Consider the following 72,089-nt stretch of genomic DNA (forward strand, 5'->3'; position numbering starts at 1 on the left):
TTGGGGGAAAAGCCCCAAATTTTTGAAATAATTGGGTTGAAAACCCTAATTTTTTCGATCAAAAATCAAGCAAAAACAAATATTAAAGCAGGAATGAGACACATACCTCGATTCATGATTAATGAAAAGATTTGATCAAATTTTGACGGATTTTGGTTGGAATTTGAAATAGTTTTAATAAGATTTGTGTTTTGTTGATTATGAATGAAACAAGACTTCTGTCGAGTTTTTACTCAGACAGGGACGAACTCAGGAAAGGATGCAGCATCTACTGCGCCTCTTCCAAGAGTCGCAGCATCTGCTGCGCCTCTTCCAAGAGTCGCAGCTCTTGCTGCGCCTCTTCCCCAGCTTCCCTCCAGCTCAATTTTCAAAAGTTCGTTATAAGTTCGTTATTTGTGGGCCCATCTTTGGTGCGCCTCTTCCCCAACACCATATACCATTTATTTGGTCTATTGGGCATTTATTTTTATCCGGACCAGTATTTTATCTTCGAGCAGACTGCGAGCTGTCACAATATTTTATCTTCAAGTAGACTGTGAGCCGTCAGAGTATCTTATCTCCTAGCAAGTATCTTTCATTAGGACTTCGCTTGCAGCAACGAGCAGATTTCCGGTGGTGTTTCGACACACGCTTATCTATACGTTTTATCCACCAAGAGTCCATGAGAGCCGATTGCACTTCTCGAGAGACGGAGCAGATACAAGAAGATTTCCCAAAAATGATTTAATCCAGACAGAGTCATTCCCTAGCAAGAGTTCGCTTGAGACCGACGCAAGCAGATTCCCCAGCAGTTTCTACCGACATCCTGCTACCCTCAACATTTTTGTTTCCTCACGGAGTTTGGCAAAGGTGTCGTTCTCCAGAAGTTCCCAAACCAACGCCTCCTTCCTTCGGTTCGTAAACCCAAAGTTAAGATTCTTACCCCTAGATTCTAAGTTCCCATACCAGCCGTCCTTTTAGGTTCATATACCCAGGTTCATACACCTAGCTCTTTAGGTTTCCAAACTCCCTAGAGTTCATACGTTTCTACCTTTAGGATCATAATCCTTTAGGATCACACTACCTTAGAGTTCCTACACCCAAACCTTGGTTACCCCTTAGGTTGAACTTATATTTGACCTCCTCCTCGTCGATGTTTTCCTTTAGGGCCCCACACCCTAGCACAATCCTTACATATCTTTTTAGGTCTTACTCTTACCTCCTACGCAACTCCGGAAATATCTCGGGAAAGAAGTCCCAGGTATGATTTCTTCTTATGGCTGGCGAGCTTCCTTACGTAGTCTAATGGACTTTAAACGACCCTCCCCGATAGTCGACAGACTCTAAAATGTTCCCGACGACAGGTCCTTGGTTCAGACACCTTGAGCCGCCTCGCGTCGCCATAGTCGCCAGGTTGTAATCTTTGATTAACCTGATGGCTATACTTTGACTTTCTCCTTGTCCAAGCCTCAGTCAAAGTGGGGGCTCTGTAGATACCTCATTTCTGCACCTCCCTCAAAACACCCGGTGATGATTGGGCCGCATGTTTGGTACGCGGAACGATTTATGACAGTTCGTAAGTTTATCGTCAAGTGATAGCTCAAATACTTGTGTCTACCCCTTGGCTATCATCTACGGGCCGATACGGTCGTTTTGATAGTAATTAGAGTTCATTTAGAGTCCGGGTCAAAAAACCGCTTCATTTTCTAATAAAACGTTTTAAAATGCCGAGTCGGAATTCTCTAGAATATTCCATATATTTATTCCATAAAATCAATTTTATGCTTTTGGTAAAATAGATCCCGAAAATATTATTTTAAAGAATAAGGAAGTCGAGATCTACCGCAATTCTATAAAATAAACGCGGAAATCTTTCTTCCGTAGGAGGAAACCTTTGGGGAAAGGACGCAGCAGCAGCGGCGCCTCTTCGAAGGATCGCAGCAGCTGCTGCGCCTCTTCCCCAGCTCTTTTCTGCGTATTTTCAGATCTATTTTTAGATTTGTTTCCAAAGTTTTAGTCATTCCATAATTCCTCCGTGTGTTTAGTATAAATATGGACCTCCGTCCCACATATTTTTCACGAGAGTGTCCGCCCTTCTGTTCTCCCATTGCATTCTAAGACCGTGCTCTAAGCTTATTGACGACTACGTGCTTGATCAATAGACCACGTAAACTCGGATACTTCTGAGTACCAGTCACGGTGCATGACCGACCAATTTGACCAAGTACACCTCAATTAATCAATCAATTTAATCTAAATCCTCTTACGAGGGCCCTTTCTTCATACATTCGAGTCGAGCAATCACTAAACGTTAACTTAGTTAATCTCGTTTCGTAAAACATGTAAGTCTGAGGGTGTAAATCTCATCTTTTATTATTGTATTTTATTTTTGTACTAATTAATGTAAGATTTACGTCAAAAGTATACTTAAAACCGATTTCTAAAACCCCCTTTTGTTAAACATTTTTTACGAATTAGCAGTAGGCAGACGTCGAGAAGAAACGCAGCAACTGTTGTGCCTCTTCGAAGCGCCGCAGCATCTGCTGCGCCTCTTTAGAGGCTGCCGCAGTTCCACCTTTTCTTCTTCTTCCTCGCCTCTCTGTTAATCCGTCCTTTGTTCTTTTTTTTTGTTTTCCTTTATTTCATTCGTATATAATAACTTTGATACATGCTCATAATAAATATCACGCTTTAATCCCGACCTAAATCCCTTATAATCAATATTTGCGGGTTTTCGTCATCAAATCAAACCCGAGTTTTGGAGATTTGATTTGTTCATATCAAGTCTCTAGAATTCGACTTTTGTATATGCTTCCAATCAGTTTATCATGTTTGTCTAGTTTGTTTCCGTCTCCACGAGTTTAACCCCTAATTAACTTGTAATTAATTTATAGTTAGTTTTAATCCGTTTATTCGTTTTTATCACTTTCCTGACGAAATCATATGTAAATAATACGTTAAATCACTTGAGTCAAATATCCATAATCAACCATTAAAATTACCAACGAACATTAACAATTCGCAGTTCCGGCTTCACAGCCACAACTCATCTTAGGAACAGACGCAGTGACCACTGCGCCTCTTCCAAGAGACGCAGCATTGCTGCGCCTGTTCCGGGTTGAGTTCTGTCTCTGGACTCCCGTTCTTGCTTTGACCTAATTCGTTAGTTTACGTATTAATCGACTATTAATCGTAATATCACTATTAATCTGTCCGTGTTTTCTAGTCTTTTTTATTTTCTCCTATTTTTTCTCAAATTATCCGTCTTAAATATATTTTTGACGTAAATCAATTAATCCGTTGTAATTATTGTAATTTTAATTATTCCACTTATTTATTTATTGTATTGGATGATTATTTACTTGTTTTCGCATGTGATTATCCTAAACCCTACTTCGAAATAATTGAATGCTAAATACATTTTCACCGACATAGTCTAATTCACATGCTAGGATTAATCTGTGGATGTTGCATTGCATGCATATAATCGACAACATATTGAGTACAAACGATTTCCCTAATCATTAGTAGAGGCCGCTATCGAGGCGGGCGGGATTAGGTGTCCAGTAAAAGGACCTCCTAATACGTACCCTCACCCCTTACTCCAGATCTCTGTGAACATCCGTGTTCATTGGTATCCACGAGAGTCATTCTAGACATAGAATGCTAAGGGTAACGAGTTCTTAGTGTTCATGTCACTACTTTGTGTCTTGACATGACGCGAGGTATTCGAACGGTTCCAATTTCCCATAAAAATTGGTGGCGACTCCACAAATTCAAACGCTTGACCCAAGCGCCCCCGTGGCCCGTGTCCACACTATAATCCATACTCAATATTGAATACAACTATACATCTCAACTCAGTTGAAATGGCATGACTTATTATGCTTAGCCTATGAAAAGGCCTTTGTTAGCAAGTTTTAGCAACACTTTGCACTTTCCCTAACCTTATACCATTTCCCTTTGTATAATCTTTATTATAACAACCTTTTGAGTACATGTTCAGATCCAATCTAGAGATAGATTCCTTAGTCTTGGAATCACTCCCACTGTCCTCACAGTGTGTAGGGATAGGACCATCGGTTGTTGGAACAAACTATCATGGTTCCTCCAATTCATAAAACCGATTCTTAATAACATCCCTTCCTACTTGCATTTTTTATTATTGCAAGTGTACTTAATTTTCTTTGTAAATCTCTCATTGTTCTACTGCCTATAGCGTATCTAACAGATATCCTCCTTAAATAATATAGCCAAGATGGTTCTTTAACCATCCTAGTGTGTTTAGAATATGGTTATCGTGTAACTCCTTGCACATAAATCCATATCAATTCTAATCACTTAGCTTCATTTCTTTAGTGCTCCAAGAGAATTAACCAATGAACTATATGGCTATATAGAGACTTCTCTCAAAAATTTGATTTGTAACATCTCGTCATACTCCAAGTATACGAGGTATAAGAATGGTGATACATCTAAGCCTAATGAATTAATCCCGCAGCGGAAGCAAGTGGATTCAATTTCTACATGTCCAATACCTTTGAACATGACAAGACTCTTATCAATATAAGAATATTCATTTAACACTAATATCCTCTTAGAACTATCTTTATAGGTCTGGATACCTTAGAGATGTATTATCCTCTCCTAAGTCTTTCATTATTCACAATGATTAATATGGCCCTTACATATAAGACTAATAACACCACATTACTCCCACTAAACTCTATGTATAAATAAAACTACTCGACAATTCGAGAAATGTTTATCACATGATCAAAACATACAATTCAACTCTATAACTGATGCGACCATAATTGGCGCATATTTAGCCCCCGAATTACCATTGTTTCTATGCTTTTTAGTGCCTATTTGGGTCATTTCTTATCTTTAGATCTTTGTTTTGCATATTCTTTGAGATTTTGATCCCTTGGTAGGAAAGGAGTAAGAATCTTGCATTTTCATGGCAAAACAAGGCTAAATGGATCGTATTCAATGACCAAGCATCAAGGAGAGACAAGACTAGAAGGCCTTTGTACATAGCTAAGTAGAAGATCAATGTTGAGAAAGGATCCTTGAGTCCCCAAGGAAATCCCCAAGGATTCTATGAAGAAAAGGAAAGAAAAGAAGAAGGAATGACGCTGTAGAAGAATCCGAACGGATCATCCATGATCCGTCCGTCCGCCCAGCTCAATCCGAGCGTCCTTACCCAGGATCCGCTCGGATCCCCCAGGCCCAATCCGAGCGTCTTCTGCCTTGATCCGCTCGGATCGTCCATGCCCCATCCGTCCGTCTCGACCTCCATCCGCTCGGATCACAAAGACAACATGGTTTCGTCCTTCAAGTTACAAAATGGAGACGCCCTTCTCTCATTGAATACCGGAGTCTCCTTGCTCAACTTAAAAAGTGTAATTACTAGTTTAACCCTTAGTTAACCCTAATGCATCCTCCCTAATTTTCACTATAAATACCCCATTAGTCTAATTAGAGGAGCATGTTCTTCTAATCAATAATTAGGGTAGTTAATATCAATCAAATCTCTCTTCAATATTGTAATCAAATATTAATCAAGTTTTAATCCAAGTTTTAGTTCCTTAATCTCTCTCTTGTTCTTACTTTATTTTGGGTAATTGAAGATCATTTGGGTTATTATTGGGAGATTGACAACCTCTCAATCTAGGATTCAAGTACTTCTATTATTCTTGCTTTATTATTGGAATCATTAGTAGGTATAATCTCTTAATCCCTTTTTAATTATTGCTAATTACTTTCATTTATTCATCATGTTTCATTATGTTAGTATGATTGACAACCTTTCTAGCATGATCAATATGATAATGAGTGAGTAGTCTCTTAGCTAGGGTTTAATGGGTGATTAGGGAAAACCAACATGGGGATGATTCATGCTTAAATCAATATGCTTTCATATCTTATTTGCTTGCTTGTTTTGATCTTAATACATGCACATGTTATGTTTGATGAAATGCTAAGCCTATGAATCCTTGCATTTATTATCATCTACTATCTCTTCAACTTGACTTGTAAGACATAACCCAACTCGAGTCTTGTTAGATCATGCATGTGTTAAGTAGGAAAGATTAAGTCGACTTGTAGGTGTTGTACAATCTATGTGATTCGCCCAGGGACCCAAACTTTCCTAGGATTGTAAGATATAACCCAACTCAATCCATCACAACAATAATTGCTTGCTTATAAATTGAGAACATGTTTGTATGATCATATCCCATGAATCCCCTATGAACCCATGACACCCTAGTGCTTTTAATCAATTGTTTACACCCTTATTCCATTTACCTTGTTAGTTTATTTTCATTGCTATTTTAGTTTAGTAACCTTCTACATCAACCCAACTTGTGACACCCCTAGACACCACTAGTAGCAATAGAAATCTTCGTTTTCAATACCCGTCCCTTGGGATCCGACCTTTACTTGCCTCTTTACTAATTTGTAGAGTTGTTTGTGAAGTATAAATTGTGTTTTGTATCGACCATTGACCAACGACCACAATTACTTAATTTGTGAACTAAATGGCTCCGATCAAAAATGGCGCCGCTGCCGGGGACGGTGTTTAATTGATTTTAGATTTCTTTTATTGTTTTTAGTTGTGTCTTTTTTTCACCTTGGGGAAGTAAAACTCCTCAAGGTTTGTTCTAATTGTTTTCTAGTTGTTTGATATTTTGCATGTCTAGAAGGTTACAAAGAGATTTGTTACCTTTTGACCGTGAAATCGAAAGAACCTTGACGAATAATAGGAGACTTGTTAGGAGGAATTTGGGAGTCTTTGGTGAAGTTGTTCAACCCACTAGTGAGTTTGTCAATCCTTTCGCAATAGAAGGAGAAGAGAACCCATTAAACAATACCACACAAAATCCACCTACAATGCCTAAATTTTCGTCCCACTCTACACCCACCGAGGAGAATTTACCAAACGGTACTCCTACCCCACAACATCTTACCGGAAATTTTATTGCCAAGTCCGCCTTCATCCAACTAGTTGAGAGGAGCCAATTCGGGGGCATGCCAAGTGAGGACCCTCATTCTCATATGGAAACCTTTTGCGATTATTGTGATGCTATCTCTCAAACGGGCGTGACTCAAGACCAAATTAGATGGGTCTTATTTCCTTTTTCGTTAATCGGAACCGCAAAGCAATGGTTGAAGGGCCTTGATAAGGCCACCCTTGGAATAGATTCTTGGAAGAAGTTAGCTCTCGCTTTCTACAAAAAATTCTACCCACCGGAAAAGACCAATATGCTAAGAGCTCAAATCACGAGTTTTAAACAAAGGGATGAAGAATCTTTGTATGAAGCTTGGGAGCGGTTCAAAGGTGTTTGTCGCTCATGTCCTCACCATGGACTTAGCGAATGGTTTTTAGTGCAACAATTTTGGAATGGTTTATATGAAGATTCAAGGAACATTCTCAATATGGGATCAAATGGAATGTTCACCGAAGTTGATGACAATCAAACATGGAACAAGATTGAGGAAATGGCGGTCCATAATTCGCAATATAGTAGGCCTCGCAAGGCTACTAGAGGAAAGTATGAAGTGGACACCGTTACTCAATTGGGTACTCAACTTAGTGCTCACATTGACACTATCAACTTGAAGTTTGAACAAGCTATGGCTAGACTTGAGGAAAACTCAAAATCAAAACATCATGTCAATGCCATGACGGCATCCTCATCAATCCCAAGTGGGATATGTGAGAATTGTGGAACTTTGGGTCATGATCAAAGTGAATGTAGGGGAACAACCGAGCAAGTCAATGCTTTCCAAGCTTACAAAAGCGGTACCCCTTATTCAAATTTTTACAATGAAAATACCAAGTTCCACCCAAATCTCTCATACAAAAGCCAAAATGTTCAAAACCCTCAAACAACATACACTCCACCACCCATGAGAAATCAAAACCAAAGACCCTTTTTCAATCAAAACCAAGGTTACCAAAATCAAAATCCATACAATCACCACAATGACCAAAGTTTTGATGTCCAAAAAGCGGTCCTTCAAATGCAAAAGAATCAACAAGAATTCTTCACCCAAATGCAAAAGGATAGCCAAGCGAAGGATACCACCATCAACAACATTCTAGCTCACACCAAGATGTTGGAAACACAATTGACCCAACTAGCATCTTCAAGCTCACAAAGACAAAGGGGGCAATTACCACCTCAAAGTAATCCCCTAGACATGAAACGGTTAGTGCCATTCACTTGAGAAGTGGTACAAGGTATGAAGCACCGAAGGAGCAAGTTGAGGATGAAGTTGTGAGAGCTAGTGAGAATGAAGTTGTGGTGCAAGGTCCCAAAGAAGGGGAATCATCAAAAGAAGAAAGTTCAAAGAAAAATGAAGATAAAGCCAAAGAAAAGGAGCCCATTGTGATTAGACTTCCTTTTCCAAGTCGTCAAGTCAAGCCCAAATTTGATGATCAACTTGGAAAGTTCATGGAAATTGTGAAGAACTTAGAAGTCTCAATTCCTTTCACGGAATTAATCAATCACGTTCCGGCCTATGCAAAGTACATGAAGGATATTCTCACAAAGAAGAAGTCGATCCGGAAACTTGAGACTATCGCCTTCACTAAGGTGAGTAGTGCCATACTTCAAGGGAGTTCACCTCCAAAGTTAAAGGATCCGGGAAGCTTCTCAATACCGTGTACCATTGGCGACACAACGATCAACAAAGCCTTATGTGATCTAGGGGCTAGTGTGAGTGTCATGCCGTACTCGGTGAGTAAAAGGTTGGGAATGGGAGAGCTTAAATGTACCAATATCACTCTTCAAATGGCCGATAGATCGACGAAGACACCGCTAGGGATATGGGAAGATGTCCCCGTGCGAATTGGGAAGTTTTTCATCCCGGTGGACTTTGTCATTGTTGATATGGAGGAAGATTCCAACATTCCAATCATCTTAGGAAGACCTTTCCTACACACCGCGGGTGCGGTGATTGATGTGAAGCATGGAGAGCTCACTCTAGAAGTGGGAGATGAAAGCATAACTTTTAATCTTGACAAGACCATGAGAGCTCCTCGTTTGCATGAGCCATGTTTCATGATTGATCATTATAGCCGGAAAGATGAGAAGAAGAGATCGGAACTCCAATGGAGGAAGAAAGTTGAAGATGCTCCATTCAAAGAACAAGTGAATTGTGACAAGGAGAGCTTGCATAGCTCATCAAAATCAACCAAGGAAGAAGAAGATGGCCTCATTAGCCAAAAGAAGAATTTGGGAGAGTTGTCTCCATCCAAGCAAGAGATTTTCAATGATCAACTCAATGAAGTTTGTGGTCTTTGGGACGACGAATTTAAAGGGATCTTTAATCCCTACATTGGGCATGCCATCGATCATGATCAACAACAAGAACCACGGTCTATTGAGAACCTCTACCATAACAACGAACAAGCTTTTAATTACTTCTTCGAGGTGTTGAGCAACATCAACAACACCTTGAACATGCCTCCTTGACATCTCATCAAGAATGAGAGTTTGGTGGAGTCCTCCCTAAACCACCACTTGTAAATATTTCTAACTCCCTAACTTACATTTAATTTTTGCATTGCATTTTTGTCATTTTTGGATTTTATTTACCTTGATCAAAATAATTGTCATGAAAAGAGAGAAGTGAGGGAGGGACTAATGATTTTAATTGATGTGTAGTGATTTACCTTAGTGTGGGGATGGCAATTGCCTAGGCTATTCACGCCTTAGTAGTGCCCCCACAATGAAGAACACAAGAAAAGAAAGAAAGAAAGAAAGAATGTTAAGGAATGGGTTTGCGCAAGGATCCGTGTAATCAAGGAAGAATCCGAGCGGATTTTGGAGAATCCGCCCGTCTCGAGAGGATCCGAGCGTCCGGTGAGAAGACGCCCGTCTTGGGCTGTGCAAAAATTGAAGAATTCTGTCGTTAAGGAATCCGAGCGGATTTACGGAAAGACGCCCGTCTCCCAGGATCCGTCCGTCTCTCGGTAAAATTCGCCCGTCTTGAAGTCAAGAAAAACAAGAAAAATCTCGGATGAGAATCCGTCCGGATTTCCCAAGAGACGCGCCGTCCCTCAATAAAAATCCGTCCGGATTTCCCAGAGACGCCCGTCTTTAGGCGGGATTTTTAAAATTTGAAGCTTGAAAATCCGAGCGGATTGCGCCTAATCCGCACGGATCGTGTACTCGCATCTTCGAGATTTTCGTTTCTTTAAATACCCCCACCTTCATTCATTCATTCATTCATTCATAAACACTACCCATAACACCAAAACCCTCATCCTCTCCATCTCAAACACAAAAACCCTCAACAAAATCACCAAAACAAAATCAAACCACCCTTCAAACATCAAATTAATCACTCCATCTTCAAGAAAAATCAAAACCAAGCACAAAATCTTCACCCTTTGAGTCGATTTTTGCTCTCATAAAGGCAAAGCCTTTCACTTTCAAAATCGATTTGGGCATTCTACAAATTGAAGATTTTTGATTCTCTACTTGGTTTGTTCATCAAATGGCAAGAACAAAGGGAGCAACAAAGGCAACAAAGGCACCAAAAGCAAAGGCTCTCTCTCAAAGGCAAAAAGCTCTACAAACAAAGAAAGCTTTGGCAATGGTGGTGTCAACACCAAGCTTGGTAGTAGAACAACCTCAAAGAAATTTCTATGGAAGCATCACCTTCTACTCCGGTAATTAATCAACTCTTGCATTATCCGGAGGTAACTTTCATTTCCGATGACCATAGAAATTCATTTGTCAAGTTTGCTATGAAACAAATTCAATCCACCAAGTTCATATGTGAAAAAAACCTTAGAGAAGCTAGGTGTCCTTGAACAAACAAGAGTCTTTTTCAATGCCATGGGTTTGAAGAAATTGTTTGAAATGAAAGAAGTAACATACCCCTCCCTTGTCTTGGAATTCTTAAGTTCCTTGAAAGTGACAAAGGTTGAGAATAGAGAAAATATTGAGTTTCGTCTAGCTAACACTAGTAGACGCATTTCCTTTCCGGAATTGGGTGCAATTTTGGGTCTTAGCGATGAACATAAATTCTATAAGCAATATGGTAAGTACGATCCCGCGCCTCTTTGGGAGGCAATTTCCGGGAAGAAATATGAAGATTTTCATGCTTGTCGTGCTCTCTTGGTCCATCATCCGGGCATAAGAGTTTGGCACAAAGTTGTGGGAAATACCATAATTGCTAGAAGAGACACCAATCATTTCACGGGGCTCGATTTTATTCTCCTTGAATCAACCTTGAATATTGGAAGAAGTTACACCAAGCCTTACAATTGTTTGAGGCTATTGGTTGATAGATGGCTTCATGTAGATAGTGGGAAGAAGGGTACGACCGTTATTGTTAATGGCGGCCTTGTCACGGTCCTAGCCAAGCACTTTGATCCTAATTTCAATAAGGATAGCAAGTACAAGGCTAAGGATGGTGGCCATCTCATTGATATGTCCACCTTGATTAACAAGTTTAAGTGGGTTGTTCACAATTCCCTTGATACCAAGTATGGGTGGCTTACTAGTGAAGCTCGTTCATTCACTTTACCCGCAAAGATTTGCCGTCTTAGTGTCCACCGGACCAACTATTTACTTCCCCTAACCAAAGAAGCCGAGTACATCATTCAACAACAAAAGGGTGACCATGAGGCCCCCTCCTCTTCCATTATCATACCACCTTACCCCTATGACTATGAAGAGTTTACGCTTAGGAAGGAATTGAAATTGGGAAAGACTATGTAACTCTTCTTATGAGAGCCATGCACAAGCAAGCTTATGAAGACCGGAAGAATGCTTATCTAGCTCAATATCCTCCCCTCCTACATTTAGCTAGGCAAGGACTCCTTGATCCATCTTGTCCTTTGCCTAGTTGGGCGGATAGAGAAGCTTTGTTCCCGGGTGCATCAAGGGATGTGGTGGAAGATAATGAGGTTGTTGGAAATGATGAGGAGATTGATGATAATATTGAGGAAGAAGCAAGTGGAGATGAAGAAAGGGATGGTGAAGATGGTGAAGATGATGATGAGGAAAGCAATGAAGAAAGTGCCAAGGAAAGTGGCAATGAGACCACTTCTCATGAGGGAAGTGGTGATAATGATAGTATGATGGAAGACTAGCCTTGGAGATTCCTACTCTCCCACGGTTTGTCTATATCTCTTTGTACTTTACTTCATTTTGATCATTGGTTAGTTGAGTCCTAGCAACATCAAAGGACTCACACCTCGGTTCCTTTGAGGTGCTCTTTATTGTTCCCACTTTTGTAAAATCCAAAATGACAATCTAGTCTCATGCATAGCATAGCATGTGCATGAACTCCCCCATGTCTCGACATTAGCAATAGTGTCTTACTTGGTTTGGGGAAGTTGATGCATACGCAACGGGAGGTAATCTAAATTATCCTCTCCGTCATAACAAAACAACATGCATCATGTAGAATAGCTTAGTGTAGAATTGCATTTAGCATAGAAATCATGCATCACTCTTGCATAATTTCCATCATTTTGGCCATTGAGGACAATGCCCATATTAGTGTGGGGATGGGAATTCTAACACTTAACTTCTATTCAAAAACCCATAAAAATTGAAAAATTTCAAAAATCATAAAAATTTGAAAATTGAAAAATCCAAAAACAAGTTCATTCTCCTTTGTATATATTGTCTTGTATATATTATGTTTGTTTCATCCTTGTTCACTTTGATTGACTACGCCACATCCGAGACATGAGGATATTGAAGACCGCATGGTATGATCTTTCCAATCTCCTTTTTCCTCTTTATGTTAATGACTATGTGGCTTTATTTTGATTGATGCGGTAAAACAATGTGAACTTAGGACTTGCATTTAGTTTATATGTCATATTAGTTGGTAGAATCATTTGCATTAGGATGTTTATATGTTAGTTGCATCATGGCATGTAGTTTGCATGTTAGAAAAAATTTTTTGCGAAACCGTCTACTTCGGAAGCTTGACAAGTGTATATAGGCCCTAGTAGATGCTTTTTATTCTTAAGACTTTGCTTGTTAGAATGCTTGTAAAACACCCTAGGATGTGTCATGCTAGTATCCTTTGACCCATGGTTTAAGGCCGAGTCAAGAGTACCTTGTGGTGTGATAACTCCTTGGCTACCGTTTATTCCAAGGTGACCCTTGAAACCATGCATACTTCTATCCATCATCCATGTTCTACCACATTTTTGTCATCAAAGGGAATGGGCACAAAAAGAAATTGATTTGAGTTCAAAGAAATGAAAAGTGAAAGAAAGTTTGCAAAAATGCATCAAATGAAAAGAGGAGCAAAAATAGAACTCCTAAAGCTTCAAATACAAGGCACCCTCGTTACTAATTGGGGTGACTTTGGAAATGTTCAAAAATGCAAAAAGTTGTCAAGTATTGAAATGTCAAAAATCAAAAAGAAATGGCAAAGAAAGTGTTCTCAAATGTCAAATGCCAAAGAAATTTGGGGGGAAAACAAAAACAAAAGCAAACTCCCAAAGTGAAACTCAAATACTATCGATCCCTTTATCCATCATATCCATTTTTGTGCATGGTAGAGAGGGGACGACCCTTCTTCTTGTCTAGGCAAGAGGGGGAATTCCGCGATCCTCCAGTGTTTCTAACACCATAGGGAGTCTACTCTTGACAAAAGCATTTAACGATTGAGGACAAAGGTACCCTAGCTTGACACCTTTTGGAGGTGATTTATTGGTATCCTTCTAGGCTTAGTAGTTTGAACAAATTGCATCTATGAAGGATTGTGTGCCCTTGAATTGCTTCCCTTGTAGATAATTTCCGCCACTTAGATGAGGAAAGTGGCTATTCTTTTGTAGATGCATCCATTACTTGATTTTGTGTGCTTAATGTTTGGATGTGTCGCCATTTTGGCAAGACCCACCTTGCCTTGCAAGAAGGCATCCTACCTCATGGTTGTCTTGTTGTGAGTTGAAGGGGCGGAGTGAGACCCGCTAATTGTCTCATATCGGCTATTATTATTAGGTTAGGTTAGTTTTGGTCCTAGTCTTTGTCACCTCTTTACTCGGGACGAGCAAAGGTTCGGTTTGGGGATATTTGATGCGACCATAATTGGCGCATATTTAGCCCCGAATTACCATTGTTTCCATGCTTTTTAGTGCCTATTTGGGTCATTTCTTATCTTTAGATCTTTGTTTTGCATATTCTTTGAGATTTTGATCCCTTGGTAGGAAAGGAGTAAGAATCTTGCATTTTCATGGCAAAACAAGGCTAAATGGATCGTATTCAATGACCAAGCATCAAGGAGAGACAAGACTAGAAGGCCTTTGTACATAGCTAAGTAGAAGATCAATGTTGAGAAAGGATCCTTGAGTCCCCAAGGAAATCCCCAAGGATTCTATGAAGAAAAGGAAAGAAAAGAAGAAGGAATGACGTAGAGAAGAATCCGAACGGATCATCCATGATCCGTCCGTCCGCCCAGCTCAATCCGAGCGTCCTTACCCAGGATCCGCTCGGATCCCCCAGGCCCAATCCGAGCGTCTTCTGCCTTGATCCGCTCGGATCGTCCATGCCCCATCCGTCCGTCTCGACCTCCATCCGCTCGGATCACAAGACAAAGCATGGTTTCGTCCTTCAAGTTACAAAATGGAGACGCCCTTCTCTCATTGAATACCGGAGTCTCCTTGCTCAACTTAAAAAGTGTAATTACTAGTGTAACCCTTAGTTAACCCTAATGCATCCTCCCTAATTTTCACTATAAATACCCCATTAGTCTAATTAGAGGAGCATGTTCTTCTAATCAATAATTAGGGTAGTTAATATCAATCAAATCTCTCTTCAATATTGTAATCAAATATTAATCAAGTTTTAATCCAAGTTTTAGTTCCTTAATCTCTCTCTTGTTCTTACTTTATTTTGGGTAATTGAAGATCATTTGGGTTATTATTGGGAGATTGACAACCTCTCAATCTAGGATTCAAGTACTTCTATTATTCTTGCTTTATTATTGGAATCATTAGTAGGTATAATCTCTTAATCCCTTTTTAATTATTGCTAATTACTTTCATTTATTCATCATGTTTCATTATGTTAGTATGATTGACAACCTTTCTAGCATGATCAATATGATAATGAGTGAGTAGTCTCTTAGCTAGGGTTTAATGGGTGATTAGGGAAACCAACATGGGGAATGATTCATGCTTAAATCAATATGCTTTCATATCTTATTTGCTTGCTTGTTTTGATCTTAATACATGCACATGTTATGTTTGATGAAATGCTAAGCCTATGAATCCTTGCATTTATTATCATCTACTATCTCTTCAACTTGACTTGTAAGACATAACCCAACTCGAGTCTTGTTAGATCATGCATGTGTTAAGTAGGAAAGATTAAGTCGACTTGTAGGTGTTGTACAATCTATGTGATTCGGCTCCGGGACCCAAACTTTCCTAGGATTGTAAGATATAACCCAACTCAATCCATCACAACAATAATTGCTTGCTTATAAATTGAGAACATGTTTGTATGATCATATCCCATGAATCCCCTATGAACCCATGACACCCTAGTGCTTTTAATCAATTGTTTACACCCTTATTCCATTTACCTTGTTAGTTTATTTTCATTGCTATTTTAGTTTAGTAACCTTCTACATCAACCCAACTTGTGACACCCCTAGACACCACTAGTAGCAATAGAAATCTTCGTTTTCAATACCCGTCCCTTGGGATCCGACCTTTACTTGCCTCTTTACTAATTTGTAGAGTTGTTTGTGAAGTATAAATTGTGTTTTGTATCGACCATTGACCAACGACCACAATTACTTAATTTGTGAACTAAATGGCTCCGATCAATAACATCTACTTAAGACTTCCTCTTAAGTTCGCATCCTACTTTAGGATAGTTGCGATTTTACAAAACTCATGCAAGATGATTTTAAAATCCAACTATATCAAATCATATCTGAATACAATGAAGCATTGTTGTTGCGTGCAAAACCCTTCCTACCAACCAACCAAGCTAAATAACCATTTTCAAGTTTATGCTCATTTCGGACTTTTGCGGAGTTGAAACTAGATAAAGCATCTTAATAAGTTACGGGTTTGTTACTTTTAAAAAAATAACATGACTCCTGTCTAATTAGATTTCCAAGAAATAATCACTGATTTTGACCAAGAAGGAACATCTTCCTACGTCTTATTCTCAGTTTGTGGCTCTTGAACATTTTCTCCCACTCTGTCTATAAGAAATAATACTCTTTTCTCTAATAGACAGCATCACGATCCATAAACCCTTTGTTCCCGTGATCACGTAGGAAGAGAGACCACACGTTCATTATCGAAACAAGCTACAATTTATAGGTACCATGCCTAACCATATCACATATGAAATGTAGATGATTGCTTTAATCATGTTTAGTTTTAGTGGATTAAGTAAATACTAGACAAATTGTGATAGAAACTACTTCTAACTTTATAGTAAAGATTCAATCATATCATAATGAAAGTGAACTTGTGATACCATATCACACTTCTTTTGGTGCACATAAATGTCTTCACTTTATTGTTCCCTATTTCAACAAAGCTAAGTTCGTTGGTAAAAGAGATTGTATTCAACCACACACATCAAAGTGTAAATAGGGCGAATATCTTGCTATATTCACAATTCTTTTCTAGAAAGAAGTCATGAATTAATCTTGCTTTGAATACAAGATTCACACATACCAAGAGATTCTCAATCAAATGGTTTGGGACACTAGTCAAAACTAGTCTCTATGGGCAATTTCAATCGAGAATTGAGAAATAATGGGGTTCACCAATTTGAGTTTTATACAATATATATGACATTTATTTTAGTTTGAATATAATTACCTAGATATGTATGGTTTCACCAAAACCTTAATCGTGACATGTAAGGGCATAACACTTGTTTTAATTGCACAATAGTGAAACCCTTTGCGTTTTTCTACAAAAACTTGAATTATATTCTTATTTAGACTTAGTGTACATCATAACAATTATTGAAGTACAATTCTAAATACAAAACAAAAATGAATACACTATAACACTTATATGTCCATTGATGAAATGGCAACTACCCTAGTTCCATTCATGTAAATTACTGAATTTATTCTTGCTAGTCGTCGTACGATAATTCAATGTTAGGATTCTAAGGATTTAAAACCCTCGGATTGTGTTATGAACACATCCTCCTCTAAATACCCATTTAGAAAGGTGGTTTTTGACATCCTTTTGCCATATTTCATAATCATGAAATGTGGTATTTTCTAACATTGTTCACAAATTTGTATCAAATACTCATGACGTGATAATTTGCAAGAAGGATTTGTCAATGTCATACATATTCAAGAAGGAATATGTTGGTGTCACACGACGAACTTCCTTGATCTTTACTTATTAGGGATTTGTCTCTATTTTAGTGTCTAACACCTTCTCTTTCGAGCCTAGTTCTATCCTTAACAATTAAGACAGATACTTTACTTCTTATTGCTCCCTCTTTCTTCAAGAATTTCTACTTGATAAAGACTTATCTTCACATATAAATTCCTAGTTAATTCTTCACAAGAATTACTTTTAAAGTGGTATTTGGTTAATCAAATCAATTTTATATTGTCATGTGCTTAACAACTTAACTGTTTGATGACAAGTGATTGGTTTGAGCAATAAGACTTTTGAACCATGGATGCATAGAAGATATTATCAAAACATATTTTGATCAAGTACAACTACTATTCATATTCTTCCGAAGAGAATATAGGTATGTAAGGAATTTTAAGATGTTAATCTTATAGTTGCATAGGACGATTCCTATCAAGTTCTATGGAATAGAACGATTCCTATGGATCTAGTCCACAACCTAAGATACGGTTCATTTTAGAAAGAGATTCTATTTGTCGTAAGTAATAGTGGTTTAGCGGAGACTCGTGTTACAATCGAATTGATATCATATATGTGTAGGAGCGATAATAAAGAACAACATAAAACAACGAAATAGTGGGAAAATAAAACATTCATCGTTATATAAAAACATTTAAGAATGTTTTAGCATTTATATAGTGACCTCTACCCAACTATTATAAATGATACCGAGATCCAAATTCATATCAATTTGGGCACGGTAAGCCGATTCATCTATAATCAATATAACTCGGTGGATTAACTCTTTAATCGATTCTACTTCTAGAACTCTCAGTCGATAAAACTACTTTAATATTTATCTTTAGCCTGGAACACATGCGACTACGGTCATGAATACTTCCGTTGAGCTCAATCCAAATTTCGATGTAGTAACAATTTACCACCCACTTACCCAACGTAACAAGTTTAGCACCCCGGTGAGTCGAGCCTACTTCCTTGTGAAATTGGGATTCGTGTTTCTACTATTTGGTAAGGCTAATTCTCAATTATTATTTAGTGAGAGGTCTTGTCAATTTATTATCTATCTCGTTTCAAGTGAAATAAAGCGGTGAACTACAATAATTATAATTGACACGGTCGATGACTCGATTAAAATAATATGCATGTGTAGTTATGGCGATTTGGCTATGCATGCAAACATATAAAACAAATGCAAAGCAAAGCAATAAAATCCTAATATGGCCTTCCTAAAATAGTAAATCTAATAAACTATTTACAAACTCGGAAACCAACTCCACTGGTTCCTTGAACTTCATTTGGCACGCACTCCAAGGCAACTTCTTTGTCGGAACGCCTTCTAGAATGGCAACGTCTTCAAGGAACTCCGGGATAAATAAATTACAAAGCTTTTCTATTATAAATTCTAAAAAGAAAAAATAAAAATAAAAAATAAAAGTGATACGAGATCACATTAAAGTACAACCGAATCGGTAATCCCTTACATTACGGGTAATATCGATTAAAACTAAGGTCATACTAAGTACAAATACATAATTCAAAATTATATAAAATTAAAATATGACATTCATAAAAATGCATCATTAATATATGTATAAAACATGCCATGTGATGTGTCCAATCGCCCTATTTAAGCTAATATCATATATTCGGTCCGGTTTTATGGATAATTGTGACTATTAATTTATTAAAATCACACAATATTACATAAATCAAATCTATTTCCAATTTAATTACCCCAACATTCTTAGAACTCAAAAATTTAGTCTTCACTAAATATTTGACAATAATTCAACTTGATATTTTATTATTGCTCTTTAAACACTATTATTCATAATAATAAGGAAATAATTCCCAAAAAGTCATAAAAATTCGAAAATTTCAAAATCATAATTTCGTATATTCTGGAAAATTCCCAACATTCCAAAATTTTAATAAAAAATTACCCATAGAATATTTTAATTTATTTCACAAATAAATCGCATAATACACAACTTTACCCTTTTAATTCCAAATTAAACATAAAATTATGTAAAAATCATAATTTAAAATTTTGAATATTCTATATAAATTTCCAGAACTTGGAAATGACAAATTTTTAAGTCCAAAAAACTAATTTTATATTAATGACTATTAAAGTTGTTATTTATCGATTTTTATCACATGAAAATTAATAACCACTTAAATCAAAAGAAATTTGACATGTAACTTAAGATCTGATGTTTATATCATATATATAACTTTGGAAAAAGATTTCATGCCATAAAATTTATTTTAGCTATATTTGCCAAAATAGTCACTATTTATGTGATTTTTACATCTAAAAATCATAAATCATGTAAAATAAAACCATTTTACTTCAAAATTTACGTACAGAGTGTAAATATTACATGTGACAACATACTAAAATTTCATGGGCAGAAACGAAGTTTAACTATATTTGACAAAAATACCTCTATTTAATCAATTTTTATCATGTAAAAATCATAAATCATGCAATATAAAACACTTTTATACGAAATTTTACATACAATAAGTAAAATATGCATGTGAGTTCGTATAAAAATTTTAAGGTCAGAATCATAGTCAAACTAATTTTAGTATTTTAAGTGTCATTTTATTCAATAAAATGTAATAAAAATACTAAAAATCATATTAAAGAGCAATAAGATACCATAAATCATCAAAATGACCTAAAATCAATTTAGGACGGAATGTTTAACATGCAAAAATTTTGTGGTCTTTATCATCATAAATCACAAAATACAAGTTTTATATGTTAACATTTTAACTCGGAAAAAACAAAAACCGATTATGCATGCAACAACCTTTGCTCTGATACCAATTGTAAGATTCATTAATCTCTTATTAGACATTTCTAATAACTTAATAAATTCTAGTTTAGTCATAAACTAATAAGATCTTATGCATGCATAACAATATAATGCAAAGTAAGAAGAAAACCGATCTACTTACAATAAGGGCCGAAATGGATATACTAATTGAACTCCTTCCAAATTAGTCTTCTTTAATAAAATCCAAATGCTCCAAGAAAACCCTTAGATCCAATGGTAGGATCTACTCCTCAAGGATTTGTACCAAGATAATCACTCTTAATACATATACAAATTTAGATACTAGAAATTAGTATATATGCCCTTAAAAATAATACTCCCTCATATTCTAAATAACTCTCCCCCTTTCCTTATTCATCTATTCACAATACTCTCCCCCTTTCCATATTTAGTAAAGTTTTATACTTATTTTAATCACCTCACCACACAACAATACCCCCACAATATCATACTTTATCTTATTTTAATCACCTTCCTCCACAACAATACTTATTTTAATCACCTCACACCACAATAATACCCCATAATACCTTTCCTCTCGCCAATTACCTCACCCTACCACAATAATTTAGCTTATTTAATTCAAACACCCTTAATTTCCGTATCACATTCCAATGAGGAGAGTTATTCAGAATAGGAGGGAGTAACTAATATTATTGCTTACTACCTCTATTAATGGTGGAATAATATTAGAGATTTTGAACAAATTATTCATAAAACCATTTTTATGTGAGAGAGGATGATAGAATATAAGAGAGATAAGCATAAGTTTTTCTACCCAAGATAAATGAGAACCAATGTTCTCATATAGAGAAGAGGGAGCCGGTTTTGGCTCTTGTTGGGAGCCAAAATTGTTCTTCTCAATTTGCTTGTTGTCTTCACAAGAAAGGCTAGGTGTAGGTCTAGTTTAGGGTAGTCATGATGGTGTTTCTCAATTAAAAAACAATAAACCATAAAACCATAAACAACCTACTTAAAACCGGCATTCATATGTCAAATGGACTCCATTTTATCTTTTGTAATTTGTCATTTGTAATTTGTGTGACATATGACAAGTAATATGTCATTAGGCATAATAATGCATATTTAACAAATTAAATATCATTATATATTTAAATAAATTACATTTAACAAATTAACAAGTAATTCACAATTATATATAAATAAAATGGGTCACATTAAGTCTACATAATATAATCTACAACATCTTGTAATTATAATTAACTAATTACTCTCATCTCAAATGTTTCACAAACATTAATTAATTTTAGTAATATAACAAAATTAATTACTAAATTGAATCTTATTTAATCAAATTACAATAAGATATAAAACTCTCTCTTATAAATAAAATTTGTTCAATTTAAGGAATTAATTCACTTGTATCAACATACAATTAATTAATTAAACAATTAAGTGTGTTACCCTAGAGGTATGACCTTAAGGGATCAACTGATCACCACCGTCATACGACAGTAATGTCAAACTCTAGTGAGCCAATCATTACCGATTAATGTGGATCAGTTGACAATAAAATATTACTTTCCCTCATGCATTCTTATTATGAGATTTAAACATGTGATCGCATTATTGTCGAGGACACTTACTCCAACAATTAAGGCCCCAACCGGTAATCCACACCGCCAATGGGGGGGCACAGCCTTTCCCTCCTAAGTCCCGCTCATCAATACCGAGCGCAAACTCATGTTCCTTAATGTGCACATCCCCTTTTGTGGCGGGTTCCTCAAAGGGCGAATCAAGGGCGTGAAGTCACTCTCGCAAGTGACTCCACTCAGCCAATGGTGCACCTCACGAACCAGAGACAAACATAAAACAACCAACTACAACTAATCCACACTACCAACCACAATACCAATCCAATCAGGCACTACAATCAACATACTAAACAACCAACAGTACTGAGTAGGAAAACCTACCTTTAGCAATCCGCAGCAATACCGCATACTACCATAAGATGACAAGCAACCACCATAACCACCTATTACAAACAGTATGATAACTCTATTACTACTACCACAACCATAACCAAAACTAGGGAAGACGATGATGATGATGATGACATACCTATATATAGCGTTCCGGCGACAAGACCGCTACCTGACTCATGCTTCCCATCCTCATGGTGTCTCAACTCACAAAGGGCTCCAAAAGGACGAATATGGGTGAAGAAGAGAGATGTGACGGTAGTTAAGTTTAGGAGAAATGAAATGAAATGATTTCGGTTTCACGATTCCTCGATTTATATTTTACCGCTGAACTCCAGTCACTCGATCGAGTATGGGACTTACTCGATCGAGAGGCCTCTACTCGATCGAGTCACTGAGCTACTCGATTGAGTAGCCCCCGCTAGATCGAGCTTCCTAAACTCCAAGGGTTACTATGTCACAAGGTTGAACTCGTAAGGCTTCCAAAGGTCTAGATATATGTCTAAGGTCAATCAACGGTTCCCTAACAGGGCGGGTATTACATGCGTATCGTACCCAATTAAACTTGTTCTCGGACGAAATAAAAAACAGGGGCAAGGTGCTTCATCCTTGAGTGAAATATGGGATTGGTAGATTAATTTGTTGCTCCAAGATTATCAGAAAAAAAAATGACTGGTGAGATGGATAACGAGAGATTAAGCTCGGAAAAGAAAGACTTTAGCCATAGGACTTCAGAGGTAGTGTCGGCTATGGCTCTGAATTCACCTTCAGTGGAGGAACGAGAGAGCACGTTGCTTCTTAGACGACTATGAAATCGGATTTTGTCCAAGAAATACAACATAACCAGTGGTGGAAATATAATCATCGTGATTGCCACCCAAATCCGCATCGCAAAAGCCATGAAGATTGAATAGAGAATTTCGTTTTAGATGAATGCCATGATGAATTGTTCCCTTTAAAAAACGTAACAGCCTCTTTAGAGTAGTCCAGTGAGCGGAGGTCGGATGCTTAAGAAATTGATCAAGCTTATTAACCGGGTAAGCAATATAAGGCCTCGTGAGCGAAAGATACTATAAACTACCAACAATAGCACGATAGTTGGTCTCATCCATAATAAGTTGATTGTCTGTCGTGTCAGAGGCGGATATGAGAGCATAGGCGTTGCGGATGGGTTACAATCCAGCATATTGTGACGAGTAAGAACATCGGAAATATACTTGGACTGATTAACTTGTACGCCTGACGCTGTTGGATTAGCTTCAATACCTAAGAAATAAGAGAGAAGACCAAGGTTTTTAAGGGCAAAACGATTAGAGATAGCAAGGATAAAATTGTTAAATTCAATCGTCGATGGGCCTATAACAACAATATCGTCAACATAAACAAGAGCATATAGACGGATGTTAGCACGGTCATAAATAAATAATGATGGGTCGGAAATAGAATTTCTAAAACCATAAGAAACAAAATAGTTTTTAAGATCGGTATACCAAGCACAGGGGGCTTGTTTTAAACCATAAATCGCTTTGCTAGGCTTTCAAATATGATTTGGAAACTCGGGATTGGCAAAGCCAGGTGGTTGAATCATGTAAACATTCTCGTTTAATATATCTTGGAGGAAGGCATTATTTATATCAATCTGACGAAGCGACCAACCATGAGTGATGGTAAGGGAGAGGATAAGGCGAATGGTAGTAGGCTTAATGACAGGACTAAAGGTGTCGGAATAATCAAGGTCAGGTCGTTGGTGAAAGCCTTTAGCAACAAAGCAGGCTTTATGTTGCTTGAGACTTCCGTCGGGATTATATTTGATACGAAAAACCCACTTGCAACCAATGATATTAGGGGCAGAATCAGGGGAGACAACTGTCCATGTATTATTGCGAGAAAGGGCATCTAATTTGGCTTGCATCGCAGTGCGCCACAACGGGTCAATAAGTGTTTGCTTAATAGTGAAGGGAACAAAGGTGGATTTTAGGGTAGAGATACTGGAGGTAGATTTGGCATATCGCGGGTTTGGTTTAGGGATATTGTGAGAAAGACGGGTGGCTGGTCAAGGAGGAGGGGAGGTAGGGGAGGCGGTGAGGGAGAGGCAGAGGGAGTGATAGGGTTTCGGGTTGAGCAGAGGCAGAGGCAGAAACAGAGGTGTCGGGTTGCACTGTAGTGTTGGTAGAGGTGTCAGGTGAGGAAGCGTGAGGGAGGGAATTGTTGTGTGTGGACTGAGGAGAGGTAATGGGCAGATGAACAGGTGGGGTGGGAAATAGGAGATGAAGCATGAGAGGGCACCAATCCCAGGAGGTTAATGAGGCAGAAGGAGTGGATGATTTCATAAGAGAAGTATACGGGAATTCGTCGTCAATAAACCTTACATGACGGGAAACATAGACACGAGACGTAAGTGAATCAATGCAAAGATACGCACCTTGAGTTGAAGAATATCCAACAAAGATGCATTGGACAAAGCGGGGTTGTAATTTATGAGTGGTATACGAACGGAGCCAAGCAAAACATAGACAATCGAAATTATGAAGTTTGGAAATATTTGGGTCACGCTGAAATTTAGTGTATGGAGAATTATTTAAGAGAGACGGAGTTGGGAGGTGGTTTATAAGATAAGTAGCTGTAGCGAAGGCGTAAGGCCAGAGGGAGGTCGGGAGTTGGGCATGGGTAATTAATGAGAGACCAGTTTCAACGATATGCCGATGATGACGCCCAGCAAAACCGTTATGCTCGGATGTATGTGGTGGAGACGTTAAATGGGTAATGCCATTAAAATTGAGATGGACTGTAAATTTTGTGAATTCGCAATTGTTGTCGGAATAGAATTGTTTAATTGGTTTATTAAAGAATTTTTCAACAATGGCTCGGAATTTGAGGAACATAGCTTCAGTGTCGGATTTTCGTTTTAAAGGATAAAACCAAATAAAATGTGTGAAATGGTCGACAAAAATAACATAATATTTAAAGGAATCGTTAGACACGGCATGAGAGGTCCATAAGTCGGAAAATATGAGACCAAGAGGAGCAGTAGAACAAAGTGTAGACTGACTGAATGGAAGTTTGTGGCTCTTATTCAAATGGCAAGCAATACATTGATCGGAAAGGGAAATACGTAAATTAAATTTGGAATTAAAAATTTGCAAGACTTTGTTGGAAGGATGGCCAAGTCGATGGTGCCACAACGCTTGACATGGAGCTATGGCTAGATGGAATTTAGGCGGATTGGGAGACCATATATATAGACCCGTCAATAAGTGGACCTTGAAGAAGCATCGTTCCCGTCGGGATTGCCTTAACACAAAAATAAGTAGGTGAGAAAATTGCATAGGCATTATTGTCGGAGCAAAATTGAGAAACGAATGATAATTTTTGAGAAATTGAAGGAACAACAAGAACCTTATTGAATTGAAGAGATAAATAATTAGAGGAGAAGGAGAAAGAACCAGAATGTGTTATGGCAAGAGCAGAACCATCCCCAATGACCAGGTTATCGGGACCTTCGTATGGTTGATGGAGCGATAAAGTGTTGAGGTCGTTTGTAATATGATGGGACGCACCACTAACGACAGTCCAGGTGTGTGACGGTTGTGGTGTTTGATGTGTCACAATGTGAGCCTGAGAAGGAGGACCACGTGGTTTGCTGGTAGGGAAGACAGCATTCGGGTATCGTTGTTGGAGAATATAGTAGTCAGATGCGACATGACCTGGAGTATCGCAAAAGTGACAGCGGCCTTTATAGGGTTTAGTATAGACGGGTGGGTTAGAAGCATTGGTATTATTGGCATTGTATTTGGATGATTTGGAATTTAGGAGGGAGTACGGGTTTGATAATTGGTGCGGGTATTGTTGGAGCGATAAGAAGCAGCATTGGCAGATGGAGTGAAGTGTGAACAGGCAGGGGAATTCTTCAAGCGGAGTTCGTGTTGTATTAATTTTTCATGAAGAGCTTCGAATGAAATGGACGTATCGCGAGCATGGACCGCCTCAATAACAACACCATACTTGTCTTGGTTTAATCCGTTGAGAATCTTGTTGGTAATCTCATCGACATCCATCGGATGCTCAAGTAGAGCAAGGTCATCGATACATGCTTTAATGGCCGTCATGTAATCAGTGATGGACATGTCATCAGAGTTTGAGATGTTCTCAAGGCGGTCATTAATATGATGACGATGCCCGCGAGAGGAGTTAGCAAAGGTGCGAGAAAAATTAGTCCAAGCCGCGTGTGACATGGCATCGTTAACAATAAGGGCAGAAATAGGTGGCGATAAGGTACCCGTAAGAGCACCAAGGATGAGCTGGTCCAGCCTATACAATGTGGAATAGGCTGGATTCGGGTTAGTGGTGGTGGCATTTTCGGGTGGGACGGGATGGAGAATGATTGTTTTTGGCGGTGGAGAAGCGGTTCTATCAAGATAATTGAAGAGTACAAGTCCGTACATAATAGCATAGACTTGAAACCTCCATTGATGGTAGGTAACGGTGTCCTTCAATTGGATGCAATGGGTGAAGGTAACCAAGGTGAGGGGAACAACGGGTTTGGCAGAGTTGGCGAGTTAGAGTTGGTGGGAGGCTATGGTGGTCGAATCGAAAGAGAGACGGAAACGAGAAGAAGATGTGAAAAAGAAGGGCGTTTTGCGAATTATGATCGTGAGGATCAGTAGACTCGTGATATCATGTGAAGAATAAGATAGTTTGAATTGTATTGATAATTTATAATGGGTATTGCTTTTTCACATACGACTTTTACTCTTTCACATACGTAATTTACAATGTTATCCTTGTCATTTCTTCATTCCTTTACCCAATCAATTTTTTTCTTCCTTCCTTCATCTCCCTTCACCATTAAATCACCACCACCCATCTCCATTAACCACCACACAACTCCATTAACCACCACCACGCCGGAAACCCATTACTCCGGCCGACCCCATGCCTGCCGACCTCGGCCAGCCACCTCTCTGCCACGGGCTCCCCTCCTCCCGCGACTGCCGGCACTCCCCTCCCCATCCCTCGCACTCCCCTTCTCTGCTCCGACCACCATTCCCTGTTTCGACCACTGCCCCTCCCCGCACTCCCCATCCCCCTCAATCCCCTTGTTTGCTCTAACAACCATTCCCTGCTCCGACACTCCCCTTCCCCCGCACTCCCCTTCTCTACTCCGACCACCATCGTCCACCATACCCTGCTCAAAACACCACCGTCTAACAAACAAACCACCTTGCCTTCCGCCATCAACGTAATTGAAGACCTTTTAGTATGATTATAAACCCTAATTTTAGGACAAAATAATTAATAAATAATAAAGAAGTTTTAATAATTGCTAAACAAATTATTATTACTTCATTAATTGAAGAATTTGAAGAATTATATTCCATTGTTCGAGTTTTAGAAGAAATATGTTTTAATTTTAGGGAAGATGGTACATAAAAAACCTAATTTTTTTAGATTTAGGAAAAGGGTAGAGTATGGAAACTTTATGAAAAAATGTATGTGAAAAGGTAAAAGCCGTATGTGAAAAAGTAACATCGTTTATAATAGTTTACATAAGGTACATATATATAGTAAGTAGCTGATAACAAAATCCTAAATACTCCCTCTGTACCACACCAAAGGTAACACTTACTATAAACGGACATATCACACCAAAGGTAACATTCCTTATTTGACCCACAACATTACCAAGCTATCCTTATACCCATTTGATATTTACACAAAATGTTATTACATACCCCCAACTACCAACCCACAATTACATACTCCACCTATTTTTTCCCTCTTTACCCTTATTTTTTCCACCTTTTCTTAAATAATCTATTTTTTCCTACGTTATCTTTGGTGTGGTACGGAGGGAGTATAAGCTAACAATACCTAACAAGGAATTACACAAGGACTAAATAACAAACGAGAATAAATAGGAGAAGATTGGACTATTGCCTTGAGTTTGTTGCAGCGTTGGATAAGCTTTGACTCGGTTTTGATTGTGACGATTTTATATCCTTAACAGAAACATGTTTAATTTTCAGCAGCTAGTCTTGCTTGTGACGGGCTAATCCCGTCACAAGCTTGTGACCTCTCACAAAAAGGGAGAGGGGACAAGGTGGGGAACCCCCCCATGTGCTTCCCACTCATCTCTCAATGGACATTTTGTGAGAGGAAACGGTATCCGTCACAAGCTTGTGACGGATATCGCCGTCACAAATGAGAATTTGTGAATTTTAAGGCATTGGCAACGAAGATGGCACCCAATACACGAGTAAACTGTATCGCCTCAGGATTTGTACCTACTCACTTTTCTGAAATATTCCTAAACACTGGGACAGTAGTAAGTACACGTATTGGACTATTACAAAAACACAAATTACATTGTCATACATGTAGGCGGTATGACTATAAGACGGATAATGAACAGATAAACTTACAAAACTTGAAGAGAATCGTGACGTGATAGAATCAGTGCCCTAAAGTTGAATTTGTCCCGCTCGATACACACGACCTCTTAGCAACCAACTTCCCAGTGTTACACGACTTCCGAGTCTAAGGTGTACGACAAATACTCGGATTGAGAATTACTAACAGAACGTTGCCAAAATCAGCTATGAAAGATAAGTATTATGGAAGGACTAGATGTGAAAATGTGTTGTGTCTTTTTTTCTGTGGTAGAGTTGGGGTTTATATAGTAGTGAAATGGGTATCGTAAATCACTAGTATCGTAAAATGGTAATTTTAGGATACTACACAATCAATGTGGAAAATCTCATAAATTAAGTATGGGACAATGTACAATCAATTTGGAAAACTATCATCAATAAATTGGGAATTACAATTTGCTTCTTTTGAAACACTAACTTCAACAATCCCCCACATGATTCAAAAGAAGAGAAAAGGAATAGCTGGTGTAAGGCAACAGAACGTAAATCTTAATATGACAATGTTCCTGAGGAATTAATTGTCACCAAGTGCATACAATTACCTGCTACAGCCGTATCGAGTTGCTCTCGGCATTGGACTCTCCACGGTAGTTTGTAACGGATAATTGCGCACAAACCTGCATTCAAATATGTGTTCGTCCTCGCGAAATGTTATAAAAGGTGCCCCTCACATGCCTGGGATCTCCTGAACGCTCTAGAGGTCCTAAAGCCTAAAAACCTCATAGGGGGTAGGGCATTTCCCCAACATTCACATAGGTAAGTCCATCAGGTTTGAATGTCACAAACCATCCTTAAACAAGGACTATGGACTTATTAAGATCATAGCTCAACCTTCCTCACATGACAGAAATAGCTCAATAGATGGAAAGAATACTACATCACTTTTATTAAAATAGGAACTAGTTTTGTTACCCGTGAAAATCACGGATTATCTCTAGAAAAATTAAAAATTTAGATAATTGACTTTTTTTGTGAATATCAAATAAAATCGGAATTTATTTCATCATTGATACATATTCCTATTCTTTAATTTTGATCATTATCTAATAAAAATTCATAAATTTTAGAATTTGATTATGTACGAATTAGAAAACTTTAAAACCAAATTGAAATATTGAAATTGTTAGTTGTATAAAAAAGTGAATTTACCTGTGGAGTGTGCTTTAAGGATGTATGCTTGGCAAAATGAGATGCCTAGTAAGGAAATGATGAGTTCTTTTGTTAGCTAAGAGTGATGATGTATTAGCTTTGCTTTGTAATTGGTTTATTTGATTAATAAGAGTTAACCTTTTACAAGAAAAAGAAAAAAAGAGTTAGCCACTAACCAAACGACTTCACCACAAGGTCTTCCTTTCGTACCGCCTACGAAACAAAATAAAACAAAAAACAATACAAAAATTAGTAATTCGTCATTCCAAATTCAAATTAAAGAAAATAATGCAAATTTTTACCATCCCCAAATGATTGTTTTGGAGGAAAACAAATGAGACGATCTTAAATAGGAGAGGCTAAATAATGCTAATTTGGAAGTTAAATGATGTACACTAAAATTAATGTTCACAAACTTTAAATGACATAAATATTAATTAGGAAAAAAAAACAAAAGCATTCAAAGGTTGTATATAATGGGTTGCTTTATATAATCTTTATGGTGGTAGGAATTATTGCAAAATTAGTATGAGAGTTAAATGGAGTAACGGTTAGGCTAGGGTAGGGAATAAGAAGAGACTTATGAGAAAATTCGACGATGCCTTTAAGAAAATCATTGGACTTATGTGAAAATTATCGTGGGTTGAACTTAAATAATGGTTGAATATAAAATGCCATAATTTTACATTTAAGAATATTATTAAGCTATTCATTTATTTTGGTTTTCATGTTTGTGTAATTTTAAATAAATAAATAAATGTATAAATTTTATGAGCTATATTACTATGAAAACTGTTAATCGATTCACTAACAATGTTTTTATTATAAAATGAGAATTTTAATTTTAAATTAAGATATTTTGATGTGAATTTTGGTAAGTTACATCTTTTATTTTTTTGAATTTTTTTAATTTAACCATGAAATATAGTTTGTAATTTGGAAGTTCATGAGTAATAGTTCTTAAATGGAGGATTAGTGAATGAAAACTATTGTAGGTTTAGTAGCCATTATAAACTATTGATTACTATCTTTTAATTTGCCTTTTCATTTATTTTTGAGTTATAAGAATTATTAAATAAGATAATTCATTAGTGAGGAGCTCAAGAGGTAAAACAAATAGGAAAAAATGTTAATGAAAATTACTATTATTATTATTGATCTTAAATAGTATATGAAATAAAATGTCATACATTTACTTTTAAGAATATTAATAAACTTCACAATTATTATTTTTTTATTAAAAGCGTTTATATAACGATCTTAAATAAATAGATGTAGGTGTAAATTTTAAGTGGTACAATTTCAGGAAAGTTAAGTTTAACTTTTTACCTAAAAAAAATATATACCATTTTCAACCAATATTTCATCATATGAAAATAAATTAAAAAAAAAAACTATGAAGAACTTTAATCAATTCATTAACATGTTTTATTACAAAACATTCAATTAAAATAAGTCTGCGTGGAGAATGATTGGGTAGGCGTGTGTCAATCTTAACCAAGGTGCCAATGTGAATGTCTATGTGGCTTTTCCACATCCTACGTGGTTTTTCTACATCCTACGTGGCTTTGTCTAATTGGCATTTTTTAGGATGCCTTTTAATAATATTTATAGATAGATGATAGTAGTATTACAACATGAGATCCTCGTGACTTCATTTGACCCATTGAACTTGGTAAACCCAAGTGGGGGATCCCCGTCACGATTCACTCCCAATAGGCTTTAAACCCATTCTTCGTGCTGACTTCAGCACTAATTTTCTGCAGAGGCCTTTCTTGAGAGGATCCGCAATATTCCTCTCCGATTTTACATAATCTAGTGATATCACATTGTGTAAAGGATCTCAATATCCACTTACCATTCACAGCCTTTGTGAACCCATTATCCGATCAAATTATCCATCAGGCATCACTCTTGATAATCTGCCAAAAAACTTGATGCTTCAGATTATGATGCATGCAATTAATGGAGTTAAAAATATTCCCACAAAGGAATACAACCACTTAGTCATTCAGCTTTTTATTCTACAAATTCTTCACAATATATTCATACTCCATTACGTATTCAACAATGCAATTATGCTTATAGATTTATAGTAGATTACTCCCTCCGTCCCGGTCATTTGTTGTCCTTTTCCATTTTTTGGTGTCTCAATCAATTGTTGTCCTTTTTATTTTAAGAATGAACTTGATGAACAATTTAATCATCCACACTCAATTAGTTTCACATGTCATTTAATAATTGGCCCCCTCCACTTTCCTTAGTCTTTGTGCCAAAACCAAAGGACAACAATTGACCGAGACGTATGGAGTATTAGTTATCCCATATTGTATGCATACATAGATTTTACACAAAAATATTTGAATTTTTTTTTATCCTTTATGTTCTGAGTTTCTGATTGAAATAACTATTTATAGAGAAAGATGATTGAAGATGAGACTCCACTAAAGAGGTATGGAAGCACGGAAGACATGGCCGCAGCTGCCGCCTTTTTAGCATCTGATGAAGCCTCTTATATCACCGGAGAGACTCCACTAAAGAGGTATAGAGTTTGAACAGAATAAAATATCAGGTGATTCAGGTGAGTCAGTAATTGTCAAGTATATGACGAGCTTTCCAATCACAAGAATATGCTTATGATTTCCTTCCACCACACCATTTTATGAAAAATACTATGTTCATTGTTTATCATCAAATTCAAGACCATTGTTGGATCTTATTACCTTAACTTTTATCCCAAACTGAGTTTTACCAATTTCACAAACAGACCGTCTTGCTTGTAACCGTCATAAGCTTGCGACCTCTCACAACCTCTCTCCCACTTGTTCTCCCACTTACTCCTTGTGAAAGGTCACAAGCCGGGCACCAATACTAATATCTTATAGAATATTATGATACCACATAATATCTTCCTTATTTTATTTTCCTAAATCTAATAATATATTCTAGTATCTCTAACAAAAAGTTATAAATATATGTTGAAAAAAGTGATCAAAATAGCATTATGAAGAACGCGTAAAGTCAAATCGGAAGTACAAATGTGAAGGGACTAGGGAGGGAGGACAACAACTACTTGCACTAAGAAAATCTTACCTATCAATCTATATAAACAAATACCGAACAAAGTTGAACGACTTGTGAAATTGTTATTAAAAAAGTGAGAATCTTTCTATTAATAGCAGGGTTGTATTAGAACGTGCATTTTTCAAACAATTCACAAAAAAGAGAAAAATGGAGAAGATAGGAAAGAGATACGTAGGTAAGGTGGTAATAATAACAGGATCAACTCAAGGTATTGGTTATAGCATTGCCGAGCGTCTTGGCTTTGAAGGCGCTTCTGTTGTCATCTCTTCTCGTAAGCAGGTTCGTTCCCCTTACATATCGCTCATTTTTTTTATGACTCGAAACTCACCTGAAAACAAATTTACCTTATATTCTCTACATATTAGTCTGAGAATTTTCGACCAGATTAATATATTGTGCTTAATCATACACCTTGTATTACGGAGTACGTAGTACCTCCTTTGTTCCAGTTATAATTTTCTCTTTTAATTTTTTTTGAAGTAATTTGTTAATTAGTCTTTTTACTCTATTATTTAATGCAGAAAAATGTAGATGAAGCAAGTGAGAAGCTAAAGAGTAAAGGGATTCAAGTGTTGGGTGTAGTTTGTCATGTCTCGAGTGAACCTCAAAGGAAAAATCTCATATACCAAACTATTCAGGTAATCACATATAGATAATACTCTCTCCAATTTCATTTATTGTTCCTCTTTTTTTTTCTATCCATTTTTTTATTATTTCCTCTTTTCTTTTTTGGACAACTTATGTGGTTAAAAATCAATTTAATGTGGGCTTATCTGTATTGTGTGGTATGAATTGATTCCCTTATTTCTTATGCCAAAAAGAAAGGGAACAATAAATGAAATTAAAGGAAGTATCGTCCCAGTTATTTGTTTATCTATTTTAATTTAGGGTGTTTCACCCAATTAATTACCTATTTATTCTCGAAAAGTTTTAAATTAATAATTTAATCTTTCAAATTTAATTTGGTCTATTTCTCATCAAATGAGAGTAGAGCGGGGTGAGTACTTGTAAAAGTAACCTATCAATGCCAATATGCATGTTGCTAACATGGCTTAGAGAAACTCCAATGGTTCCATATAAGGACTTGCTTGCAATTATTATAAATTATCAAGCATGTTGCTTACCATTTAAGTATAAAAATATGTTACCGCTTGTAAGCCGATGTAGCTTTGTCAAGCTACGTAGCTTGAAATAAAATAAGTAACTACAAAATAATAAAATAATTTATATTACAATATTTATATGTTACGTGGGGCCATTTAAGCTACATCTATCGTAGTATGCCATTGGAGGATGTTAGAGCATCTTCAATGGTTCTCTATAAGGACCTGCTTGCAATTTTTGCAAAATAATAAGCATGTAGCTTACCATTGGAGATGGAAAAGTGAGATGTAGCTTGCAAGCATGGTAGCTCTACCAAGCTACATGCTTGCTTTAGGAAAAAAAATAAAAGGTAAATTTTCATTGGATGAAAGCAAGTATGTGAGACTCATACAAGCTACATATATTGTAGTTTACCATGCATTAAAGCGGTATGTTGCCGAAAAACCAAATAGCTTTAAAAATCGATATGACAAACCAAGCTACAATGCATTGTAGCTGACCATTGGAGATGCTCTTATAGCTTGAAAGTATTATTGCTTAGAAAAATAATGGCATAAGGCAAACTACAAAGTTTTGTAGTTTATCATTGGAGTTGCTCTAAGTACTTCCAAGACCAACAATATTTTATTACGGAGTTGTTGAAAGAGGATTAAAAAATAAGATTATTTAACGTTCTATTATTATTGTTGTTAGTCACTTACTGCTCTCCATCAGCCAAATTTGCCCGCTATCATTTTACTTTGTTTACCTATTCAATTTTATTTATTTACCTTTTTTATATTTAGAATATTTTTAAAGGTAATTTGATAACCAAATAACCTAGTATCCACTTATTATTCAATAACACCATCTATAAATAGTTTCCTCCCCTTTTCTTTGTCTTTATATCAAAACCAAAGATAAACAAATGACCGGGCGACGGAAGGAGTAATACTTAATTAAGTGTGTAAAAGCTTTACTCCCTCCGTCCCGGTCATTTATTATCTTTTTTCATTTTGGGGTGTCTCAGTCATTTGTTGTCCTTTCTATTTTAAGATTGAATTTGATGAGTAATTTGATTATTCACACTCAATTTATTGCACTTGTCATTTAGTGCCCAAACCAAAGGACAACAAATAACTAAGACGGATGAAGTATTATTTTGTTGTGAAATGAATGAAGAGTTCGATGTTTGATGGTAATATACTAATATGTAGAGATTAATAATAAAATAAAGCATCCATAGGTAGAATTTCACCATGCATAATAAAGTTGGGGTGTTGGTGACAGAAATACGGGAAAGTGGACGTGATTGTAATAAATGCAGCAGTGAATCCGACACCGGATACAATTTTAAACACGAAAGAAGCTGCCATTGATAAATTATGGGATGTCAATGTCAAGGCGTCTGTGCTTCTCATCCAGGCAAGTTCTTTATCAATCTCAAATTTACCCAATATCTTCCACATTCAAAGCAAAAACTTTATATGTTTCTGTTTAATCCCTTTGCTTTGTTTGATTAATAAATCTCCTTTAAGACGGTTGATCACTTTTCGTCTTAAGCTGAAGACGGAGTAATGTGACTCATTTACAATAAACTTTTACTCTTTTTTATGATAAAAAGCTAAACGAACAGTTTTCTGAGCTGTAATATTTTGTGTTAAAATGGCGATATTTACCCTGTCTCCAGTGAGAATTTGCGTTGTTTCTCCTTTCCTTCCTAAAATGTTCAAACAAATTAATATCCCTACACTGTAAAAGTTTGATGATCGCATTAACGATTTAACGTTGACCAGCTTTTCAAACTATATACATCAATTACAATGGCTTGATATTAATATTGCCAAATGAGAGAGGCCGGTTATACATAAACTAAGCGATTAATTTAGTTTTAAAATGAAGGTAAACGTGGTGCTAAAGATAGTAGGCGTGCCGCGTGCCTCATGACGTTCCAGTAAGTTAATGATTATCGGCAAATAAGTCACTTTCGATTGTTGACTTTAGCTTCTTCAACGTTAGTTTGAGTTAATCCAAGTTTTGTTCGGTCAAACTTCTTAATAATCTAGGCTTGAATAGTGCTTTGAATCTTATAATTGCCGCTTTGAATGAATACACGGAATCTCATTGATCATAATTCTATTTAGGGTTTAGGGAGTAGTTTTTTTAACCTAACCCTAGGAATTAAGCATAGTATAACTTCTATAATTTGAATCTGAAATTTGTAACTCCTCAATATCAATAAATTATCTTTTATTCTCTTCTACCGATAGACGTAGTTATCACATCCATAGTGAACAACTTAAAGCCGCTTGTCTGTTTTTTTGTTTGTTTTTCACGTATTGACGTATGTACTTATCTTTCTCGCATTTGTTATAACACGAGGTTATCTATATTTCAAATTGATATCTATATAACTCCTTTCATCCCAATTTTATCGTCTCCTTTCACAGGATGCTGCACCTCACTTAGTTGCAGGTTCTTCCATCATTTTTATATCAACAATTGCTGCTTATTCTCCTTTTCCATTGGCGGGCATGTATGGCGTAGCCAAAACTGCGCTTCTTGGCCTCACTAAGGTAATAACAATCATCTATTTTCATTGTATGAACCATCACAGCAAGAGTGCAAGATATGAGTCGTACCACTCCTAGTTCATTTTCGTGTTCTTTTAGCTCTGGTGCATGGTCATATACTCATATACAAATTCATTCTGATCTTATTCGCAAAATAAGTTGCAGCTACCGATCTCAGTGGCCGTGTTATTAGTATGGTTGCGACTTCATTAAATACAACTTCTTCTAAATTTTGGGAAGAACGATTAAAAATATGGTATTGCTGCCCGTATCTAATACCATGGCCAAAGCTATCACAACAAGAGGTCAAGAGAGAATCAAACATGGAGCACGTGTTAGTAAGTCGTAAGTGGAATGGACAGGTCCATTTTAGGCATGGGCCGAGATAGGGGTAGAATTCGCTACCAAAACCCCATAGAAATAGTTAAGATTATCGATTTTTGATATTCAATAACACCCTAAAACATATGACCTTAGCTTAAACATAAAATAAAGTTTGCTACCTCAAAATTTCATTTTAAGCTCCGCCTTTAAATTATCTTTAGATCGGGTTGAGTAGGATAATTTGGTTTGGTAAAAAATGTCATTGAGTTGGATTGGTATTGTTCATTCAAAATGTTTCATTTTTTTAAACTTTTCTACATAAATACTTTTGATGATGAATCATGTTTAATTTCCAGGCATTGGCAATGGAGATGGCGCCCAATACTCGAGTAAACTGTATCGCCTCAGGATTCGTACCTACTCACTTTTCTGAAATATTCCTAAACAATGGGACAGTGGTAAGTACACATAAATACTATATATTAAATCCAGAAACCAAGGGACTTCAATGTAATTAAAGAAAGTTATACAAATTAATTATACTATATAGTTTTAAATCACTAGCACCGTGTGATGGACCCGATTAAGGGATCTCAATACAAATATTATATAGTTTGGATTAAAATTAAATTATATTGAAGCTTGGTATAAAATAACAAATTAAGATGGTCAATTTCTTTAAAATAAAATAATTAATTAAGATGGTCAATTTCAAGGAGACTAAAAGAAAGAATATGCTTGGTATTTTTCCTAAATATTTATAGAAGATTAGAAGATGGTCAATTTCCTTAAAATAAAATAAATAGTTAGTATAAACATGCACACTTATAATACTATTAATTATTATCATCATAAAATTATATATTAAATTTAAAATCTATGCAATTTTATTAAACTTTATAATTTATTAGATGTATAGAGATGTTAATTATTTAACATACAAATACAAAAATATAATATAAGTAGGTTATAAATAATTCAAGTTAGATTCCATAATATATAATATTGCATAATTAATAGTAATCACTCATTTGAATAGTAAAATTAACAATATTATAAGCGAGATTAGTGAAAGTGGTAGAAACAACAACGGGAGTAGTGAAATTATTAATATTAATGCGGCAGTAGTGACAGTAACAATAATTATGGCGGGAGTAGTGAAGTAACAATGATTATGAGCGAGTAGTGAAATGTTGGGTCTTTTGCTAAAATGACTATTATTCTTAAAGTATTTCCCAAATTAACCATTCTCAAATTTTAATTACCATTTTAACCGTTTTTAAAACTTTAGAAACATAATCAATCTTGACAATAGCTAATTTGGGAAATAAATTTTGGCAAAATAGCTACTTTGGTAAAAATACAACAATATCAAAATCAGTTACTTTTTCGCTTTTTCATGATGTCAATTAGTATGTATATATTTGTTATCAATCCATGGATTTTAAAATTTGTGTGTTTTTGTTAAATCTTTATATTGCTTATTATTCTAATTTTTGTAATTTTTCATTGTGCATCTGTCTTTCATATAAAAGTTACTGTAAATGTAAAAAAGTATTTCTTAACAAATGTGTTATTTTATGGAAATAAAAAAAATTAAATGGGATGATTTATAAAATAGGGGAAGAAGTAAAATGGGCATAATTTTTAGTTTCAATTATTATTATATTCGAGGTTTTTAATATTTAGTTGTAACTTTATCACTTTGCTTATAATTTAAATGTTGGCTTTTCTTTGCATAAGAATCGCAAAATGACTAAGGCTGATTTGTTAAATAGAGGGAGAAGTCAATTCACGTCCAACTTTTTTTATATAATCATACATTATACTCATATATAACTATATAAGTGATTAAACATAATTGTGACATTTGCAAAAATAAGATTAGAAAAAGTAAATATTGGAAAGAAAAGTATAAGTTTAATATCCATGCGATATTGGAAAATATATAAACGGAGTACATACTAGCTCTCATTATGAGAAATTAATTTTTGATATTGTATAGATCTCTTATCGAATTAGTCATTTTACCCAAATTATTTCCCAAACTAGCCATTGTCAAAATCAAATAAATTGTTAAAACCTTAACAATAGTTAAAATGGGAATTAAATTTAAAAATGGTTAGTTTGGAAAATACTTTAATGAAAATGGTCATTTTAGTAAAAGACCCTGAAATGTTATTACTATTGTTTCATTAATAAGAGTAAAATATTAATAGCGGGAGTAGTGAATTTGTCTCAAAATTTATTTCATCGTAATTTTAGGATATGTTATAGAAAAATATATTAATGATAAAATTATGGATTATACAACTTTAAGTAATTTTATTTAGAAAAAAATTAATGGTAAGTAGAGGTAGCCCGGGCAAAACCGGGCACCAATACTAGTATTGGATTATTACAAAAACACAAATGACACTATATATACCGAATATTACCGATTCAAATCTCGTAACCTCGTCAATAATACTTTTATAGTAGTTACAGTATATTGTATGCATACATAGATCTTACACAAAATATTTGAATTTTGTATATTTTAAATTCTATGAGTTTCTGATTGATTGATTGAAATAACTATTTATAGAGAAAGATGATTGAAGATGAGACTCCACTAAAGAGGTATGGAAGCACGGAAGACATGGCCGCAGCTGCCGCCTTTTTAGCATCTGATGAAGCCTCTTATATCACCGGAGAGACTCTAGTTGTTGCTGGCGGATATCATTCCAGACTCTAGATTATTATATCTCATCCTTGATCAGTTAATATATTAATAATATTGTTAGTGTTATTTTTTTGTACCATTGTAAAAGAAAAATATAATTAATGTGTGAAAAATAGCTTCATACAGAAGAGTTTTTATACCATGAGCCATGCTATCTAAGTACGCTTTTAGCTCCCTGTCCGTGGTTTGCACGAACTTACACAGAGTTTGAACAGAGAATAAAATATCGGGTCAGTAATTATCAAGTATATGACGAGCTTTCCAATCACAAGAACGTGCTTATGATTTCCTTCCACCACACCATTTTCTGAAAAATACTATGTTCATTGTTTATCATCAAATTCAAGACCATTGTTGTTGTATCTTATTACCTTAACTTTTATCCCAAACTGAGGTTTACCAATTTCACAAACACACCCTCTTGCTTGTGACCGTCATAAGCTTCTAACCTCTCACAACCTCTCTTCCACTTGCTCTTTGTGAGAGGTCACAAGCTTGTGACGAAGTAGTGCCTTCACAAATGAGAATTTGTATTTCACAAAACATTTTTAAATTGTCATAGAATTTAGAATAATCTTTGAATTTGAAAGAATTCCCCAAGATACAACAAAATTTCATTCTAATAGATTCCATTTTTGTGATCAAAATTCAGTAAAAGAATACATCTTTTAAAAAATCCCACAAAATTTATCACATTTGTTTGGGAAATGCGGAAAATTGATATACAAGGGTAAACTAGGTTTGTGAAAAATAGTAGTCCCTCCCAGTCACTATATTGTTTCCATTTGATATGGGCACAATACTTAAGGAAAAATATTAAAATATGAGTAAAAGAGTTGTGTGGGGTTGGTGATAGGCGAGAGGGATGAATTATTAGTAGTTAAATAAAGAATTGTGGGTCCAAAACATAAAGGAAAGTAATAAAATATGAGTAAAAGAGTTGTGTGGGGTTTGGTGATAGGAGAGAAGAATGAATAAAATAAGAGTAAAAGTTTCTAAAAATAGAAAGGGGAACATTAGTTGAATAATCCGTTTCGGGAAAGAGGAAACATTATAGTGACTGGGAGGGAGTATCATACATTGGCGTTTGAGAAAGATGGATGTGATCCACGGACTTCTGGGAAGCTTTTGTTCTTGTCATGGAGACGGTAAAAAGGCAGAGGTGTCGTGCAAATCGCACGAAAAAGACCACGGTTTGGTCGTGTATTTCACAGGAACCCCCAATGCCTTCGTCGTGTGCAGCGCACCAACACGCTCAGATGGTGTCATATCTTCCTGGTCGAGTCGTGTATTTCACCAAAACCTCCTTCACATTACGCGTTTCACACAAACAACCCCTTCAACAGCAAACAACGCGCTGTGTGCCTGTGTGGCAACTGTTGTCAAATCGAAAGCCTATGTTCCTGATTTGAAAATACAATTATTTCTAATGACAAAGTACAACTGTTGTCAAATCGAAAGCCTATGTTCCTGATTTGAAAATACAATTATTTCTAATGACAAAGTACAGTACAGTACAGTACAAAAACAGCTTGTGCTGACTACTTGAATGAAGTTTGAGGATTCTTTTTTTTTTTTGGTGAAATGTGAAAATTGCATTAATAATTATTCAAGTTACATTATCATCACCTTACAATCACCAAGCATACTCCAACTAGTACATTCAATGAACTAGGATATGATTCTTAAACCAATCATGCTCTCTATGACTACCCATAATTTGCTCAAATCCTCTCGCTCTTAAAGCTATTAGACTCTGCAATCTCTTAAGAAGACAAGCAGGTCTGGTAACACGGTGCTCAAGACGGCTAACATTCCTACTATCCCAGATCAAGTACACAAGTCCTGCAATTACTGCCATTAGAACCTGTTTCTTCAACAAAGACCTACATCTCCATTGAATAACCCATTCAACCACATTTGGTTGCCATGGAGCAGGGAGCCACAACTGAACTAACTGAAGGCATCTCCTACTAAACCCACACTCAAAGAAAAGGTGAGCTGTGGACTCAGCAGCAGTCCCACAAAGAAAGCACAAGCCATCAGTCAGAATTCCAAACCTGCCCATTCTATCCTTTGTTAACAGTCGCTGATGGATAAACAACCAATTAACAAAGGAAACTTTAGGGAGAGCCACCCTATTCCAAACATAGGAGAACCACTGAACCTTCGATGTCGACCCAAAGACCACCGATATCCCACCCTAGTCAGTATAGTCGGGCCGGAGACCAAAGAACAAAACCAGGTAGCAACCTACTCTTCACTTTACATAATTGACGCCAAGACCATTTGGAATAACTAGGAGCTTGATACTCCCACCAATCCCGATGCTTAATATATATGTGGTTCACCCATTTGACCCACAAAGAGTCTTTCTTCCGAGCCACCCACTGACATACTTACCAAGCATGGCAAGGTTCCAGTCCAAAGATTAAGAATACCGGACCACCATATTTTTGAGGTAAACAACAATGATCCCAAGCAATAAGAGGAACTTTGGCAAAATTCTCAGAATGAGACCACAAGTAGTTCCTACAAATTGCCTCAACTCTAGCAATCACTCCTTTGGGCAGCAAGAAGATCCTAGCCCAGTAAGAGTGCATTTGAGAAAGAACATGTCTTACCAAAACTAACCGACCAGCATAACTAAGTTTCTTGGTGCCCCAACCCCTAATTTTCTTAACAATTTTATCCACTAAAATATTACTATCAGCACTAGACAATCTTTTAAAAGAGATGGGAATGCCTAGATATCTGAAAGGGAAGGTCCCTTGCTGAAAACCAGACATCTGCAGAATTTGATCCCTGACCACCTGGTTCACCCCATTCATATAAATATCTGATTTACTTCTATTAAAAAGCGAGTCCGAAGCTTTAAAAGGAAAGAAACCCCCTCATCAATACTTTAACAGAAGTAATGTCTCCTTTACAAAACAAAAGCAAGTCATCTGCAAAGCAAAGATGACATAGCTTGAGGCTCTTACACTGAGGATGGAAGTGAAAATCATTAGAAGAGGTGACCAAGTCCAAAATCCTAGTCAAATACTCCATACACAAAGTGAACAACAGAGGAGACATAGGATCCCCTTGCCTAATTCCCCTAAGTCCCTTAAAGTACCCAAACTGATTACCATTCAAGGATAAAGAGAAGGAAGTAGAAGTGACACATTGCATTATCCACTGAACCATCTTATGAGGAAAGTTAAGAGCAATCAGCATTCCTTCAATAAAACTCCATTCAATGGAGTCATAAGCCTTCTTTAAATCTATTTTCATCATCACCCTTGGGGAACAATTCTTTCTATTATAGAGCCTCACCAAATCCTGACATATGAAAATATTATCTACAATCTCCCTTCCCTGTATGAAAGCACTTTGATTCATGCTAACCACACTGGGTAAAACAGAAGCCAATCTGGAGCAGATCACCTTAGAAATGCACTTGTAGATAACATTGCAACAAGCAATGGGACGAAAGTCAAGCACAGACTCAGGAGCATTCTTCTTAGGGATAAGAGAAAGGACAGTAGCATTGACCTGTTTCAGAATACTCCCAGTGGTAAAAAACTCCTTAACAGCAGCCACAACATCAGACCCAACCACCTCAAAGACATCTTTGAAAAATTGAGATGAATATCCATCAGGGCCTGGTGCCTTCTCCTTGGGGATAGAGAAAAGAGCATGTGTAATCTCATCCACAGTAACCTCCTTAATTATCTCCCGGCTCGCTCCTCGTAAAGAAAAAGACACCTCGTGAACCACCCCCGAGCACACTTTGTAACAGGAGCGAGCTACCAAGTAAATCAAGTATAGTAGTCCAAAAAAGCATGTTCAATAGCAAAGATTATCGAGCATAAATGACCATTCTTATCTTTAATTTGCAACACTTTGTTCTGAGCTCTCCTGGCTTTTAGAGAACTATGAAAGAATTGAGTATTATCATCCCCACTCTGAACCCAATAAGCTTTAGCTTTTTGAGCCAAAAACTCAGACCTAGCCTCATCCAGGTCCTTAAAAGTACGGGCAGCAACCTTTTCCTCCAATTGAAGAAGAGGATTAGCAGGGTCAGCATGAAGTTTCCTTTGGATATCTTCCAGGAAGACCTTACTAACCTTAGCAGAATTCTCAATATCACCATAGCTCTCTTTATTCAGTTGCTTCAGAGGAAACTTCAACCATTTCAATTTTTTGACCACTTGGAACATCCTACACCCATAAACATCCTGCATCCAAACTTCCTTAACAACCTCCTTGAACTGCTCATGTTTACCCCACATATTGAAGTATTTAAAACTTGATTTTGGTCTAATCTGGGCATTCCAGCATTCTATAAGGCAAGGACTATGATCATATAATCCTTCAGGTAAAAAGGTAATGGTCTCATTAGGCCCATTCAAAATCCACGCATCATTTGCCAAAACTCTATCAATCCTACTAAAAACCCTCTCATCTCCTTCTTGTTTGTTGTTCCAAGTAAAATAGGCACCAGTGGAACTCAAATCATAAAGTCCACAGGCATCTACACACTCCTGAAAGTCCTTAACCTCAGCCACAGTAACAGGAGCACCAATCCTTTCATCCATGTTTAACACATTATTAAAATCCCCCATGACCATCCAAGGCCCTGAATAGAAATGTGAATGTTTAAAAGGGACTGCCAAAGCTCCTTCCTATCAGCATTCTTGTTAAAACCATAAACAACAGAACATTGCCAAGTAAAATTACTCACGAACACAAAGTAATGAGACAAAGACGGCAAGACTGGCGGCTTTTAACAAAGACAATAACATCAAACATGCTATTATCCCAAACAACCCGATTCTCGCCACACTCCCTAACTTCATTATTATTTAAAAGCGCCAATGATCCCCAAGACCAAGTGGACCTTATTAATAGCAGGAGTTTTGACTCTAGTTTCGATAAGCCAAAGAAACCTACATTATTTAAATGCAAAAACCTTCTAACATCACCTTGTTTATTCACTTTATTAATGCCACGAACATTCCAAAAGCCAAAACTAACCATGATCACTAGTGTGAGTTAGTCTCCCTTTCCCCAAATCGCAAGCGATTCCTCCTCAAAGAAAGGCTCAAAGACTTCAACAAAAGAAGGCCCTCCTTGAGAGAATCCCTCATTCTTTTTAGACAACCTATTAAACATTCTAGCAGGTGTCATAGAGTTTAACACCTGATTACCCCTCATTGGCATGGGAGTAACCACAAAGATTAGGGTCAACCGAGGTAATGTACCACTCCACTCGAACATCCAATAACGGCTGAGCCTGAGACTGCATTCCCTGACTCTGTTGGACCACTGGTTTAGGAACCCAGACTTTCTTAACTGGCACAACCTTCTTCTTGGGCACAACCTTCTTGCAAGCCCCAGTCTCATGTCCCATTCCATTACAACTAGAGCAGATAATTGGCTTCCACTCATAGTGTACAAACTGAGAAATCAATAGGCCAGACTCATCAAAAAACTCAATGACCTCTGGCAAAGGCTGACCAACCTGAACTTCTACCATGAATCTAGCATAATCAAGGAATTCCTTCTCCTTAGTAATGTGATGTCGAACACACCTTTGGCTTACCAACCAATCCCCGCAATTTTTGCTAGAGCAGCTCCCTTAATTTTAGGTCAAGGTTATAGAACCTAACCCAAACAGGAACGACATCCACCTTAGCCCTAATTACAGGTGCATTAATACTCCAGGGTTTGACAATAAATGGTTTGTTATCAAAGAAACAGTGTTCACCATTCAAAACCGCCTCCTTATCCTCCATCTTCTTAAAACGCACAATACAAATGCCATTAGGTTTAAACGCAACCTTATCAATCGAAAGTTTACCCCACAATCTTCGCACAAACCCTCCAACCACATGACTAGGAGGATTTGCACCCATAACATAACACAAAACAGAAGAAGACCAGAATTCAACCTCACTTTTAACATCATCAACACCAATTTTGAGAGTAGGCACAGTACCTGACGTCACAATCGGAGACTTCGATCGCGATTTCCGGCTAACCTCCTGCCAACCCTCATCATCAGTAGACTTGTCCTCAGAGATGACATTAAGTTCCTTACTAAGATCAAACGCGCGCAATTCCGCAACCTTAGAACACTCAGCTTCATGACGATTCTGAATAATCTCATGAATTTCATTATTATTTGGCGTAATACTAGTTTTATGTGATTTATTACCAGATGAATTAGTATTTTTTTTATTTTTATTAGGTGAATTTAAGGGGGACGAAGTTTTTCTAGACCGAGCCATTGCTAGATGTTAGGGAAACCTCAGAGCTTTCTCTCTCTAAAAAGCATTTCAAGTTCATCTTAGTGTTCTGTCATTACAAAAAAAAAAAAAAAATAAAGAATTAAAGTACATGTTCCATAACAAATCTATATCTGAGTTCATCTTTCAATCTTACTATAGTTGTGTATCACAAACAACTCTCAACTTTCGCTATCTAACAAGGTACACAAGAATCACTAATTCGGACATGCTTTTCGAGTATTTCCCCAGGTCGCGAAAAAGTGCTCAGCAACACGGCGTGACAACAATATTTAATCAATCTTCACAGAGGAGTAGATAAGCCTTGTAAACCAGAAGCAAGCGTAAAAGCCAATAGTACCAGTAAGCACAAAGAAGACATACGAGGCAATCAGCATGTACCCAAAGTAGAGCATTCCCGAAACAGGTTTGGTTATTTCCAGCTTGGTGAAGAAGTAGAACGCTGCATAGAGGAACAGATAGAGGGCTGAAGAGCCTGACGTCAAGTAGGATCTCCACCACCAGAGATAATCCTCGCTGCACAACTGGAAGTAGCAAAGCACGATGGTAATCTCCGCGCACGTGACAATAAGGATCATGAGCACGATGAAGAGGAAGCCGAAAATGTAGTAGAATTGATGTAGCCAGATGGAAGTGAGGATAAAGAAGAGCTCGATAAAGACGGCCCCGAAAGGAAGTATGCCTCCAATGAGGATCGAAAATACGGGGTTCATGTACCAGGCTTGCTCGGGTATTTGCCTCGGGATCTTGTTTGTTTTGACGGGATCATCAATCGCATGCTTTCTGGACCCCACATAGCTACCGACAAAAACAAGTGGGACTGAGATACCAAACCACAAGAAGATGAGGGCAAACATTGTTGTGAATGGAACAGCGCCGGATGATTTTTCACCCCATATGAGAGCGTTTAAGATGAAAAAAACAACAGCAATGGTTCCAGGGAACAAGAATGCCGTTCTCAGAGCAATTCTCTTCCATTCCGTTCCTTTGAACATTTTGTACAACCGGGCAGAGGCATACCCGGCAAAGATACCCATGAAAACCCAAAGGAAGAGCATGGCCGTCATGAGCCCACCACGGTTTGAGGGAGAGAGGAATCCAAGCACAGCAAACATCATGGTTACGACCATCATCCCAAAGCACTGAACACCAGTTCCAGCATAGACACACAGCAAGTCTGAGTTAGCTGGAGGCCTAAAAACGTCACCATGGACTAGCTTCCACCCAGTCTCCTCCTGGGCTTCTTCCAGGGTTTCAAGTTCATTGTACTTGGAGATGTCCCGATACAAAGTACGCAACATGATCATTGCCACCATTCCCGAAAGGAAGAGAACAATCATCAACGAGTTAACAATCGAGAACCAATGTATCTGGTCATCGCTTGTTAGAAGGTATGCATCCCATCTAGATGCCCACTTGACCTCGCTTTCCTGAGGCATACAAAAAGGGAAGTGGATACTGATCAGCGAGCCACATCTTTATTGTTAGTACAAACATGAAAAAATAATCTAGTTAGGTGTCTGAAAATTACCTCAAATGAAACATCATAAGTAAATATGATCTCTTGTTTGTCTTCAACTTCTTGTGGGTTGTTGGAGCTAGTAACCAAACGTCTAGCATGAGGATCACAAGATGTCAATCGAGTCTTTTCACTAAACTCTCCTTCATAATCATGCTTGACGCTGAAATCACACAAACACAGTCAAACAGGACACGTCAAGTACTTGATAATTATGGGATGAAAGATTCGAAGGTAACATCAAGGTCAAAACATAGACCAAATGATACCTGAAAGGCTCGACTTCAAATCCTACAATCCTCGCTGTCTGAGTTAGCTGATCTCGATGAAACTTCACAGTAAAAGCAAGGTGATTGTGGATAAAATACTTTTCTTCATTGGTCTGCAAGTCCAGGGTAAAACATAAGATAAGCCAGTCATACTATATAGAACTATGGATGTGATCTAGGATAGTGAAAAATACTCACTCCAGCATATTTTCCTTTGAGGCCTACATAATAGCCTAGCTGGTACACGAGAGTTGTGTCCTGGTCTCCTCGCCTTATTGGCATAACCAAGGGAAGATTATCAAGAATCCTATCATTAAAGAAAGAAGAATAGTCACAACATTACATACAGTTCCAAAATCCAGCATGGTATGCACAATGCAAATATGTAAAAAGGAGTGCAACTATACATATTGACACGGTATTCATCATCAATTTTCTCTTTAAATTCCCTGGCTGATTCAGCATCAAGGATTTTGCGGCAGACAATATTACACATTTGTGGTTCTCGCATGTTGAACTGCAAGCAATTCCCAATAAATATTATAATTACCACAAACTAAATTATGAAGTGTTACCCAAGTTAGGAACAGACAAATAAGAGTTACAACATAAAACTGACCACAAATGGAGAATTTTCAATCCGGTCACCACGAAGGACTTCACCAAGATTCTCCGCACTGTCAACTATAGAATTTGGGCGACAATAAGGAAGTGAGTAGTATGAGTATGGAAGTTGTGTCTTTATTGAGGTCAGCTTGTTCACCTTTACCATCAGCAGATCTCCCTGCATAGAAAAACAGATTAAAACCTCACGGTGAAAATTGTCCATAACGTAGTAAACAAGTGCACTTAGTAAAAGTCGCAAATTACAGTGAATACCGGGAATCATGTTCAACTTTCACAATTTTATGACGACTCAGATGCAGACATGCAACAGGAAGTTAAACCGGAAAAGGTCAATGAAGCTCCATTACCATTTAACTTACCAGTGATAGGAGAATATTTTTCCCTGTTCATATCTCCCATCCACTTAGAAAAAACAAGTACTTGACATAATAAAAGATTAAAAGCAACGAAATAAAGGCTAACAAGTATATATACCTATAATCTAACACCTTCCTCTCACCCACACCGCTTTGCATTTATGTTTTATTCCACCTTCTATGTAAGTATACAACCAATGAACCAAGACAATTCCAGGAGCCCATGTTCACGGAGTTCTACATCCTTCTGACATCATCACTAAATTAGACTCTTTCTGCACTTACTCATAAACGAAGAAATATGGAATTATTAACATAACTGAAGCTATCGTAGGCTTGATTCTTTTCTTACAACGAAACTTTTAGTACACAACTAGCACCTCTTCTTAATATAAAAGCATGCATACTTAAATGATCCACATTATGCACCACCTATTGACCCCCCTCATCCTCAGATAGTCAGATCTAAGCAAGCGTAAACTATTAATTCTTCCCTAAAATAACCAGCTACGGTTCTCCAATTGAGTACTGTTACCTAATCAAATACTAACACGGGTAGCTCTTTCGTATATTCTGTAGCGACAGCAAAACCCTGACACACTCGTAATGCAGGAGTTAGAACATCTACCAATATGTTACAATAGCAGACATCCCCAGATCAATGTCACTTAGAGAGGAAACGCTTACGACATTGCCTCTATACCTATCTTCTTGATTTCACAGCACTCTCGTCAACCTATTCTATAATGTACATATACAAATTCTATCCGAACTCGAAGATCTAACCACATGAGCATTACATTTACCAAACCGTCACCCACAAAACATCAATCAACCCGAAAACACACGTTATGCTAGATATAGCAGAATGAGTCAGTCAATTAATCAACGCAGTTTGCTCAAATGCTCTAATCACCGACAAAAATATCAATCAATTTAGCACAAATCACATATTCTCGTAACCAAAAAAAGAAAAAAAATAATCAAATTCTCTGAAAACGGAACAAAATAATAAGAAATTTCGATCTATAAGAAACAACACATATACAGATCACTGTAATATGAATACATAGAACATCAATCAAATAAAAGTGGAAAATTAAGGAAAATGTGAAATTTGATAGAGAGGGAGGAAAGACCTTGTCAAAATCTTGAGGAGCGACCCCGGGGAGGTAGAAGGAGTGTCCTCCATGGATGAGGAGGACGAGGAGGGTGGAGAAGAGTAACGTAGATCTCATAGGTACATCCATGGCGATTTTAGAGAGAGAAAGAGGGGAGAGGGGAGAGGGGAGAGGAGAGAGAAAATGGGGGTGGAGTCGTCTCGTTGGTTTTTTTTAATGTTGCTCGTTCTCTTCTGCATTTCTGTGACTCTGAGGCCTGACCGTTGACCGGTGGAGAGAAAATAATTAATACTTACTCTCTCTATCCCGCCAGTCAATTGTTATCCTTTGGTTTTGGGACAATGACCAACGAAGGAGAAGATGACCAATAACTAAATGACAAGTGGAACAAATTGAAAATTGAATGAGAATGATCAAATTCATTCTTAAAATAGAAATGACAACAAATAACTGAGACACCAAAAAATGGAAAAGGACAACAAATGACCGAGATAAGGAGTACTTCGTTCCATATGATAGTTTACGTTTGTTTTATGCACATATGTCAATGCTTGTTTTATTTTGTTTATATCTTTAGATACATATCATTAAAAATTAGGAAAAATTATAAATAACCACCATGTATTTACGTATTTTTACAAATAACCACCACATATTTCTATTTTTACAAATAACCCCCAAGCTTTCATGTATACTCCCCAATCATCCCCGTATATTTAACGATTTATCTGAAATACCCATATTACCCTTATCGACTTGTACCATCCCAAATTAACAAAATATTTCTCATCTTTCTTCATTTCCCAAAGACCCAAATCAAGTAAAATTCATATGGGAACCCTAAATCCCCCAAATCAATTGATTTATCTGGAAACCTTAAATCCCCAAAATCCTCCAACACTCATTTCCACCATGCCGAATTTAAGTGCAGCAACAACCTGATTCTGCACTCAATTGAGCAGCAAACAACGGCATTACCGCACACCGCCATTTGAATCATCGTATTTGAAGTTGGCACCGAAACCTAATTTAAAAGTCTGACAAGTTGAACTAATTGAGCACAAACGAACCACAAGTCTAGCAGCCCAGAATAAGGCCAGTTCGACTAAGTTCCGATCCACCATTTCGTCGCACAACCTAGTGCATCCCAGAATGTGTCTTGTGAACCTGAATTCATGTGAACTGAATCTAAATTTATGTGAATGGGTCCAAGAATTATGGAAAATCATAAAGAGGGGGTCAGATGAATTGTAAAGCATATTGGATCAATTGATTTGGGGGACGTAGGATTTCCATATGAATTAATTGATTTGGGTCTTCAATAGGAAATGAAGAAAGAAATATGTTAATTTGGGATTGTGTAATTTGATAAGGGTAATATGGGTATTTCAGATAAATAGTTAATTAATGAGTCGGAAAATATAAAAAATGAGTATCAGGTCATATATACGGTGGTGATTGAGGAGTATACGTGAAAATAAGGGAGTTATTTGTAAAAATAGAAATACGTGGTGGTTATCTGTAAAAATACGTAAATACGTAGTGGTTATTTGTAATTTTTCCTAAAAATTATAAAAATTTGATTTTCATAATGCGCTCGTGAGACCATTTAAACAAGATTTCACATTACTATCTTTTATGTTATACGTTAAAAGTTGTACTGAAAATTTTTCTCACTTATGAATAGTGCCCAAAAAGCAAACGTAAACAATTCAATGGAACGGAGGAAGTATTAATATTAGGGTAATATAACTTTTATATAATTCACTTTTTGTAACTTAGTCTCTTTTACTTCCTGCATTCAACTCCACTCGACCATTTTTCATTTTCTACACTATTCACAAGTGAACAATCAATTTCGATTTTCTCTTAATAAATAAGTGAAAATATATTCATATGGGATCTTATTTAATTCGTCTTTATGAGTACATTAAAAATATCTAACTTTTATATTTTTTGCAAATACGTATCTAACGATATTTACCGCTTAAAACACGCGTTGGCAAACGTGAAAAAATCCAAGTGGTACAGTGAAGTTGAATGGAGGAAGTATATTTTATATAAAGTTTTTTCGAAACTTGTCCCATGAAATATTACTTTGTTCAAAAATTGCTCCCACCTAGACCCATCAGTCGGGCGGGTCGGGTCCCGAATGTGGACATTGGTCACCTGCACGCCGATCTGTGGACATTCGACGGTCTAAAGTCACGCTCGGGGACGTAGAAATGCTTTCGACCGGTTCACTTTAGATCGGACGGTTTCGTCTCTATGAAGGTCTCGAGACGATGCGAGGATGTTCGTAGTCGCCACCAAGCAATTGTGGAGTGCTTGGACACCGTTCGAGATCCGCTTTATACCTTTGTCAAACAAAGCATGAAGCAGTGCTTGACACAGATACTAAAGATAAGCACTCTGTAATACCCGCCCTCTTAGGGACCCGTTGACTGACCTTTTGACCAAAGGAGAGCCTTAACAAGGGTTACGGGAGAGATTAGTTGACCAATGTAACTTGTTACTCGACCTAGCTAGAGTTACTCGGCCGAGTAGTTAAGGTACTCGAACGAGTAGGACGTACTCGGTCGAGTATGCTCATACTCAATTGAAGAGTCTATCACAGTCGAAATACTCGGGAGGGGGGGGGGGGTGAATTGAGTATTTAAAAAATTATGCCCACTTTTTATTTTATATCAATGATTAATTACTTAAAGTTTATTGATTAAACTTTAACTCATTAACTAAGTGATGATGAACGTAATGAAATGAACTAAAATGAAAACTTGCAAAGACACACGGTTTTGAAGTGGTTCAGCTTCACACGTCGAAGCCTACGTCCACTATTCTCGATTAATAATTTTAGTACCTTTCTCCAGATTACAAAATTATCAACCCAACTCGTATAACTAACTCTAGTTATAACTCAATTTGAATATCACTAGATATTCGATTAGACTATCTTAAGTTACTAAGAAAGCACTTGATTGTTCTTCTAAGTGTTCACACAATTGAACGGGTAAGAAAAAATATTAAGTACTATTATCTTATAACGTAACCTTAAGAATAATATGCAAATTAAAGATCAGCACGACTTTTTGTAAAGATTTTCAAATGCAAAACAATAAAAATAATTGATTAAAATTAAACTCAAAATTGTTTGCAAGGAATTATGTATTTCGAAAAGCTTCTTTTGCAATGCACAACTATCATGTGTATTTATAGTAGAGAGGAAGATTAGGGTTTGGATCGAAACCCTAATAGGTGCCGTGAGATAGGTAGATTATTTCACGAGAAATAAATCTTATCTCTTCCTTAATTTAATCCATGAGATAATTTAATTTAAGCAAATAAGATCAAAGTAAATCTTATCTTAACTTAATTTAATCTCTATGATTTTCAAATAAGTAAACAAATTAAATCAAATATATATTTAAGATATGAGAATATCTTGTAAAAATATTATTAGATTTAATTGGATAAGTTACTTGTACTAGAGGACTCACGAAACCAAGACGACTTAAGGCCGTGCGGCCGAACCCTTGGCCGTGTCCAGCTAGGTAGAAAATCCACTTCTTGGATTAGGGTTAGGTCAAATAATCTAGAAAATCCTAGGTAGCATGACGACCCATAAGCTGTTTTACTAACCAATAGAAAAATGCAAATTATTCATTATAACAACCCATATTTCATCTCTATCATATACACACATGATTTTGAAATACATTTGAAAAATTTTATCTTTTGAAAATGATTTTAAAATTATTAAAATCGTGCCATAAAATTGCTACTCAAAGTTATAGTAGAAACAACTATAACCTTAAGCTTGGTAAGTAAAGTTATAGGTGAAATAGCTATAACTTTACTTTTCCAATATTTCTTCTTAAGATACCGTCATTAGATGAAGACCTATACTAGCTAATCTTCCTGGATATCTTCAGTGATAGGATCTTCTCTTTATCTTGATCATAAGCTCTTCATCTTGAGCTTGTTATAGACTTGATCGAGCCTTTTGCTTGAGTGATCATCATACTTGAAACTTGTTACAGTTACTATGACGCTTTAAGAATCTTCAATGTTATAGCTCAAGCCGCTATAACATTACTTGAATGGTGCTTCACAAATCTTCAATGTTATAGCCAATGTTGCTATAACATTACTTGGTAAACTTGTAAACTTACGTCAATCTATTAAAGACTAAACAAACGATTACGAGCAAGAGTATATATAATACGAAGCACACACTTGTCATTATCAAAACTTAATCATATATCTATATGGTCCAACAAATTCCCCCTTTTTGATGATGACAAGTTTCTTACGATTTGTGACTAAGTGTAAGTTCCCCCTCAACATAATACCATAAAAGTCATAGTCAGTTGAGCGCAAGAACAAACCACTTGTATACAAAGTATAGCATCTAAGGACCTTAAGAGATTAAAGGTTCTGACAAGGAGCAAGCTTAGGCAAATACTTGAGTCACGATCATTTTCTTCCCCCTCTTGACATCATCGAAAAGACGATAAAAGACATGAAACAACTACTCCCTCTGTTATTTTTAATTGTCATTCTCACTTTTCGAGACACTCACTTCTCTCTTCAATATCTCTCAAAATATACGACTAAATATGTTGAAATGTATAATCATATTAAAGCTCTATTCGTAAGGAATTTTATGGTGTAATTTTTATAATTTTCCGACCAATATATTTTTGTATAAATTGAATTCAAAGGCTCACCTCGTAAATTGAAAATGTCAATTATTTTAGAATGGAGGAAGTAGAATAATAAAGATCGAGACACGTATTAATCATGCAAAGAGAGATTATAAAAGGAGAAAATAATCTACGATAAGCATGCAAAATATAACATATGTCTACTTCAAACCAAGTAGTCTAATGCCAATGGGCCGAATTGATGAACAAGTTATAAAGCCTAATGGGCGGAATAGAAAAGATAAGCCAAAATGGGCCGATTTAGACATAAATCCAAAATATAAAGTCTAATAAAAAGAAAGCAAGGAAAGGATTGTGGCAGGTTTAACACAAATAAACTTGCAACGAAAAATACGGACTCAGTCATACAATCTCGTCAAATCTAGTCAGTCATACTGAAAATAAAATATTTGTGACAACTTTAGTTGCCACCAGTTAAACCAATTTCCAACCGTAAAATCTCAAAACGTTCTCTAGCCAATGCTTTGGTAAAAATGTCAGCCCATTGTTTTTCTATACTAAACAATTCCAGTCTAATATTGCCCTTATCTACATGGTCACGTAGAAAATGGTGTCTAATATCTATATGCTTAGTTCGTGAGTGCTGCGCAGGGTTCTTAGATATAATTATAACACTCGTGTTATCGCATAAAATAGGTATACACCCAACATTAACACCGTAATTACATAACTTAATAACCGTTGCTTAAGCCATAAAAGTTGAGAACATACCAACCCAGCGGCAATGTATTCGGCTTCAGCTATAGATAACGCAACGGAATTTTGCTTCTTTGATACCCATGTAATAATATACGGTCCAATAAACGTAGCTATGCCGGAAGTACTTTTTCTGTCAAGTGAACAACCTGCATAATCTGCATCTGTATACCCTATGAGATTGAAATTACACTCAAGAGGATACCACAGATATAATTTAGAAGTACCAATTAAATACTTCAAGATTCTCTTAACTGCAATCATATGCGATTCTTTAGGGCACGATTGAAATCGAGCACATACGCATATACTAAACATAATATCAGGACGACTTGCAGTTAAATAAAGAAGTGAGCCAATCATTCCTCGATAAGTCATCTCATCGACAGACTTACCGTTTTCATCTAAAGTCAACTTCTTATCTGTACCCATAGGAGTTGGCTTTGAATTAGAATTTTCCATACCAAATTTCTTGATTAGCTCCTTGATGTATTTTTGTTGGTGTATCATAATTCCTTCAGTAGTTTGTTGAATTTGGAGTCCAAGGAAGAACTTGAGTTCTCCCATCATGCTCATCTCGAATTATGAGGTCATTAATTTTGAAAAATACTTACATAAACAATCATTAGCTGAACCAAAAATAATATCATCAACGTAAATTTGTACAACTAATAAATCGGAATCCTCAGTTTTCAGAAATATGGTTTTGTCGACAGATCCTCTTTTAAAACCACTTTCAAGTACCACGACCTCGGAGCTTGTTTCAAACCATACAGGGCTTTATTTAATTTGAAAACATGGTTTTGAAACTTGCTATTAAGAAATCCTGGAGGTTGTTCAACAAAAACCTCCTCATTCAAATAACCGTTAAGAAATGTTGTCTTAACGTCCATTTGATATAGTTTAATTCCTTTATGAGGAGCAAACGCTATTAATAATCTAATAGCCTCAAGTCTGGCCACAGGAGCGAAGGTTTCATCATAGTCAATTCCTTCTTTTTGATTGTATCCTTGCACAACCAATCTAGCTTTATTTCGTACAATAACTCATGTATCGTCCAGCTTGTTTCTAAAAACCCATCTTGTACCAATAACAGTTCGGTCTTTAGATCTTGGAACCAAATGCCAAACTTTGTTCCGTTCGAACTGTTGTAGCTCTTCTTGCATAGCAACGATCCAATCTGGCTCTGCAAGTGCTTCTTTGATATTTGTTGGCTCAATGGTTGAGAGGAAGGAGTAAAATGAGCAGAAGTTGTTAAGCTTCCTACGAGTTCGAACTCCTTCATTCAAACTTCCTAGAATAGTTTCCATTGGATGAGAGTCCTTATATCTCCATTTATTAGAAACAGGAGGCACATCTTCATCTGAACTGATCTCACCTTCTTCGAATGATTGGGGTTCATGCCTTGTTCCCCCTGAATCCAATCCTGGGGTTATAACAGAATTAGGTATAACATTGGATCTAGTTTGCTGACTTGAAGTTGATGTTATAGCATCATCAGCTATAACTTTATTCTCCAATTGCTTATATTGAGAAGAGGTTTTAGTATCATCAACTAAACTCTCAGTTCTCTTTCCTTTATCATTCGAAGGGCTTCCTTGTTCATCATTTGTGCCCTCAATTTCTTTATCTTCCGCATCCAATTCTGGAAGATCATTTCTGGATAGTCGGAAGTCAGGTTCGTTCAAATCTTCTTCCTCATCCTGTTCAGCTTTGTCAAACATATTATTCTCATCAAAAACAACATGAACACTTTCTTCGATGTATAAGGTTATCTTATTGAAAACCTTATATGCTTTACTATGATTAGAATAACCGACAAACACAGCTTCATAACTTCTGGGATCGAATTTGCTTAATCTATTTTTGCCTTTATTATGGACAAAACATTTACTCCCGAAGCATCGTAGATGTGATATGTTAGGTTTACGTCCCCTAAGAAGCTCATAGAGAGTCTTCTTGAGAATGGGTCTAATCAGAGCTCGATTATGAACATAGCATGCAGTACTAATAGCTCCGGCCCAAAAATTCCGAGGTAGCCCGCTACATAACAACATCGTGCGTGCTATATCCTCCAATGTTCTATTCATACGCTCAACAACATCGTTTTGTTGTGGGGTTCGTGGTGCCGAGAAGTTGATACCCGTCGTTGTGAGTACCAAAGATAAAATTTATAATCTCCTATTAAGACTAACCTAGGCTAGTGGTAACAGGGTCGAACCACAAGGAGGCAGTTGTAAACTTTAGTTGATTTATGATCAGTCTGAGGTAACTTATTGTGGGGGTTGAATTGAATTGGTCGACAGCTAAAAGTGAACAAAGATAATAAACTAAATAAACGATTTAAACAGATAAAATAAGGATACTAGGATGGTCGGGTCATTATAGCTTCGGCGGTAGCAAACTAAGTCGGTCTGAATCAAACACAGGTAAGGCGGGAAACAAAGAGGTCCTCTCGGTCCACTCTTAACAAATAGCATCTCTCGATCTCGCTATAGGTCCCTAATGTCACTAATACTAACTTTCGTCCTGAAAAGTGACTAATGGTCCAAACTATACCTATCTTTCGATCTTAGCACAGTCTAGTCGATTTAATTGATGGTCAAATAACCTTCCCTATCTTTCGATCTAATGGGTCAGTCACGAAATAGGTATCTAACTGGTCGCATGCATTCGATTCGTTAAATACAAGATTAAAACAATTAAAACGAATATAAAACCCTACGAGGTCGATCGATCGATCGCAATGTCGATCGATCGACCAACACGCGAGACAGTTCTCCCTAATCTAATGCCGCCTATGCCATAAATCGCCTACATCCTAGCACTAAAGAATTAGCTACTCATGCTAAAGATGAAAACAACAATAAAACTCATAACGATTACTGAATTCATGCTTAAGGTAAATAACAACAATGACAAAACGATAATTGGCTTTTGGGACACTAGCTATCAATTCTATACTAATAATGAAAGTAAAACAATAAACTAAAATTAGGGCAGAATGAATACCGAGATTTAAGAGAAAAGATTAAGAACAAGGGCAGAATTCCAATGCTAAAATCGATATCCCAAACCCTAGATACTCGAAATAAACTAAAACTAAAAGTACTGTATTGTGATAAAAACTTGGATAAAAACTTCATATCTAAACTGATGGTTTTATGTTACGTTATATAGCAATCAACGCAACATCTTATTTCCTAAACCTAAACTTCACGGGCTTCAAGATTCACGGTCTTTCAATTCGCGTCGGAATAGAAATCGGTCGATCGATCGATAAGGTGGTCGATCGATCGCTTCTCAAACAAACAAAGAGCTTCGGAACCGAGCATTGGTCGATCGACCGAGGGTGATGGTCGATCGATTTGGATGAGTCTGCTACTTGACTTCTTAAAACACGTGGACTTGTCTTTTGGGCCTTGGATTGCGCACCAAGCTCGTTCTTTAAGCAATTCCTTTACGTCCTTCGCAATGCAGATTACTCGGGGACGGATTTGGCTTGATTTCCCGTTAAATTCTTCACATTTCTGCAATAATGTACAAAAACACGAAAGTAGAGGAAAATAGAGAAATATTGGCACATATTGCACATTTGAGCTCTGAAATGCGCGTAGAATAAAGTGTGAAACATCATATTTTAGACACGCATCAAATCTCCCCAAACCAAACCTTGCTTGTCCCCAAGCAAGAACTAGACTCGATCTAATGACCTAATGGAACGAGTTCAATCTCGAGCGAAATGCAAAACTGTTAAGCCTAAACCGATTTAATGCACAACCAACAATCAATTAGTAATGTGAATCATGCAAACGAATTATAAAGTCGTCAAAAACTGCTGCACCTTTGACTATAGAGACTTATCAAATTGGACTCTCGCGGGTCGCTCAAATCACTCAATTAAGCACAGGTGATATATTTGTAAGATAGAAAGAAGTAATTTTGTAGTGACTCTCACCTAACTACGACCTATGAGAACATGCCAGCAATAAAATATGAAAATGACATCTACAACCGTACATATGCATTCCAACCGAACAGATGACCAATGACACATGCCGAGGTATATATGGGATATGTGAGGTATGCGTAAGAAGAGGCAAAACATTTTATGGTAAAGTGGAGGTACAGATGATCAAGCTAGTACCAAAACGGAACCAAGTGGCAACATCCAACTTCTTTCTCATAAACAAATGAAACGGTGCTATAGCAAGCACAAAACTCACAATCTCCAAACTATTAAATCAATAAAACTCCCCATAGGATATAAATGAAACATGGGAGCAAAAATCGCCAAAAGATAAGGATTAAATTATGCGAATTGATCTCTTTTCTCGAATCTCAGTCGATCGACCATGATTGGCAGTCGATCGACCCATTTGAACAGTACAGAACCTCTTTTTTTTTTCTTTTCTTTTTCGAATCATTTTTTTCATTCATTTTTTTTCTTTTGTTTCTTTCTTTCCTTTTTTTTCATTTCATTTCCCAACCATCGTCTCAACAGAGCATATGCCACCAAAATTGAGTAACAAATCCGAAAACACAGACTACTAGCTTGACAAGGGACAGGCTAAATGTAGGATGTAGTAATGGGACAAAAAGGGGTATTTTTGGCAGTGTGAAGCTTATGGGCAAAATGAATAAAGGGAAACCTCTACCACATGTGTCAACAAACCACAAACCGAATGCATACAGGTATTAAGTAGATCAAATTCATATTCATGCAAATTAAGGAGACATATCTCATAAGGAGTACTACTCACATTCCTAGATAAACCGGTCATAGATGACACCAGTTATAGGCTCTAATAACTCAGAAATATGATGTAGCTTGCCAATTTTCAAAGTCAAGTCTCAAGTCCAGCAAGTAATTCAACGAAAACTCGTAGGTATGCACTTATACGATTCTACTAATAACATGTTAATCTAGCAAGGCTCAGGCAAAACAGTTGCAAATGCAAAATCATCATGGAAATACTACCGTTCCGACTCAATCTATATGCTAAAATAAACGTGCATTTTATGGGAGTTTTTTGAAATTTTTCAATTTTTTTGGAATTTTGTATATATAAAAGAATTGAAATAAACAATGCAAAACAAAATTAAACGTGAATGCAAGCAAATGATATGCGACGCAAAACCCTTCCCCAAACCAAATCGCACAATGTCCCCATTGTGCAAAATCATATAATGAAAGAAAAGAGAAACGGGAATTTGCGAGAAAATAAATAAGCAAGACACAAAGGAAAGATATGGAACTCACAAGACTTTAAGCGCAGCAAAGGAAACCTCCCCAAACCAGCGTGAGCTAGGAGGTTTCAGTAGCCAGCAGTGCTACCAATAAGAGTGCCTTAGGTCCGCATATCGACCAAACACAGCAGGGGAGAGGTCGTAAACGAATATAGCAGCAGCAGTGGTCGATCGACTAAGAAGATCAGTCGATCGACCAGGTGGGCGTGAACGAGAGCTCGTGAACCGCAATTGATCGATCGACCAATGGTGCGGTCGATCGATCGAAAACATCTTCTTTTGCAGATGTCTTATTTCTTCGTAATTGCTCAATGATTTGAGCTAACAAGCTCTAAATACCTGCAAATGCACAATAGTACGCGCCAAAATTGCGCAAAACCCAGAACGAAGTCTAAAGTACTTAAAAATCCTAAGCAAATAAAATAAAAGCGAAGTTTTCGCGCACACAAAAGCAATAAAATTGTCTTAACAAAGCAAATAAAGAGAAGTTTGTAACGAGATTGATCAACTAATAGTTGATCAAGAAGGACCACGGTATGACCCACTTCGTAACACGGCTACTAGAGGTAGCCTCAATGGTGCTCATCTCATCATTTGCACCCTTCTTAGCTTCAACAGTCGGAGAGCTCAGCTGATCAGCTTCATCACCTCCCCAATCAAGGACTTCCTTGGGATCGTCAGACTCCAAATCAGACCATCTCACCTTGGCTGGCTCATCTTCCACTTCCTCATCGGTCTCATAGCTTAGGCATCCAAGACCTCCTCTTTGAATGATAGGCTTCTTTACAGCTGGCACAACTTGTAGCACTTCCTTCCCCAAACCAGCTCCTGCATTATCTAAGACAACAAATTCTTCCTCCTTCTTGCTCCCAATCCGGGGCGGAGGGGTTAACACAAAGAGTAGTAATAGGGACGGTCGATTCGGGAAGCCACAAAGTACGATCTCTTTTCGAGACCGTATTACAAGTAACATGAGCCACATGGCGTCCTTCTTTTTAGCAGGTTGGGCAAAAATGATAGAATGTTTCCCAACTTTGAAAGTCAAGGTTCCTAAACCGAGCGTCAATAATCGCACCCCGGCGGTGTGCGAAACGGCCTACCTAAGATGATCGGTATATGGGCATCCTCGGGCATGTCAAGGACAACAAAGTCAACAGGGAAGAAAAACTTCCCTATCCGGACGGGTATGTCCTCTAGGACTCCTATAGGCTCGACCGCAGATCGGTCACCATCCGAACTGTCATGTCCGTGATAGCAAACCGGTCAACTTGAGTTTCTAGCTAAACTCATGGGCATGACACTTATATCGGCCCCTAAGTCACACAATGCCTTCTCAATTGAGAAGGAACCTATTTTGCAAGGAACGGAAAAACTACCCGGATCCTCTAACTTATGGGGCGCAGTGTGAGACAGATAGGAACAAGACTCCTTGGTGAGTGCGAAGTGTGCAATTGTTTCAAGTGACCGCTTTTTGGATAACAGTTGTTTCATAAATTTAGTGTAAGCGGGTACTTGGTTAACTAACTCAAGGAAGGGGACTTGCACATTCAGACTACGGATAACTTTCTCAAACTTCTTGAAAGATACTGTTCTTTGGTCGGCACGAGCCTCTCCGGATATGGGGCTGTAAGGAGTACCTTAGCTCTCTCCTCCAATTCACGCGCACCGGCATCCTTGGACTTAGGCTGAAAGTCCGTCACCTTCTCTTTGTTGAAGCTAGACCCCTCCTCAGATCATCTCAAATGAGAACCATTGACCGTCATTGGATCGAACTTCGGAGCCGGGACTGACCCATCAAGACTGGTTCCGCCCTTTCAAAATTTTCGGGACCGTGGTACCCCGAAACAAGTGGTCTCTTAGATTAGTTGGCATCAAAGGACGAAATTCTTGAAGATCATCAGACGATCTCGATCGATCGACCACTCTCCTCAGTCGATCGACTAAGATGTACAGTTCCAGAAGCTCCTGTAACTCGTGTTTCAGTCGATCGACTAGGTACTTCAGTCGATCGACTGAAATGCCTGGCAAACGTCTTTTTCTTTGATTTGTTCGTTGAAGCTTTCTCTTGACTTGTTTCCGGCTCATCTTTTCCAACAGCATCCTCAACCATGGCAGGACCATCAAGGGTGGACCCGCTCCTCAAAGTGATGGCATTTAGGGTCTCCTTTTGTTCGGGTTGAGTGGGTAAGTGTCCGGGAGCTCGAGTGTTATTTTTACTAGCCAATTGAGCAATTTGGCTCTCTAGTAGCTTCATCCCGGCCTCTCTTGCTTGGGACTCCTTCAGCAACATATTCTTGAGCTCGGAAAATTCAGAATTCTGTGATTGTTGCTGCTGCGGCACATAAGGAGGCTTTTGATATTGTTGTTGCTTTTGATGAGGAGGCACATATGGCTGCTGCTGTGGCGGAGGTTGAGTTGGATTCAAAACATTCTGGCTTCTCCAACTCAAGTTTGGATGCGGTGGCTCGTAGTAGGTGTTTGTCTGCCTATAGTGTTGAAAGGCAGCACAAGATTCAAAGGGACTAGGGCAGTTTTTCGAGACATGGCCCTCAACTCCACACCTTTCACAGACGAAGGGACCGTCTGACACAGCGTTGACTTGGTACATCCCACCTTTAGAAGCTCCTCCTAGCTCATACTTGTCAAACCTCGCAGTAAGAGCCTCAAGTGCGGCTACAGAAGAGGATTCAGCAGCTCTCCTCTGGTTCCCTCTAGAATTCCCATACTCGGCCTTGTGGGTAGCTAGATCGTCAATGATCTTCCACCCCTTGGTTGCTCCCAAATTTTCAGCGAATCTTCCATTGGCTGCAGCATCCAAAATGGCCCTCTGATCGTCGTATAACCCATTGTAGAAATGATTGCACAAACTCCACTTTTCAAACCCATGGTGCGGTATGGTTCGCACCAACTTCTTGAATCGGACCCATGCCTCTTGGAAATTCTCATCTGGCCCTTGTTTAAAGCCCGTGATTTGAGCTCTAATAGCGATCGTCCTTGAAGCAGAAAAGTACTTCTTGTAGAACGCCAATGCCAATGTATTCCAATCAGTGATCTCCTGAGCGGTCCGGTCCAAATCTCTATACCACTCCCTTGCAGCATCACGAAGGGAGAAGATGAACATGGTCTCTTTGATTTGATCCTGGGTCACGCCGGTGGTGGGGAATGGAGCAGCAGTAGTCAATAAAGGTCTCCATATGCCTTGCTGCATCTTCATTTGCAGCTCCCCCAAACTGGTTTCTCTCAACCATAGTGATGTAGGCAGGCTTTGGTTCGAATTTCCTTGCATCTCCTGGTAACTCGAACCCCTTATATAAGTTATCGGCTGTCGGCTCAGAATAACTAGCTATACTTGCTTCCTCGGCCATGACTGGAATTTCCGGAGAAGTAACTGTCTCGGCTGAAGAAGTGGAAATGGGCGAAGATGGTGGATTATCTTAGAACAGTTCGTTCTCGTAATAGCTTGACAGAGTACTCAGCTCTTCCTCTGTCGGTAATACTCTTTGTGTTCGTCTCAACTCGCGCAAGGATCTTTCAAGCTCAGGGTTCAATGGTACTAATTCTCCACCCTGTGACCTGCGCATAAGAAGAAACTACAAAAAGAATATAAGAAAAGTTTAAGGAACGGATGTCCCTTAAACTAAGAAAGACTAAAAAATAAAAACAACTAAAATCAGGACTATTGCCTCCCCGGCAACGGCGCCAAAATTTGATACCCGTCGTTGTGAGTACCAAAGATAAAATTTATAATCTCCTATTAAGACTAACCTAGGCTAGTGGTAACAGGGTCGAACCACAAGGAGGCAGTTGTAAACTTTAGTTGATTTATGATCAGTCTGAGGTAACTTATTGTGGGGGTTGAATTGAATTGGTCGACAGCTAAAAGTGAACAAAGATAATAAACTAAATAAACGATTTAAACAGATAAAAGAAGGATACTAGGATGGTCGGGTCATTATAGCTTCGGCGGCAACAAACTAAGTCGGTCTGAATCAAACACAGGTAAGGCGGGAAACAAAGAGGTCCTCTCGGTCCACTCTTAACAAATAGCATCTCTCGATCTCGCTATAGGTCCCTAATGTCACTAATACTAACTTTCGTCCTGAAAAGTGACTAATGGTCCAAACTATACCTATCTTTCGATCTTAGCACAGTCTAGTCGATTTAATTGATGGTCAAATAACCTTCCCTATCTTTCGATCTAATGGGTCAGTCACGAAATAGGTATCTAACTGGTCGCATGCATTCGATTCGTTAAATACAAGATTAAAACAATTAAAACGAATATAAAACCCTACGAGGTCAGTCGATCGACTGGCAATGTCAGTCGGTCGACCAACACGCGAGACAGTTCTCCCTAATCTAATGCCGCCTATGCCATAAATCGCCTACATCCTAGCACTAAAGAATTAGCTACTCATGCTAAAGATGAAAACAACAATAAAACTCATAACGATTACTGAATTCATGCTTAAGGTAAATAACAACAATGACAAAACGATAATTGGCTTTCGGGACACTAGCTATCAATTCTATACTAATAATGAAAGTAAAACAATAAACTAAAATTAGGGCAGAATGAATACCGAGATTTAAGAGGAAAGATTAAGAACAAGGGCAGAATTCCAATGCTAAAATCGATATCCCAAACCCTAGATACTCGAAATAAACTAAAACTGAAAGTATTGTATTGTGATAAAAACTTGGATAAAAACTTCATATCTAAACTGATGGTTTTATGTTACGTTATATAGCAATCAACGCAACATCTTATTTCCTAAACCTAAACTTCACGGGCTTCAAGATTCACGGTCTTTCAATTCGCGTCTGGAATAGAAATTAGGTCGATCGACTGATAAGGCTGGTCGATCGACTGCTTCTCAGCAAACAGTAGCTTCTGGAACCCGAGCATTGGTCGATCGACTGAGGGTGATGGTCGATCGACTGGATGAGCTGCTACTTGACTTCTTAAAACACGTGGACTTGTCTTTTGGGCCTTGGATTGCGCACCAAGCTCGTTCTTTAAGCAATTCCTTTACGTCCTTCGCAATGCAGATTACTCGGGGACGGATTTGGCTTGATTTCCCGTTAAATTCTTCACATTTCTGCAATAATGTACAAAAACACGAAAGTAGAGGAAAATAGAGAAATATTGGCCCATATTGCACATTTGAGCTCTGAAATGCGCGTAGAATAAAGTGTGAAACATCATATTTTAGACACGCATCAGAAGTTATGCCCAACACCATTCTCCCTACAATATTCTATAAAAACATGGTTATCAAATTCGGTGCCATGATGCATACGAATAGATACTAATTTTGATTTATACTTATTTTGGGCAAGCTTCATTAAAACTGAAAATTCTTCGAAAGTTTCATCTTTTGAATTAAGAAAGATAGGCCAAACATATCTAGAGTAATCATCAACTAGAACGAAGACATACCTGGATCCACTTCTACTTCTTACCTTCATTGGGCCAGATAGATCCATATGTACGAGTTCTAGTGGTTCATTGGTACTTATCATTCTCTTGGGTTTGAACGATGATCTCACATGTTTGCAACGAGCACACGAGTCATATAAGGTTTCTTGATCAAATTTAATTGAAGGCAGTCCTTCAACCAAATCCCATCTCTTTAGCTTATTTAACGTTGTTGAATTTATGTGAGCAAACCTTTTGTGCCAAAGACATTGATCATCTGTTGTTACTTTCATGCATGTGAACGAATTAGTAGGAATATTATTTAGATCAATCATATAAACATTCCTTCTACGATGTCCTTCAAGCACAACACTACTTGTTCCTTCAATTATTATTTGACAAGAATCTGAATGAAAGACAACTTTATTTCCTTTGTCGCATAATTGAGAGATACTCAGTAAGTTGTGTTTGGGACTACTAACAAGATAAACATCACTAATAGCATGAGAAAAAGATATTCCAACTTTACCAACACCGATAATCTTGCCCTTCTTGTTGTCGCCAAATGTGACCTTACCTCCATCGAAGGGGTCAAGTGAAAGAAATAAATTTACATCTCCGGTTATGTGTAGATACGTCATTCTGCACCTCCCGCAAACCACCCGGTGATGATTGGGCCGCATGTTTGGTACACGGAACGATTTATGACAGTTCATAAGTTTATCGTCAAGTGATAGCTCAAATACTTGTGTCTACCCCTTGGTCGTCATCTACGCGCCATTACGGCCGTTTTGACAGTAACTAGAGTTCATTTGGAGTCCGGGTCAAAAAACCGTCTTCATTTTATAATAAACCGTTTAAAATGCCGAGTCGGAATGTTCTGAAATATTCCGGATATTTCTGTTCCATAATTTTCATCTTTTCATCTTTTGGCAAAATATATCCCGAAATCATATTTTGAACAATAAGGAAATTGAGATCTACCGCAATTCCATAACAGAAACGCGAAAAATCTTTCTTCCGCAGGAGGAAACTTCTGGGGAAAGGACGCAGCACCTGCTGCGCCTCTTCCAAGGGCCGCAGTGGTTGCTGCGCCTCTTCCCCAGATCTTTTCTGCGTATTTTCGAATCTTTTCGAGATTTGTTTCCAAAGTTTTACCGAAACCTTATTCCTTCGTGTGATTAGTATAAATAGGGACCTTCGTTCCTCATATTTCTCACGCGAGTGTCCGTCCTTCTCTTCTCCCTCAGCATTCTAAGACTGTGCTCTTTGCTTATTGACGTCTACGTGCTTGATCAATCGACCACGTAAGCTCCGATCCTTCTGAGTACCAGTCTCGTTTGCATGACCGACCAATTTGATCAACTCCACTTCAATTAATCAAATCAATTTAATTTAAATCCTCATACGAGGGCACTTTCATCATACATTCGAGTCGAGCAATCACTAATCGTTAACTTGGTAAATCTCGTATCGTCAAACATGTAAGTCTGAGGGTGTAAATCCCATATTTTATTATTGTATTTTATTGTATCAAATTATTGTAAGGTTTACGTCGAAAACATGTTTAAAACTGATTTATAAAACCCTTTTATCAAACCTATTTTTATGGATTAACAGAAGACAGGCGTCGAGAAGAAACGCAGCAACTGCTGCGCCTCTTCTAGAGGCTGCCGCAGTTTCTGCCTTCGTTCTTCTTTCTTTGTTCTTTGTTGATTCGTCTCTTTTTTCCGTCTTTTCTTACTTTTCTTCATATTTCCACTCGCATAATTATAATACATAGTTTATAATAATTTATCACTCTTTAATTTCCGAGTTAAATCCCAAGTAATCAGTATTTGCGGGGTTTTGTCATTAAAATCAAACCCGGATTTTAGAGATTCAATTTGTTCATATCAAGTCTCTGGAATTCGCCTTTTGTATATTTTCATATGTTTATCACCATAGTTTAACATAAATAAACCTAATTAATTTGCATAAATAAGCCTAATTAATTTGTAGTTAGATTATAATTCACTTTAGTTCACTATAATTAATTCTCATTCGTTTAAACTTGTTACTTTATCGCTTTTATTCACATAATCTGTTAAATCACTTCTACTCGAGTCGAACATCAATAAACGATCATTAAAACACCAACGAACATTAACAATATGCAGTTCCGGCTTCACAGCCAGAACTCACCTCAGGAACAGACGCAGTAACCACTGCGCCTCTTCCGAGGGACGCAGCACTGCTGCGCCTGTTCCGGGGTGATTTCTGTCTCTGAACTTCCGTTCTTGCTTAGACTTAGTTTATTAGTTTTACGTATTAACCGACTATTAACCGTAGTATCACCACTAATCTGTCCGTTTTCTAACCCTAATTATTTTCCTTTTCTTTTCTATAATTATCCGTTTTAAACGTATTTTCGACGTAGATCATTGAACCATTGTAATTATTGTAATTTTAATTATTGTATTTTATTTATTGTATCTTTATTATCGTTTGTTTGCTTTCACATGTAATCAACCTTAAAATCCTACTTCGACTTAATGTATACTAAGTTACATGTTCACCGACTTAGTTAATTCTCACATGCTAGGATTAATTTATTGGATGTTGCATTGCATGCATATAATCGACAACATATCAAGTATAGATGACTTCCCTAATCATTAGTAGAGACCGCTATCGAGGCGGGCGGGATTAGGTGTTCGATCAAAAGAGCTTCCTAATACGTACCCTCACCCCTTACTCCAGATCTCTCTGAACATCCGTATTCATTGGCATCCACGAGAGTCATTCTAGATATAGAATGCTAAGGGTAATGAGTGCTTAGTGTCTATGTCATTACTTTGTGTCTTGACATGGCGCGAAGTATTCGAACGGTTTCTAATTTTCCACAATAAATTGGTGGCGACTCCACAAATGCAAATGCTTGTTTTCCCAAGCGCCCCCGTGGGGCCCCCTTCTCCATAGTTTGGCGACTCCGCTAGGGAGTAATACACTTACATGTTGCCAAGGGTGAAACTTGAACAAGGTTAGGGTATAGTTTATATGAGACAGTTGTCAGTTTTCATTACTCGATCTTCTTAGATTGTTTTATTCGGCCTTCCTAGGCCCAACCCAACCCATTTGACCAATCGTCCCGTCTGGACAGTCCAAATTCTTATCTGGGCCTAAAGATAGATAGCGATTGACGTCAACCATACCGTGGTGCATACTCCTGTTTGTACCAAGGGCTTTTACTACTCGAGGAAATGGACTAGGAACCGACCTTACTCTTGTTTGGCACGGACCTCTCCACAGACCAAGGTTTGATTGCTTGGTAATTGGTATGGCAACCCACCTTTTATGCCAAAACCCTTTAAATGCACTCAGCATACCGCAATAATGCCCATATGTATGTTTGTATCGTATGCGTGATCACCGTTTTGTAAACAAAACCATGACGACATTTTGTAAATTAAAATCCTTTTCAAAATGTAAACATTTTCAAAATAGCGCAAAATAAGCCGAAACTCTGTCCAAATGTCGAGTCAAACTTCGGGCCTAATACCCATTTCAAAACCAGTACAAAAAATAGCAAAAAAAAAGGAAAAAAAAAACGTTTTAATCAAAATATTTTCAAACCGTGCAAATGTAAATATGTAAATTCAGTTGGGCTAAGTTAAGGTCAAAATCAAAACCGACTATGGCCTAGTCGGAACTCTGTCGAGTCATGAACCCGTCTTCCTTTACATTTTAGGTCTTTTCAAATTCAAGTCAAGTCATAAGGTGTCGCGCCGTCATTTTGGGCCCCCTACCCCAATTCAGTTAGGATCTAAACATTTCCACACCTCGACTCACGCACTCGAGGCTAACACGTCGAGTCATTCCAAAATCCGTCTCTCGAATTCTCCTAATGACATATTTGGGACACACATACCCGAACCTCGAGTCAAGTCTATCTTAAAACACACGTCTTAGAATTAACACGTGTCATCAATCCCGTCAATAAGGTCAACCATATAAATGTCACTCCGTCAGGGTCAACACTCGAGTCTAAGGTCAAAGTCAAACACTATGAGTCCAAACACGAGAAGTCACTCACGACATTTCATGATTTCACAAGTCAAGAGTCTAGTTATCCCGTCTTCCTATATTTTCCTTCGTGTATCCTTTGTTTTTTGCCTTAGTATGCGTGATCCCATGTCGAATCGAGTTGTAATGCGCATCATTTCTGTCGAGTAGGAATCCAGCAAGTTCCGTTAGTCAGCAAAGTCACGAAGCAGTTCAAGCCACAATCACCGCGTCTCTCCAAGACGTTTATGCCATGGTCCTATGAGTTCAAGCTACAGTGGAAAATTTGAGCATTCGCGTCCTCACCCTTGAAAATGGGATGGTGGAAAAGAACACGCCACCTAGAGAAACCTCTTGTCTAGGTCGTCCAAAGCTTACCTCTTGTAATAACCATCGTCCTAGAAAGCCGAAAACAGCTGAAAGGAAACCTGGAAAGCATCAAAGGGTGCTTATCCATTTAGGCATGTCTTATGTCGATGCTTTGAAGAGACTCTCTGCCTAAGGCAAGGTACATCCAATAGGGCCGACTCCGGATCCACCTTTAGAGAAACAGGTGAACCTCTAGAAGGGCAACAAATAATGCTTATATCACCAAGGTAGAGGTCATGATATTGAAGAGTGTTTTCTCTTGAAACACACCATCCAAGATATGATCGAAGAGGGCAAGCTTCCTAAGCCACCTTCTGTCGTGCAATCCAAGAAAATCGACCCTCTTGGGTCTAATATCATAAAACATGACGAAGAATCATCTCTAGACTGTTCTCATCTCCTCGATCCTTATGACGACGGAGAGATCAACGTGATCGAAGACGACGATATCCAAAGTGGAATGCTCATGCTTTCCATTGCCTTCAATAATAAATTCTCCAAAATAGAAGGAGCTATTGATAGCCTAAGCTCTCGACTTTCTAACATGGAGAAACAGTTTGCTGAAATGGGTAAGAAGCTTGATGCCCAACCTCTCAAGATGAAAAGTTTCCAGACAAACCCTCAACCTAATAGTCCTAAAGCAAAAAGTGAGCAATGTATCTCTAGTTCTTCTCATCTAAGAATCAAAATAAACAAAGGCAACCTCATGAAGCCTTCGTCAAAGACACTTAACAATCCTCGTAGGTCATTCACAAATCCAGGCATACCTTATGCCTTAGCCTTGAACAAATTATCCTCTCTAGGTCTTCTTCAACCCATAGGGCCGACCCCAGATCCGGAAAAGAAGTTTAAGTTTTGGGATGATAATTCATATTGTCAATACCATAGAGGGAAGGGGCATGACATCGAGAGTTGCTACAAACTAAAAAATATCATCCAGGATAATATCGAAAGAGGCGAATATCATGTATCGACCTTTGCTCAAACTGACATTAAACGTGATAGGGCTAAACTTATGGAAGCTCCGCCCAGAAGACCGGGACGGGCTCCTAGAGCATTCGCTAACCTTGGCATCACTTATGCAGCAGCCGCTACAAATGCTAGTATCACAAGGCAAACTACACCTACTCAATCCAACTCCAGACCCTGAAAACATACTGCCTAGATGGAAGAGTAATGCATATTGCCAATATCATCGTGGTAGGGGACATGATATAGAAGCATGCTTTTGTTTGAAGCATATGATTCAGGATATGATCAAAAGTGGGAAATTGACCCTCTGAACCTTTAACCCACAAGGCAGCTTAGGCAATCCTCATGGATATACCACTTATCAAGAAACTCTTCTTGACTGTTATCCTTCTAGTTTTCCCAATGATGAGGACAAGGTGTTCAAATGGGTGAATGCTCAAAGTCAGATGACGAAGCCAGTTGCTGGAAAAGAAAATGTTCAAGCATGGGTCGATGATTACGAGTCTTGATCTAAGATCAAGTCGAAGTCTGAGTCTTAGGCTTTCTATCCCATAAATGTTCTAGTATCTTTCTTCGTGTCCATTATCATTTCTAGTGACAGCCTGGGGGCTGTCCCACGAGTCACATGTCTTCTCGAGTCTATGTCTATACATTCATTATTCATTTCAATAAAAGTACAATTTTCAATCCACATATTTTATCATATCTCTTCCTTTACCATTTCTTGTAACAACAAGAATTGATTTGAGACATTTTAAAACAAACAACAACGCATGTCAGTCGATGTGAGTGCACTTAGATGATGTTCCATTCCAAGTTGTACAGGACGTGAAACTCTGTGTTCTTTCCTTAACTATTCCATGTCTGGCAATAGAAACCTCACTATAACCCCGGTTTA

General features: G+C 37.5%; 2 protein-coding genes and 1 non-coding gene across 3 annotated transcripts; 1 reads left to right on the forward strand and 2 right to left on the reverse strand.

The window, feature by feature from the left end:
• Positions 1–7,251: 7,251 nt before the first annotated feature.
• Positions 7,252–7,358, reverse strand: LOC141616357 (small nucleolar RNA R71). The gene has a single exon (XR_012530710.1). It is a non-coding gene; the product is annotated as a small nucleolar RNA R71 (small nucleolar RNA).
• A 25,572-nt stretch (positions 7,359–32,930) lies between these two features.
• LOC141614874 (tropinone reductase-like 3) lies at positions 32,931–39,536 on the forward strand. Its single transcript, XM_074433575.1, has 6 exons — positions 32,931–33,097; positions 33,340–33,456; positions 35,192–35,326; positions 36,352–36,477; positions 37,155–37,256; positions 39,386–39,536. The coding sequence occupies exons 1-6, from the start codon at positions 32,966–32,968 to the stop codon at positions 39,533–39,535; spliced, it is 762 nt and encodes a 253-aa protein (XP_074289676.1). The 5' UTR covers positions 32,931–32,965; the 3' UTR covers position 39,536.
• Positions 39,537–45,857: 6,321 nt separating this feature from the next.
• On the reverse strand, positions 45,858–49,969 carry LOC141611665 (transmembrane 9 superfamily member 9-like). The gene is made up of 7 exons (XM_074430250.1): positions 49,730–49,969; positions 48,227–48,391; positions 48,015–48,124; positions 47,806–47,914; positions 47,608–47,720; positions 47,351–47,501; positions 45,858–47,249 (listed from the first exon to the last, which is right to left on the reverse strand). The coding sequence occupies exons 1-7, from the start codon at positions 49,838–49,840 to the stop codon at positions 46,092–46,094; spliced, it is 1,917 nt and encodes a 638-aa protein (XP_074286351.1). The 5' UTR covers positions 49,841–49,969; the 3' UTR covers positions 45,858–46,091.
• Positions 49,970–72,089: the final 22,120 nt, after the last annotated feature.

The sequence above is a fragment of the Silene latifolia genome, chromosome 11, assembly GCF_048544455.1.
Source record: "Silene latifolia isolate original U9 population chromosome 11, ASM4854445v1, whole genome shotgun sequence".
Classification (NCBI taxonomy): Eukaryota; Viridiplantae; Streptophyta; class Magnoliopsida; order Caryophyllales; family Caryophyllaceae; genus Silene; species Silene latifolia.

Coding starts and splice junctions, on each gene's coding strand:
- LOC141614874 (XM_074433575.1), top strand. CDS start 32,966: ATGGAGAAGATAGGAAAGAGATACGTAGGTAAGGTGGTAATAATAACA. Junction 36,478..37,154: donor CGCTTCTTGGCCTCACTAAG/GTAATAACAATC, acceptor TTTAATTTCCAG/GCATTGGCAATGGAGATGGC. Junction 37,257..39,385: donor TCCTAAACAATGGGACAGTG/GTAAGTACACAT, acceptor AACTATTTATAG/AGAAAGATGATTGAAGATGA.
- LOC141611665 (XM_074430250.1), bottom strand. CDS start 49,840: ATGGATGTACCTATGAGATCTACGTTACTCTTCTCCACCCTCCTCGTC. Junction 47,915..48,014: donor GATGAATACCGTGTCAATAT/GTATAGTTGCAC, acceptor CTTTAATGATAG/GATTCTTGATAATCTTCCCT. Junction 47,721..47,805: donor TCAAAGGAAAATATGCTGGA/GTGAGTATTTTT, acceptor CTGGACTTGCAG/ACCAATGAAGAAAAGTATTT.